The 52570-nt window shown below is 35.1% G+C and overlaps 3 protein-coding genes and 2 long non-coding RNA genes across 8 annotated transcripts; 2 read left to right on the top strand and 3 right to left on the bottom strand.

Moving 5' to 3' along the window:
• The first annotated feature begins 414 nt into the window (after window positions 1-414).
• On the top strand, window positions 415-4826 carry LOC129436842 (tumor necrosis factor receptor superfamily member 17-like). 2 transcript variants are annotated; one of them, XM_055195108.2, is made up of 3 exons: window positions 415-1363; window positions 1478-1654; window positions 2260-4826. In XM_055195108.2, exons 1-3 carry the CDS (start codon window positions 1267-1269, stop codon window positions 2466-2468), a joined length of 483 nt encoding a protein of 160 aa, XP_055051083.1. In that variant the 5' UTR covers window positions 415-1266; the 3' UTR covers window positions 2469-4826. The 2 variants fall into 2 exon arrangements, with proteins under 2 accessions (XP_055051083.1, XP_055051084.1); XM_055195109.2 differs by having other exon boundaries at window positions 424-1363; window positions 2263-4826.
• A 950-nt stretch (window positions 4827-5776) lies between these two features.
• Window positions 5777-23968, bottom strand: gucy2ca (guanylate cyclase 2Ca). Of its 3 annotated transcripts, none has more exons than XM_073857844.1 (27): window positions 23459-23968; window positions 19835-19947; window positions 19667-19734; window positions 19274-19492; window positions 18911-19029; window positions 18678-18774; window positions 18490-18604; window positions 17307-17445; window positions 17147-17229; window positions 16944-17055; window positions 16786-16867; window positions 16554-16656; window positions 16409-16471; window positions 16179-16250; window positions 14637-14740; window positions 14454-14541; window positions 13585-13717; window positions 13379-13516; window positions 13190-13278; window positions 8532-8623; window positions 8294-8452; window positions 8020-8212; window positions 7705-7879; window positions 7401-7499; window positions 6429-6523; window positions 6152-6228; window positions 5777-6047 (listed from the first exon to the last, which is right to left on the bottom strand). In XM_073857844.1, exons 1-27 carry the CDS (start codon window positions 23649-23651, stop codon window positions 5873-5875), a joined length of 3195 nt encoding a protein of 1064 aa, XP_073713945.1. In that variant the 5' UTR covers window positions 23652-23968; the 3' UTR covers window positions 5777-5872. The 3 variants fall into 3 exon arrangements, with proteins under 3 accessions (XP_073713945.1, XP_073713944.1, XP_073713946.1); XM_073857843.1 differs by having other exon boundaries at window positions 16944-17059; window positions 17148-17229; XM_073857845.1 differs by lacking the exon at window positions 23459-23968 and having other exon boundaries at window positions 16944-17059; window positions 17148-17229; window positions 19667-19729; window positions 19835-19938.
• A 3206-nt stretch (window positions 23969-27174) lies between these two features.
• Window positions 27175-33948, top strand: LOC129436839 (phosphomannomutase 1). The gene is made up of 8 exons (XM_055195105.2): window positions 27175-27457; window positions 29974-30091; window positions 30781-30857; window positions 30938-31029; window positions 31157-31256; window positions 31331-31406; window positions 32414-32529; window positions 32604-33948. The coding sequence occupies exons 1-8, from the start codon at window positions 27374-27376 to the stop codon at window positions 32724-32726; spliced, it is 786 nt and encodes a 261-aa protein (XP_055051080.1). The 5' UTR covers window positions 27175-27373; the 3' UTR covers window positions 32727-33948.
• Window positions 33949-37554: 3606 nt separating this feature from the next.
• Window positions 37555-40871, bottom strand: LOC129414247 (uncharacterized). The gene is made up of 3 exons (XR_012359464.1): window positions 40737-40871; window positions 37843-38263; window positions 37555-37759 (listed from the first exon to the last, which is right to left on the bottom strand). It is a non-coding gene; the product is annotated as an uncharacterized lncRNA (long non-coding RNA).
• A 9239-nt stretch (window positions 40872-50110) lies between these two features.
• On the bottom strand, window positions 50111-51572 carry LOC141351238 (uncharacterized). The gene is made up of 2 exons (XR_012359463.1): window positions 51010-51572; window positions 50111-50260 (listed from the first exon to the last, which is right to left on the bottom strand). It is a non-coding gene; the product is annotated as an uncharacterized lncRNA (long non-coding RNA).
• Between the last annotated feature and the right edge of the window lie 998 nt (window positions 51573-52570).

The raw sequence follows: 52570 nt of genomic DNA, 5'->3' as shown, positions 1-52570 counted from the left end.
CAAAAATGTTATACTTTATATATACTTTATAAACTTTTATATTTTGGCCACAAAAAATATATTTGTTGTAAAATGAAATGTATTTGTTGCCCCTGAAATGTTGCCCATTTTGAAATATATGATAAAGGTTAAAGGGGACATATCATGAAAATCTGAATTTTCCATAAGTGCTTTAATTGCGCCCCAACCTAGAAAATGTGAAAAGATCAACCCAGTAGTTTAGTTTTGGTAAACCATTCTCTGCAAACATGTGAAATAATAGCTCATTGAAATTTGGTTCCCCTTGTGATGTCAGAAGGGGATCTTATTATAATAATACCGCCCCTTAATCTGCACTATCCAACCACAACAATTACATTTAGTGCAGAAAGAGAAAATAATTTATAGCACAATTGACTTTCAATTTCAACAAACCACCATTATGGTGATCAGTGTTTGCATTAGCACCAGCTCATTTGCACTTTAAAGGACACACACAAAAAACAGCACATTTTTGCTCACAAGTGTTAAATTTAACATGTTATAATAAATTATCTATATGATATTTTGAGCTAAAACTTCATATACAGGGACACCAAATATTTATTTAACATCTTAAAAAATCTATTAAATGTCCCCTTTAAAACGAAATATATTTAATTAAGCTTTAGTTTCTACACAATGTATCTAAAACATATTTTTGGCCAAAGAAATTGATTTTTTTGCACTGCTTTGCAAACTTTTTATACTAGAAGCAGCATTGTGTTTTATATTCACTGTTTTTTTACATAGATGCTTTAATCTGAAGGGAATACAGTGTATTCAGATCAGTTTGTGGGTGTTCACTGAGAATTAAACCATGACCTTTTGAACTACTAATGTGATGATCCACACGTTGAGCTACAGGAACTGTTTTGTATATTTAGTTTCATGCCTTGCTTTTTGCAATAACTCTCTTCAGAGTTGAGTTATATTTGTTTTTATTTGTGCTAGTCTTTACTGCTTTGATTTTCAGTTTTACTTTTAAAGCATTTAAGTAAAAACTCTCATCTCTCTCTCTCTCTCTCACTATCATTATCTCTCTGTGTCTCTCTCTCTTCTGACTCTGTCTCTCTCTAGAGACTCAGTGATTCATTCTTTCCTACCTTACAAATGAAGAAGTGAAACATTCTTGCGTTCCTCTCACCTCCCCTAATCTATCTCTCTCTCTATCAGTCTCTCTTTCTTTTTCAGTCTCTCTGTCTGTCAGTGTTTATTTAAGAGTTGTCACAGTTATTGTCTGTAGTGATGGAGAGAGGATCATGTGCTTCTGGTTCTTTCTGGGATTCTTTAACCAAACAGTGCATATCTCACACATCTTATGAGCTGAGATCATCCATCACCGGTGAGTGACCTTCACATCATCATCTCATCTTCATTATTATGAGCAGAAGCTCAGATCAGAAGAAGCAGCAGTCGAGTAGTTGAGTGATTGTCGATGATGATTGTGTTTCTCTAGATGTTCCTACAGCTGTCGTGAAGTCGGTGTTGAGCGGCAGAGATGCAGGAGAGTCGTGGAGCGCCGTCGGTCTCAGTGTGTGGATCTGTGTTGGGCTGGTGGTGACTGGATCACTGCTGGTGCTCATCTTCTGGTTCATCATCTACAAACATCACAGCAGGACCTCACAGAACACAGGTACAACACACAAACACCTTTAAACGACACAACTAACAACTGTACTGTTATAATTGATAACACACATGATGAACACAACAGAAAGAGTTTCTCTTCCTCATGTACCCCACATGAGGACCTTGGAGGGTCTACAGGGACGCCCCCATTTCTCCCACACACATGCACACACCCACGCATGCACACACACACCAACACACATGCACACACAAACACGCACACAGACACACACACATCCGCAGATCTTCAGCTCAGAGGAAGGACACAACGACACTCTTGTGCTAAATTTATCTTGAAGAGTTTTTAGGTTGACAGTGAGTTCTTCATCATCATCATCATCATCATCAGTGATTCTTTAGCAGATTTTCCTCTCATGTCTGTCTCGCTGCTGTCAATCATTCATTTCTTTTGATTCTAAGCTTCTGTAGCTTATTTAGTTGATGTTGTGTTAATATCAAGTCATGTAGGTTTCTCAGTGAACACACACACGCTGCTGCTGCTGCTGATGATGATGATGATGATGATGATGATGCTGATGTGTATCTGCTGTAAGTGTGTGGAGTGTATAAATGTAATGTTGTTGTGTAATAAAGAGTTTATCTGTCCAGCAGGTCAGAAGGACGATTACACTGCAGTGACATCACAACAGGAAGTTCTGCATCTCAACGGCCAGCTACAGGAAGTGTCCATCACTGAGGCGACGTGTGGGCGGAGCCTGTGTAATGGATGGGCGGAGCATGTTCTACCACTCCCTGCAACCGAGTTGGGAGATTCTGCCCTCGTTACCACTAAAACTGGACAACCTGTTGAGGTTTGACTAAAACTAATGAAATAGATTCAAGATCAGATTCAAGATCAGAAAGTTTTTAGTTTATGACGTATTTACTATTATATGACAACATAAAGTTTTACTGTAAATAAACCAAAAATAATGGCTCTTAAAAATCGGTTTTGTCTTCCTGCCAAACAGAGAAAGACTAATGGTTTAATAAATAGCGAATGATGGCTTGCATTCATCAATTGAATGCCTTGATGCTATTGGAGTCTTTTATGACTGTGATTCTCAAATCTGTTTCTAGTGATCCACTGCACGTGTGTTTTGTATGTTTCTCTCTTATTTAACACACCAGACTCGTCATGAACTCAACTCAGTAGCTGCATTTCAATTACCCTTTAAAGGTGCATTGTGTGATTTTTAGAAGGATCTCTTGACAGGAATGCAAAATAATATACAAAACTATATTATCAGGAGTGAATAAAGACCTTTTTATAATGAGCCGTTATGTTTTTATTACCTTAGAATGAGACTTTTATCTACATACACAAGGGTCCCCTAACGTAGAAGTCGCCATTTTGTGTCACCATGTTTCAACAAAAGCCCTTAACGGACAAACTTTTTTACTAAGTTGTCTCTGACTATGACATTTTTGTCCGGTGGGGGCTACCGTAGTTTCTCTATGTGTTTCAAAAGTGAGGGGTGAGCAGCGGACTGAGCCGTTGGTTGCGATTCGCAACCTCACCACTAGATGCCGCTCAAATTTACACACTGCACCTTTGAAAATACCCTAGAATGTAGAACTGTATTTATAGATAAATAATAAGAGTTGTGTACATGGTAAGGACATATCGTGAGCCTCAAACATGTTTTGTTTCTCCTTTTTATGTAAACCTCGTGCATGCAAAATACTGCTGGAAAACAGACCGCTCACAACATAACACCAACTGTGACGTTACAGCCCAGATGTACACCCACAACATTACATTAATTACAATGTTGTTACATGTTAAAAACAAAGTTGTTATTGTTGAGTTAGCGGCATATGCTAGTTAATGCTATATGCTAGTTAATGCTATATACTAGCGTTTAGCCTGAAGTTCTACTATTGACTTTACAGTTACGTTTTGCAGGTCCATACTGAAAAAAACACAAATGTATCAGTTTAACATCCATTAACAATCTCCAAACAATTGATTATACCTCAAAATCTTCATCTGATACAGACTCAAACATAAGATCTGTTTACACACACACACAGAGCTACTGAAGGAGAAACAGCCAATCAGAGCAGAGCTCAACATTATTATTCATGACCCTTTCAGATAAGGTAATAATAGACCATTTCATTATAAAGACAAATCCTAGGGTTGTAAATGGACATGAAAAACTGACTCTGGATCATTTTTGCTCTTAATAAAGCCACAAACCTTCTATATCAGAGAACAATTTAACAGATCATTACAATGCATTCTTTGGCACCTTTAAATTGTTAAATATGGCCAATAGAAACACGTCAATTTTGCGAAAACTCCCATATAACCCCAAAAGGTTTTTACACTCATCTGAGGTGGTTTCTCACGCAAATCAGAAAATGTGTATTTCACAAAACTGTAATGGAAACATTTTTAGGTCACCTGATGTAAGTTAATCATATAATTATTATTTGAAGATGGCATGGTAAGAACTAAAACCTCTCAGAAACACCTCAATATGTGTCTGCTCCCAACTATAAGAGGCTTTAAGTGTCAATAATGTTTGAATAACACTCTTACATCTCTTTTGATTTAAAATAATCTACTATTACCTTCAAGAAACACCTAGACATTGCCGCTCCTAAGTATAAGGGGCTTCACATTATATGGCATAAATGTTTGCATAATACTCTTACATCTCCTTCGGTTAATAATAATGTGGTGGATGTGATATCAGTAAACCTACCAACATCAGTCGACGTGATGTTTGAAATGAGTTATCATGAGAGGAAAAACTTTGTTTCAGTCGCACATCATCATTTCATGGAAATGGCATTGTCGACATTAGAAACTGATGCTAAAGTTTTGCTCTAATCTGCAATGAAAACACAGTCTGGAGTATTAGATAAGAGAGATAAACACAATACAGATCAGTGAATCATTACAAACAATCAAGCTCTTAAATGAAGCTTTATACGGCTGTGACGTCACATGAAATCTTTTGGATTTAGTAGCTCTTTTATTTCATATACAGTAACAGGCACTGTTTATAAATATGTTTCTTAGATATTTTATATCAACTCAATTCGGATGTGATTCAGATCTGCTGCATTTTGAAAAGCAACATTTTCTTCTGTATATTTTGGGGAGATGTCCAGTGTTTGGTTATGTGTCATATTTTCTCACATTTTAATGTTAATTTCTTATGTTTATCTATTAATTTGTCAGTTTGGTTAATAAATAATTTTATAAACAAAATAAGTCTTGTTCTTTTATTTTGTGTCTATATAAGTGTGAAAAATGAGTTATGATACATCACACACAGTACAGTATGAAAGATAATATATACACATACAAATATTTCTAAAAATGATTGATTATATAATGTTTTAAATCAAATATTAAGAACACAGAAAAAACACAATAAACATCACTTCATCAGGGTTCCCACACTTTGGTATCCCCTCAAATTCAAGGACTTCATGTAGGGACACATTTCAAATGAGTGTAAGGTTACATCGTGTTATCTTGTAAGATACATTGTTACAATTTTTATTTGTCAAACACAACTATAAGCATTTTGGTATGAATGAAAATTTGCATACAGAAGATATATAAGCATGTAAAACTAACAGTTTAGCATGTGCGCTAAAATTTATATGACGTCATCCTAAACTACACGGGGAATAATATGGATTTTTTTCCTGAAAACTTACTGAACAAAATAGATTCAAGCACTTTCCGTCACCTGTATCCATGTATGTTTCTTTTCAAAAACCTTCTAGGGCCTTGAATTGTTTTTCCCAGATTCACAAACGTTCAAGGATCTCTGTGGGAACCCTGCTTCATACAGTTTAATAAACATTGTGTATGTCTGTTAGGGCCGCATAACAACTAATCGCGACCAATCGTGTTTGCAGAATAAAAGTCTCTGTTTACATCATATATGTGCGTGTACTGTGTACAATAACTATGTACACATAAAAACACACATGCATGTATATATCCAAGAAATATTTTTAATATTATATATAAATATGAATACTTAATATATACATATACTTTATTTCTTAAAATTATACATGCATGTGTGTACTCATATACACAGAATCACTATACACAATACACACACATATATATGATTCAAAAAAAAATATTCTGCAAACGATTAGTCGCGATTAGTTGTTATGCAGCCCTAGTATCTTTGTGTGATACAGGTGTGTGTTTGTGTGTAGTACAGGTGTGTGTGTGTTACATGTGTATATTGGGGTCAGTCAGATGCAGGTATTCAGGTTGGTTGTCACCGCTGTGTCTCTGTGTTCTGCGCTGTCGCGTGGAGAGAGTTTTTCTTCGCTCATTTCCGCGGGTGGCCAATGTGGAAATGATCCGCTCAGCCAGATCCTGCTGCAAACGCTGGAAATTCTCTCTGGAGGGAGAGACAGACAGAGAGAGATTGTACGTGTATGTTTCAGTGTTTTTACTGATGTATTATTGATGAATTAGATCTGTGTTTGTTGATGTTTCTCTTACGCTGTAGGTGGAGTTGGCAGATTGTATTTCTGTCCTGTGACTCCAGTCAACCAATAGGTCATCTCCTTTCCTTTACCCTAAACACACACACACAAATCTGTGGTCAGTCTGTCATTTTAACCAGTATTTCTCTAGTGTATACTACATACACAGAATATGTAAACAAAATGTACAGCATACAACATGTATTAAATTGTAAGAAGTATACAGTGTGCATAATAGAGTTTACAGTATGCAGTATGCAGTTCATATCTATGAGTGCAGTGCAGTGTTTTACCTTCAGGTAAGTTTCTCCTCTGTTTTCACACTCAAACTGACAGTCGGTCCTCTGCAGGATTTCAATGGTGGACTGACTCACATGAATCCTTAGAGCTGAAAAAACATTCATCACTTTACCTGTACGTGTGTGTGCGCGTGTTTGCGTACATGTTTGTGTGCATGCGTGTGTGTGCGTGTGTGTTTGCGTGTCTGTGTTTTCATGCGTGCATGTAAACGTGCATGCGTGTGTTTGTGTGTGCGTGCATGTGTGTGTTTGCATGCATGTTTGTGTGCGTGCATGTGTTTGTGTGCATGCATGCATGCATGTGTTTGTGTGCATGTTTGCGTGCGTGCATGTGTTTGTGTGCATGCATGTTTGCATGTGTGCATGTCTGTGTTTGTGTGCGTGTGTGCATGTTTGCATGTCTGTGTGCGTGTGTTTGCGTGCATGCATGCCTGTGTTTGCGTGTGTGCATGCATGTTTGCGTGTGTGCATGCATGTGTTTGATTGTTTGAGTTTGTGTGTTTGCGTGCATGTAAACGTGCATGTGTGTGTTTGTGTGCGTGCATGTGTGTGTTTGCATGCATGTTTGTGTGCGTGCATGTGTTTGTGTGCATGCATGCATGTGTGTGCATGTGTTTGTGTGCATGTTTGCGTGCGTGCATGTGTTTGTGTGCATGCATGTTTGCATGCGTGCATGTCTGTGTTTGTGTGCGTGTGTGCATGTTTGCATGTCTGTGTGCGTGTGTTTGCGTGCATTCATGCCTGTGTTTGCGTGTGTGCATGCATGTTTGCGTGTGTGCATGCATGTCTGCGTGTTTGCATGTGTGTGTTTGCATGCATGTTTGCGTCTGTGCATGTTTTTGTGTGCATGCCAGTGTTTGCATGAATGTTTGCATGTGTGCATGTCTGTGTTTGTGTGCGTGTGTTTACGTGCATGCATGCGTGTGTTTGTGCGTGTGTGTGCGCGTGTGTGTTTGTGCGACTTACGTAGTCCTGTAGACTCCATACGTGATGCTGTGTTGACTGTATCTCCAAACAGACAATACCGTGGCATCTTATTCCCCACAACACCTGCAGCACAAGGACCTACATCCACAAATCCACACGCACATAAACACACACAGATGCACACAAACACATACAGTAACATGAACCTTGCAAATTGTTTAAAAAATATATAATTAAGGTTTGTATTTATTTGTCTGGCAGAAGACAAATGAATAACAACTGATACCAACTGATAATTTACCATTTACATATCAAAGGTTTACACACGTGTGCGTGCATGTACCTGAATGGATTCCGATCCGGATCCACAGTGGGATTCCCGGCAGGTGTCTCAGTTGAAATGTTCCCATAAACTCTAAAATGTCGAGAGCCATGAGACAAACGTCCACAGCGTGTCTGTTCCCGTTACGATTCGGCAGTCCAGATGCAACCATGTAAGCATCTCCGATCGTCTCCACCTGACACATCAGTACAATCATTACTCTTCTCAGACACACCATCACAGTACTGACGGAGATCTGAGGTTTCAAACTAAACCGTGATGATCATCACTGAATGATTGTCTGAACATCTGTAAGATCAGAGAACATCTTCACACCTTATAGACGTCGTGATGATCCAGAATGCTGTCAAATTTCTTGTAGATATCGTTCAGCATGTCCACCACCTCCATAGGTGTGCTGTGATGACAGAGGGTGGTGAAGCCCACGATATCACTGAAGTAGATGGTGACTTCATCAAAGAGTTCAGGCTCAACACGACCCGTCTCCTTCAATGACCGAACCACAGGCCTGTGTGTGTATGAGACTTTTAATAAATATATTTACTGCATAATTTTCTAAAGTAAATATATCTGTGTGTGTGTGTCTAACCCGGGCAGCAGCATACAGTTGAGTTGATCAGCTCGATCTCTCTCAGCTTTATACAGAGCCGTTCTCTCCTCCACCAAGTGCTCCAGGTTTCTGGAATACATCTGCAGTCGACGGATCAGATTATCCATGTAGCTGGCATTGGCCTGGTTATGAAGATTACTGCAAAACACAATGACAGACAACATTAGTGGACTATCACAAACACACAACAGTGTGTACATCTGCTTCAGACACAAACCTGAAGATCTTCCCCAGAGCTCCTTCAATCCTCTTAAAGTCCGGTCTCTTCTCTGGATCCTCTTCCCAACAGCTTTTGATCAGGACAAACAGCTACACACAAACACACACACGTTATTATGTGAAAACAATGTAAATGTGTGTATTTTTGAAGTCAGATGCAGTGGCGGCTGTTGCTAAATTGTTTTGGGGGCGCAACAAACGTTTTACATTCAGATAACCGAATATATTTTTGCCAGACATTTAGTGTCCGTATGGGGCGTATACACTAAATGCGAATTCAACGAATTGCATGAGTAGATTACATACAAAGTCAATAAAAAGACGCGAAAAGATGCAAACTCGCGCAGGGCGATGGAAATGACGCAAAGTGGTTTCTCACTCTAGATTACTCACGGGATTTATCTTTGTGTCATGCAAAATTTTTTCAATAATTTTGATTTTAATATTTTTAACTTGCGCAAAGACATGTTTGAAGCGAATAGCGTGTGTTATCGCAGCAATCTCGCCCCCCAATTTGCGTAATTCGCTTTGCCCCGTGTGAGTTTGCGTCTGTTTGTGTCTTTTTTATTGATTTTGTATCTACGTTTGGTGTGTAGCCCCCTTACGCAAATCATCCTGAGGGTGGCGCTCTGAGATTGACTTGTAGGCTCTAAAATTAGCTCACTTCTGGGCCAGTCACACCAAAAGCGTTTATGGCAGTTGCAGGCACCTTTTTTGAATGATATTCTATGGGCAGGGAGCGTTTGTGCGCTGTTTATGCGTGCCGAACGCCTTGCAGTTTTTGCCGCAGCACATGCCTTTGAAGGAGCGCTGTGAGAGCGGAGAAGAGCCCGACATCATTCGCGTCTTTCCATTGTCCAATCGAATGAGGAGAGAGGCGGGCCTTACGTTGTGGTGAGGGAAGTTTACAGTTGCTTTGAAGAACCGGACACCACTCGCTCACTCTCTTCTGCGTGTTTGTGCACCTCTCACCCTCAAACAAGGTCAGAGCAAGTGCCCTCTTTTTAAAGTTTCTGCTAATATGTCAGTTAACAGCAAAAGAGCGCACGCTTCAATATTTGACTGACAAGACAGCTGACTCTGTGGTTGCTTAGCAATATGAAAAGTCGCGTCGCACTGCTCTTTTTTTTTAAAAGGCAGTGCGTCGCGCCTTGCGTTTGCAAGCGTTTAAAGCGCTTTTGGTGTGACTGGCCCCTTATGCTGCATACACACCAAACGTGAAGCATTGCGTTCTTCAGTATAGATTACTTGCGGGATTTTACTTTGTGTCATGTACATTTTTTGCTTGAGTTTAACCCTCTGGGGTCCGACCATTTTGGGACACTGTCAGAGGTTCTGACATGCTCTTACATTTGGTCTTTTTTCAGTTGCTTTAAAACATAATAATGGCAAGTGTCTCATACCACTGTGTTCAGCACAAACTGGGCTAAAATATTATATGAGCTACATGTATGTACATGTTTGTATTTTTGAGAGAAAAAGGTTTATGCGTGGTTTTTAAAAAAGTTAAAATTTTAAGTCACTGATATAAGTCCACAAAACCCATACTAAACATGTTTTAACAAGACTTTCCTAAACAGAATCTAGTAGTCTAGAGTTTTTTCTTTAAAATGATGTGAAAATCATCCTGCCTACTCATTCACATAAACCAATATATTGATTTAGAAATTGTAAGACACTTTTTGTTTAGAGGGGCCGTATGCGAGAAGGATTGATTGACAGCTAGCAAACAAAGGCTCGCATAATGAGCTGCATAATGAGCTGCATAATAATGAGGCAGGAGGGAACTACAGTAAAGAATGTGAGGACAAATGAACATGTTTGTTTGAGGTTTATTAAGAAGTTAACAATATAATCAAAATAGAAATGAAGGTCAGTAGGACCCTATTCAAAAACTTAACTTGTATAAGAAACTGATAAACAACAGAGCTGTAAACTTCATGTGGCTCATGTTACCATACAACTTTATGTCCAAAAAGTGTGAATATGTTTTTCCACTTCATAGTTTTGTACTGATGAGAGGGATGCAGACCTGTAAGAGAGTTATGAACAGCTGTTAGCATAAATTGTCCACAGAAATACCCTTACATACATAACTGATGGGTAAATGATAGCACTTGTAACGGTGGTCGCCTAAACTCAATATACTCAATATACTGTATATATTAAAAAAAACTTGGCCTAGGCGGGTTTCGAACCCGGGTCTACCACGTGGCGGCCTAACGCACTACCGCTGCGCCACCATTTGGTCACGTGATTGGCGTCTTTCACACACCTAGGTAGACTGGCCAAGGTAAATTTATAATTTAAAAAGAAAAGGCGAGTCTCCGTGTAAACAACGCGGAGCTCATAATAAAACGGTGTCGCGTGTAAAGCGCAATGTATGGAATGCGTTGCATGTAAACAATATCATATTACAGCAGATCCCCCAGTGCAGCATTACGCAAAGTTGCCACGAAGGATACGAAAGTGTCTATACAGCATGTAACAATGAAATCCGCCATTACGTGATCACGCGTAACGTACTCGTTTGTAAATAAGCATGTAAACATGGAATCACATTAACCTACAGCACACACTTAAAAGACACAGCAGTGCAGCATTAACTTACTCAAAGTTGCCATGAAGGATACGAAAGTGAATAACTGTGTCTAACACTGTACAGCAAACAATGAAATCCGCCATTACGTGATCACGCGTAAGTTACTCGTTTGTAACGTTAAACAATGCGAACGTTTTTCAATCCGAAGCGTGCAGTCTGTTGAGGTTGCTTATGTAGGCTGAACTGCACAAGCCATAACATATTACATGATAGCAAATATAAATGAAGACATATGACTTACAGTTTCTTCAGGAATATATCCGCCTCCATTGCGCCTTCCATTGTTCGTCTTCTTAGGTAACGTTAAAGATAAACGCTTCTCTTCCTCAATGTCCAGACATAAATGAAGATATTCCTCACGTGTGTGTATAAAGTTTATAATCCAAACATGCGCTAAAGTCTTTAAATCTTATCAAACATTACGCTTTGCTGGTTTGAACAGCTCGTCTCTTCATTACCATGTCAACAGCGTGTGGGCGTTACCGCATTAAAGATAATGAGCTCAGCCAGGGAAAACGGTACTCTCTTTACTTCAATGCAGATTATATAAACAGGAAATATTTGTTTTTGATAATAATTAGTTTGTTTAAAAGTAGACATTTCAGGCTTTCTTTGGATATGTGTATTATGTTTGTGTGACGAGTATTCGCGGAGTTTCAACTAATTTTTGTAACGTGATTTGAGAGACAGCTGGCGGAGACAGAAATGTCTGAATGAGCACCCTGTTTATTTTCTTAATTTGACAAAAACACAAAGATCTGTTGTTATTGTGAATGTACACTAATTAAAGAGGACCCATCAGAGTTTCAAATGATGTCAAACACGTAAGTGTTTGATTATTAATGATGGAGTATTTTAAGTTGATTCTGCTATGATAAGGAGAAAACACGTCAAAACGCGTCCCCGCGTTTTTGGACCCCTGGGGGTTAACTTGTGCAAATACGCATTTGAGGCGAATAGCGTGTGTTTTTACGGCAATCTCACCAACAACATTGGCATCTATTCACGTCTTTGATTTGACTTTGTATGTAATCTACTAGCACAAATCAGTGAGTTTCTGTTTGGTGTGTACGCCCCATTATACACATCATAATGTAGCTGTCAGGATGTTGTATTACACTAGTTCATTGTGACAGGGTTCTGACAGTACCATGTTTTCTGTGGGAATTATTTATAATCAGGCCACGTGTTTTCCTCGTCTCGTCTCTTTTACCACGCTCCCTTGTTGTCCTCATTCATCATTATTGTTTAACTCCCCTCACCTGTCCTTCCCTTGTTATTTTGTTTAGTTGCTCCCTATTTAATCCCCTTGTATTCAAGACAAGATCCTGACAGTAGCATTATTGTATTTGAATATTAATTTAAAATGTTATGAGTTGTGGAAAACTCAGTAGAGTTAAACATAGTTACAGAAATTCTCAGAACAAATAACTAAAATAAGCGAGTGCATGAGGAACTATGCCTGCGTCACGTCGTGAAAATTGCACCCCTATCTTTTGGTCCAGAATATAGCAGTTTGGGCAACAGAGATCAGGGCCTTTATTTATAAAATGCTGTGTAAAAAACATCCTACATTTGATCTTATGATTATTATCAAAAATGCGTGTGATGCATAAACCGAATGTACGCGCAAAAACGTGTGTACCCCTTTCAAATCTATAAATCGCAAATGATCTTGAACTTGTGCGCAGCTGAGCAGTTTCAGATCTCCGCCTTTAAACGATGCCTAATTAATGTCATAGACATATAAAAGAGCGTTGTCAATGTTTAAATCTTTTACGAGCAGCAAGAATGGCTTATTTTTCCAAAAACCTTCAGTAGTCGGACAAGCAAAAGTAAAACGCTAAGCACTTTTCCACGTCAAAGACAGTTTTTATAAATATGGGCTTTTCCCTGGATTTTTCAAATTTTACCAATCAGCGTAGTCAAATCTGGGGCCTCATTTATAAAGCGTGCGTACGCACGCTTTATAAATGAGGCCCCAGATTTGACTACGCTGATTGGTAAAATTTGAAAAATCCACGGATTATATTGATCTCATGACATCTCTGTACCTCAGCTTCAGTCTCTCCGACAGACTCAAAACTGAGATCGGGTCTGAAGACGTTTGGTCCTCTGGGGTTCTGTACACGATAGATCTTCTCTAGAGGAGAACCAAGAGTCAGACAGAGACAGTGTTTGTGTGTGTTTAGTGTCATCATGTCAAATAATCAATCCCATAAGCTGTATGTGTGTGTTTGTACCTGCAGTATCTGAACAACAGCTGGTGTAGAAGGTGCTTTTCCTCAGGATGATCTCTTGTGAGATGATGGCAAAACTATAAACATCACCCTTCTGAGAGATTCCCTGAAGCCTCATGTGTTCAGGAGACGTCCACAGATCTTAAAGAAAGAAAAGATCAACTTATTTCTGTTGTTAAACTTCATTGTGTGCTGATGAATCTACAAACCTTTCCCTGGTGTGAGGATCGTATTACAGCCAAAGTCTGTGATTTTAACCACCATGCGATTGTCCACCACACAGTTTGTAGATTTTAGTCGGCCGTGAACTTCAACATTACTGGAGTGAAGGTAAGACATCCCCTGATATAAAACATCACAGAGAGAAAGACACAATCACAACAACATTAAAACACAACACAACTACTACACAACACAGATGAACTTTCAGATATTGCATTAATTTTTATCCCTGATTAAGTTCAAACACACACAAAAAAACGCTATCTCACAAGAATTCGTACATATTTTATGAGTTGGCTAATTTGTATTAATTCATATGACCACATTCGTAAGTTTTGGTACGATTTGCCTTGACCCCTGTGACGTTGGGGTTAGGGGCGGGGTTACACTGCAAAAAATGACTTTCTTACTTGAAAATAAGTCGATTTATATACAAAAATATAGAAATTAAGGGAATTTGTTATTAAAACAAGCAAAATTATCTGCCAATGGGGTGAGGAAATTTTGCTTAAATTAAGTGTTTAAGAAAAAAGAAAACTTATTTTTAGATTTTTTTCTTAAATTGTTTATTTTTTGTCTAAAAACTAGACTTATTTTCTTAGGTAATTTTGCTCAAGAACTTTTATATATTTCTACTGAAAACAAGACAAAAATACAAAGTAAGAAAGTCATTTTTTGCAGTGTAGGTTTTCAGTTTCGCTGTTGTTGTTTTTTTACGAAAATCGTAAAATTTTGCATGATTAACTTCGTATGAATTGATACGAAGTAGCAAACTTGTAAAATATGTACAATTTCTCGTGAGTTCTGGCTGCACACACACACACACACACACACACACACACACACACAAACACACCTTTGCGATGTCGTACATGACTGAGATTTTAAACTCCAGATCCATGAAGCTCTCGTCTGGATATGAGATTTTGTCGTTCAGCACAAACTGAAACCACAGACACACACAGATGAGATTTGTTAGATGGGTTGTGTTATTTTATTAAGAGTATTGTTGTGTTATATAGTGAATAACGTCACAAACCTGAGTGATCCTCGCTCACAAAACTCAAATACTCCAAACACACCGCAGTCAAACTTCACCGTCCCGTAGAATTTAGTCAGATTATAATAATCTATACGCAACAACTGAGAGAAAGACAAAACACACCGACATAATCACACAATAATAATGACATCATTCACCTTACATTTAATAAAAACTATTGTCAGCTGCACCATTTTTAATGATTTCCACAAAAGTTTTATTCCGTCCAGAAAATGTTTTTCTTTAAATATATAAACATACAATATGTAAGGAATAATTGACGACGGGCCATTGAATTATAAGAAAATAATGCACACCAAGGTGGTAATGCGGCACGACGCGAAGCGGAGGTGTGCATTATTTTCAAATAATTCAAAGGACCGGAGTCAATTATTCCGCTTATACCACGGTTACCACAAACATTGCTCTGGTGCCTATTTTTAAGACATTTGAAAAGATAGGTGTGCGGTTTACAGAAAAATAATCAACACCCATAGAACATTTCTCAGCCAATCAGAATGCAGCATGCAACAGACCCGTGGTATAAATCAAATGAAAGAACAGACTCTCTGCTTTCAAAAAACATTTCTCAAATATGGGTAAGTTGGGTAAAATGGGCAATGATCAAAACATACACAGAGTTTTTACTGTTTTTGGATCAGTGGATGCTTTAATGTTTTATAAGTTGTGTAAGAGTGACACCTAGTGGATATTAGTGGAAATATGGATTGCAGTAAAAACTTGTCATTGGCAGGGAAGTGTTTTCTCTTACTTGACGAGATAATTTGTCAATGGCGGGGAAAGAGTCAATACTAATTCATGTTAGCATCATGCTAACTTCATGCTAAAATCAGTGCATTTTTCTAAAGGACTTTTGTTAGAGATCAGATTCAGAACAAAGATTACAGTTTTTTACAGACGCTAGGACACATTTCTCAATATTTTGGTCAATTTTGCAAAACTCTTCACACAGTGAGCACAACAGAAGTTTATGTGGGCTAAACTGAGGTTAAATTATTTTTGCTTTGGCAAAAAATGCATTCAATAACTACATCTCTATAATTTCATGAATTCTTTTCTCACTCAGACAGGGTTTTTTTTGTTGTTGTTTTTCTCCTAGGGGGTTTTTCATCCCGGGGAGGCACCTGAAGTGTTTTGGTAGTTGTAGTGCATTTTGAATGTGAAATAAATTGCTTTGCCAAGCTGAAAGTTGGTTAGGAGAACTGTGTGAAGAGTTTTGCAAAAGTGACCCAAGCACTGAGAAACGTGTCCCAGCATCTGTAAAAAACTGCAAAACATACGCAGAGTTTTTACTGTGATTTATAAGTTGTGTAAGAGTGCCACCTAGTGGCCTATTAAGGATTTCTGTAAAAACTCGTCATTAGTAGGGAAGCGTTTTCTCTTAATTGATGAGATGTGTGTGTGTGTGTGTGTGTGTGTGTGTGTGTGTGTGTGTGTGTGTGTGTGTGTGTGTGTGTGTGTGTGTGTGTGTGTGTGTGTGTGTGTGTGTGTGTGTGTGTGTGTGTGTGAGTATTTTACAGCATTGAGTTCAATCCGCTGATCCTCAGAGAAATTCCCATCCGTGTTCTTCAGTTCCTTCAGTATGACCGGCTGGAAATAGACACAAACACACACACATTACACAAAATACACCTTACACAGCTTGCATGTTAAACACAACACATCACACGTGTTACACAAACATTACACACCTTGATGTCAAAAAACATGCACACACACTATTATCACATACTGCACACACACACAACCTTTTTGTCATAACGACCCTTGTGTATCTGAATGCTGTTGTCTCCTTTCTTATCTTCATCAATCTACAACACAAACACACACATCAGCTGTCATAAAACACACAAAGAGGGAGAGAGAGAGAGAGAGAGAGAGAGAGAGCTTAACTCTGAGACTGATATGATTTCTCTCTTTATCATCTAAAGGTGTGATGAGCGCTGGATTGATATGAGACCATTTCTTCTGATTGTATCTCACTCTTCTGTTCTGTCTGTGAAACACAACAACAACAACACTTCAATCACACAATCACATTATTTCTACACAACATCACAATCTTAAAACTCTTTGTGCTTCTTCAAATGTAATACTTTTTTATATGCAACATCAAACTGAATACCTGTATAGTACGAAAGCGATACCGGTCGCCATGACGACACTGAGGCCGAGCACTATCATGATGATGTTCTGAGCCTGCATACCTGAAACCACACCAGCATCACTTTACAAATCAAATCATTTTAACTTAAAAACGACATAAAGAGTGAGATTAAATACCGTGAGATGGTTTATCACTGGGCAGACGAGATCCGGCCCACGGCAGGTCTGGATTACTGTGATTCGTCTTAGTTTGGTTAACAGACGTGTCGAATACAAACAGTGTTTTATACTGAGGACAAACACAAGAGTTTTATGTCACACTCACACATATAGAAAGATATGAAACTGAATATTTCATGAGAAACACTTGAGGGTCTCACTTGGTTTGTGCCGGATGTATAAACAACAGACAGATTGAGATCTCTGTCTCCACTAGCATCTAATACATAATGTCCACCTACACCTGTAACACACACAGATCAGATCAGATCAGATGAGATGTTTCTGAATCATCATCTGTAATGTGTTTGTGTTTCTTACCATCAAACACTATGTTTCTGAATGGATTCTGTATGACGCTGCTGGTTGAATGATGTTTAATGGAGAGTAGATTTTCTCTCATCACTTGACCAAAGAGAAGCACGGCATCATGATAACCCACCACATAATCATTCAAAGCCTGCAGGAGCGAGACATTAACTCATCACACATTTATCTAACAATCATGTTACAGTTTTTTTACAGACGCTAGGACACATTTCTCAATACTTATTTTGCAAAACTCTTCACACAGTTCTCCTAACCAACTTTCAGCTTGGCAAAGCAGTTCATTTCACATTCAAAATGCACTACAACTACCAAAACACTTTATTCAGGTCTCAAATCAACTCATTCTTCCAGAACACTAAGGTTGACAGCCGACAAACACACTTTGTCACCCACAAAACTATGACCTAAAAAACACTAACAACATGTAGCATTATGCTGTCTTAATCAGTTTTGTGTCCTGTTATTGTTTTGAACATCAGTTTAACAGTTTTGAAAACAGTATGTAAGCATGTGCAAATTGGCCTGTACGTACAAAGACTTTTGGCAATTGTTGCGTCTGAGTGAGAAAAGAATTCATGAAATTTGAGAGATGTAGTCATTGAATGCATTTTGTGCCAAAGCAATGATAATTGATCCTCAGTTTAGCCCAAATAGACTTCTGTTCTGCTCACTGTGTGAAGAGTTTTGCAAAAGTGACCGAAATATTGAGAAATGTGTCCTAGCATCTGTAAAAAACTGCAACAAAATAACACCAGCAGACAGATATATATAAACCTCTTTCTAACAGGTAACTTATTAGACAACTCATATGAGTTATATTAAAATAATCACTTGTGAGTTTTAGTGCATACACTGTAAAATGGTCAGAAATTACCTCAAGCTGTCACTGGAGCAGTGCCCTTTAAAAAGCTCATAAAATCTACCATTTAGGTACATATATGTATACATTTGGTACCAATATCTACCTCTGAGGTACTATTATGCACTCTTATAGTTTTGATCCTGACCCAGTGACAGCTACTGTTTGTTTTTTGTCTGACAGTGAGTGTACTCAAATGTCTTGATCATCTAATCTACCTAAAGTCAGATGTATGAAGTTCATTTATATTTCAGGTATCAGAAGTCTTTAACATATATGAATTAATGCAAGTAAACCCAATAAAGTGTTGAGTACCGTTGTGTTTAGTTTCCAGAAGTTGTCGCTGGAGTAATTCCTAAAGCTGTGCGTGGTGATGACCAACACATCTCTCATGTGTGCATAACTGGAGATGTTTGTGTGATATCCTTCACTGAAATATACAAAACAACTCTGAGGACCGATGATGATGATGATGAAAATGATCTCTCATCAGATACACTTACTTGTAGAGATCGATGAGAATGAAGACCACATCTGGAGGAACATGATTGCTGACCTTAATAGCCAGAACATCATCTGGTGTCCCACACAGAATAAAAACTACACAAACACACAACATCAGCTCTGATTAAACATATTACTTATGTTACCATTGCAATCCAATGTTTTTGATGGGTGCAGTGGTAAACAGTGTTGGTAAAAATGAGATAACTCCAGTAGATGTGAAGTCACTCACTGTTACTGTGTCGGTTTGGGTCGCCCAGTGCATCTTTGAGTTCATCTGGAGTCCTCAGCATATCTCTGGATATGTTAGAGGCGAACTGAGCTGATGGAGCTTCAAGAGCATTGATATACCTGACAGACAGACAGACAGACAGACAGACAGACAGACAGACAGACAGACATTGGACATCTCATTGTGTGTGTTTACTTGCATGTTTGTGTGTGCATTTATATATGCATGTGTGTGTGCGTGCATTTGGGCGTGTGTATTAATGTGCATGCATGCTTGTGTAAGTGTTCGTGCATGTGTGCGTGTGTGCACGTGTGTGCGTTTGTTAAGTGTATTTGTCTTGTTTATGTGTGCGTCTGTGTGTACCAGAAGCACTCCTCAGTGTTATTGGGTTTTTTATAGATGTACGCTGTTTTCCACTCAGGTTTCAGATTAGTGAAGGATTCGTTCCAGAAGTGAACGAAGAAGTCTGAGATCTTTCGAGCTGGAGGCAGCAGACGCGTGAGTTTCTCTTTATAATCACACGACAAACCAAAACTCCCAGCAGAGATGATGGGGACGGTTAGAGTCAGACCCACCTCTTGACTGACAGATAGAGAGACAAACTGTATGAAAACCAGATTTACACCACACTGAAAAGTGTTGAATAATTCTTCTCGGTGTTTTGCGAGTCTATAATCACACACAGCATATAAGACTAAAGTTAATAATTTAAGACTCGGCCATTAAAAGCCACGTTATGCATAATATGTGACTTACTCCACCAGCTGGAAAGTTGCATATGTACAGGACGGGCCGAGCATAACACAACCCAGCTCACTGCTGTTCTGAAGGACAAAATATCCATCATTACACATCACTGCTGCAGGCCATTAAAACCATTAAAACCAGAAGACGTCCTTCAGTGTGAAACAGAGCAGAACTTACATAAAGTGATTTAAGGATCTCTACAGCTTCACATGTACTGCTGCCGCATCCACGCCGTCTATAATGAGTCGTATTAAAACCACTGAAGAGAACCTTCATCTTGAATTCTAAACCTGCAGTGGAAATACACAACATTATACACACAAACAACACAACATTATACACACAAACAACACAACATTATACACAAACAATAACAAGTCCTCTCTAAATAACACCTTTAGGTCATTTCAATCAAAGTATATATGAAGAGTTTTGTGCAAAACTAGATAACTCTGTTTTTAACATTTTTGTTTATTATAATGTTATCATGTTATTATTTTGTTTTACGGTGCTACTTAGCTGTATTTTTTAAGTTATGAAGGTTTAAATCAAAACAAACCAACTGCAGTTGAATTGATATTAATTGGAATGCACAACCAAAAAAACAAGATTTCTAAAAAAAAAATGGAGTTATCTCGTTTTGCAACGAAACTCTTCATATAAACGTTAATCTGAATTTATATTGTTTCACTTATAATATAACAAAAACAAACCTAAGATCTGTTTTAACCAGTGTTGGGTGTAACTAGTTACTAAGTATTTAGTCACTGTAATTTAATAACTTTTCCTTGAAAAAGTTAAGTAAGGGATTCCTCAGTAATTTAATTCGAGTAACTTCTGATGTAAATGAACTAAATACCGTGTATGGACTGTAGACAAAATATATATAATTAATAATCCAACACAATTCCTACCAATATTTAACAACTACTTTACTAAGTATTAATAAGCAGTATTTAGGAGTACACTGAAAAAATGATTCATTGAATTTAATCAATTTCTCAAGGCAAGTGGTTGCAATCAATCCACTCAAGCTACATTTAAACAAAAAAGATTAGTAACGTAAAATAAAATATAAAACTTTTGTTTAAATGTAGCTTAAACAAATTGATTGCAACCACCCACCCCAAAAAAATTCATTAAATTCAATGAATATTTTTTTTTAGTGTATATAGAGGCAAAAATAGTTAATTAATAGTGAAAATTAAAAAGTGTGAGCAGAAAAGTTGATGAACTTTTATATGGTTTATTCCAGCCATTTCAAGCCTATATTTGTATCATTTACTAAATAGGATTTAGACATTAAATATATATATATATATTTTTTTTTTTTTGGAAAGAGTCATTTGTACAGTAATAAGATAACTAGTTATTAATGAATTTTTTGAGTAACTTACCCAACAATGGTTTTAACTCAGATTTATATGTTGGTGCATTTTTTTCAAAATCATTTTTCAAAGTGATTATTATTGTTACTAAGTTGCATCATTAAACGCATTAATAATAGTTAACATATTTATTAGTTTACAAAAATATATGAATCAATAAGTAATTATATTTTCAATATATTTTTAAATAGTCACTTATTAAAAATTTATTGCTAAATAAATAGAACTTTGATTTATATATTTTCATAAATTTTCATATGTAAGCAGAATTATGCAAAACAATGCTATAATGTTTTAACAATGAGTCTTATCTGTTGTAAAGACATTCAAATCAAATTTATTTCTGTAGCACTTTTCACAATTTAGCATCAGCTTTACAGTAAAGCCTGTATGTATAAAACATATGGGATGAAATGTATAGGATATATGCTATAGTTAAACTACACTTAGATTAGCCCTTTAACTGCCAGCTCAACCAAACGGTTGAGCACATTTTGAGTCCCTATATTTTATTGAGATGAGTACCTAACTTAACTTAAGCTGATTGAGCCATCTCTACTATTTGTGTAAGATATGTTTTGCCAAAAAAATACACTAGATATCAATGTATCAATCAACAGCACTTGTCACAACACATCTTGTTATGTGGTTTTTTGAAATTAAAAAATCCCTTCTGTTTTATGAACTGTTCTTGTTGAAATTTTGCAAGGAAACCATATTTTTTTGACATATTACACTGTAAGAGCCCTAACTTTACAAAATTATGTTACTTGGTGCCATGAAAAAACTTTTATATGTTTTGAATAATTTTTCAAAAACATGCTCAACCAAACGGTTGATTTGTCACTTAATGGTAAAAGTAAAAAAGCTAGGGTAATGTTTTCAGATCATCCATTTCTGCAGTCAGAGTGAACTATTTGCTATGAAATATACATTTCTGATCATTCACAGCTATGAATATGACACAGCTATTGTTATTTCTTATTTAATATATTGAGATCATTTCTTAAGTATGTATTTTTGCCACTTCTGGATATTTTTTTGAAATAACTATAATGAATTCATATAATTAATGTATGGAAATCATAATTACTCATTAATTAATCAACAATTACTTCTTAAATGATGTTTTAAATTGTTTGAAGGATTGTTTGCAACGTTGACGTACTCTACACAGCATTGCTGGTTTAAAAATAAATGTTAAAGGGGCCATGCCACATGACTTTTTTAAGATGTCAAATAAATCCTTGGTGTCCCCAGAGCACATATGTGATGTTTTAGCTCAAAATATCATATAAATAATTTATTGTAGCATGTTAAAATTGCCACTTTGTAGGTGTGTGCAAAAATGTGCAGTTTTGGGTGTGTCATTTAAAATGCAAATGAGCGGATGAAGTGCAAACACCAATCACAATGATGGTGGTTTGTTGAAATTGAAACTTAGTTGTGCTGTGAATTATTTTCTCTGTCTCTCCCTCTCTGGATTAAAACACTGGAAATGGCAGTGCTGTGGTTGGATAGTGCAGATTAAGGGGTGGTATTATTATAATAAGGGCTCCTTCTGACATCACAAGGGAAGCCAAATTTCAATTACCTATTTTTTCACATGCTTACAGAGAATGGTTTACCAAAACTAAGTTACTGGGTTGATCTTTCTCACATTTGCTAGGTTGATAGAAGCACTGGGCACCCAATCATAGCACTTAAACATGGAAAATCTCAGATTTTCATGCCGTGACCCCTTTAATTTATCTAAAAAAAAAGACAAAAAAATTATTTTGCACTACCAAACTTGACAGTGTGTTTCTTAAATCATAAAAAACTAATATGCCATTGTATTACTATCTTTTGCATTCTTTTATTTTAGGTTTTAAATGCAGAAAGTCCTTATTTTTGTTAATTTTGGTCATTTTTATTGCAAAAAAACATGAAAACATGTCATGTCCTGCGTAAAATGAAAACCTGAAATATTTTAATATGTTATACTTCAATAAATAAAGAAGATTTAATTTACAAAACCATTTTATTTGGATTATGTTTGTAAAAAATTAGTATTATAGTTCATATTTTCTAATTTCCATAGTATGTGTTTGAATTCCTTTAAGTGACATATCAACCGTTTGGTAGAGGCCGATTTTTAAAAAATTATGGGATGTGTTGAAAAAAAAGACATTGATTGTGTTAAGTGGTGACATAAGGAGATAAGAAATGCAAACAAAATTTTTTTCAAATGCCTTTTTCTTGGTGTGGCAGTTAAAGGGTTAGAATAGAAGTACTAAAGGTGTATTATCTAAAACATTTTCCTGTATAATGTCTTTTTATAGATCCACAGTGACACATGTAAGTGATACTCAAGGACACACAGGCCAACCTGACATCATTACAAAGTCAAAACTCAGATATATTCACAGACCTGCAGCCACGTTCTTCTCATTTTCCACTCGGAGGGCTTTATCCACCACATCCTGAACAAACTTCAGACTCCACGGTGAACCTTCATCCTCCAGAAGAACCACGTTTAACGTCACCGAAGAGTTTCTGCAAGCTAAAACATCAAAGCCAGAGACACCGAGCAGAGAGCTGAAGCAGAAGAAGAAACACAACATCACGTCCACCGACAACGATCGTCCTTACAAACAATCTCCTGGATTTAATGACCACGTCATCGCAGACGATCATAAATCTGCATCTTAATCCTTCAACAAGCAAAAATACCACCGATGATTTGAGATCAGATGAATGTGAATCCTACATGACTGTATAGTGGAAGTTCAGTGGACGCGTGTTTAGAAAAGAAACCTGAAGAGGAAACGTGTGGTCAGGTGTGTCAGGTGTGTGTTAATGAACAACCAACACCAAACAAAAAAAAACATCAACCTGACCTGAGAGAAAACTTTCACTCAATCTCTTTCTGCTTTCACACGTCTGATCTAAATCTCTCAATAAATGTCATACAGACTACAGATTTTATCAGACACTACATAAACTGTATTACAACATGATCATCAGAAATAATTTCCTCATCCTTTATATACTTATATACACAGATTTTTGTTTCTTTCCTTATTGTTTTTTTTTTTTTGGTGATCACAGAGCTTCGTCCTAAAAGCTTTGAATTGTTAGTGAAAGTTGTGGACGACCACAGACCAAAGGTCTCACAGGGCTGTAAAAACACTGAATGTCTATGAGATAAACTCTACGTGTGCGCTATAAAAGCAGACAGATTGTGTGTCTGTTATATTGCTCATAAAAACATCTGTCTTTAAGTGTTTACTGACACAGAAAATGTCCATCTCATCTGATCCCACATTAAAGGTTTTAAATCTCTCCTAAGACTAATGAATAAATAGATTTTATGAATAAACTTCACATGTTTCTCTACACATAATATAAAAACTCATTGATCCTTCACATGTTTTCTCTCACACACATATTTAGTCGGATAAGAGAAGTTATTTGTCAGCCATTGAGTTCCTGTTTTAAATCATCTGTTCTTCTCTTCTGTGTTTGTCTAACAGATAACTACTAAAACGTGATAAGATTTTATTATAAGTTCATAAGTAATTCATCTTCGGTAAGATAAAGAGTTTGTCCGTTTTCTTGGATGCGGATGTCATCCAAAAATGAAAAATCTGTCATAATTTTCTCATCCTCATGTTGTGCTAAACCTGTATGAGTTTTGAATTGTGTTAAACACAAAAGAAGATATTTTAATAAATGATGTTGACTTTACCCATAGTTGGTTTTCATATACCATCATTTATCTCTTTATTTTGTGTTTAACAGAGTAAAGAAACTCATACAGGTTTAGCACAACTGCAAAACTACAAAAAATGACTTTTTAAAATACTTAGTATTTCTGTTTTGTTTTCAGTACAAATATCTAAAAATTCTTTAAATCAAGATGCATTTTCTTGATGAGAAAAACGACTTAAGAAAATAAGGCTAGTTTTAGGCAAAAAAAAACATTACATTTAAGTGTATTTGAGCTTAAAACAATCAAAAAAAACATGCCTGCTCACCCAGAAAAAACATCTTAATTAAAAAACAACTTTCGATATTTGTACTGTAAACAAGACTATTAATTTATGTTTGCAGTGTCACAGAATAAATATGGGTCATATGGAGACAGAGACATTTGTAATACAATACTCTTAAGGTTAAAAATACATTATTTCCTATATTCGATCCTATTATAAATTCATATTATAAACTAACTTATAAGTAATGTTTGTTACCGATCAACCTGAGTGAGAGATGTCCTCAGGGCAGGGCAGCATATTGTGTTGAAGCAAGGACAACATTTTTGTAAATAAAACCTTATCAAATTAAATCATTCACATTCACAGCAATGCAACGAATTCAACACTGTATATTTTTAAGTAGTGCACAATAATAAACATGAAGAAAACGTCTGAGCTTAGTGACGCAGCTACTGGGGTTTGACGTCAGAGAAATGTCTGGGTAGGCGTGTTCGAGTTAATGCGTGGCTGCGCAGATCGACCGCAGTATGATGTCATGTGCCGAGCGATCTGCGCAGCCTCACATAAAGTCAAAAACATCTGTTGTTTCAACTTTTAGACAACAACGGACACACAGATCACGATTAAAGAACGCTCGTGTTATAACAGAGATGAACACAAAACTAAAATCCAAACTAAAATAAATAACACAAAACTAAAATCCATTCAGAAACCCAACACTCTCACTTTATTGTGTGTAGTTTTGTACGAGCACCTGGGTTAATATCATCCTTATTATTAGGATTGTTAGAATAATAAATAATTGATTTAAATACAATATACAACAATACTTTAATATCATAAATGTATAAATTCAAAACAGTTGTCTTTGAATGCTAAATCTAATGTAAACCCTGAGAAATAGTTATAGGTTTAATCCTTTCAGGTGTTCTTGCTTTAATGAGTGGTGCTCATCATTATTATTTTCCTCATCCAGTACTTTTGAATTTGATCAATACTTCTGCTGAAATTGTGCTTTTCTTCTTTTGGAAAAATAATAATATCAATCTGTTTATTATTCCAGCAGGATATACTGTGCCATTGGAATAATGCTGTAGTAGATAACATCTGCTGGAAACATTTCTATTTCTTAACCAATAATTTTTTTTTTTAATAATTCACAAGTGTTACCCTGCAAACCACCATGTAAAACTATTAAAAAAAGACATTTCATCTAGTTGCTCCTTCTGTGACAATTCTCATAAAACTGTAGTCCATCATTACTTAGATATTTTAGAATATATTAGAAATGAAATTTATAATGAATGTGTGTTGTTTTGGAAGGATGTGGTACAGATTGTGATAAATCTAAGATGAAATAGTTACCTCACTTCAATCAAAATGTCTGAAAACAAAGAAGCCTTAAAAACTGCCTGTCTTTAGTTCCTTTCCTTTCCTTTCGTTTTTTTTTTTTTTTTTGAAGTTAGGGTTAACACAAATCAACACAATTATTTATATGATATCTTTCCCACCGTATATTTTTTTGTTATTATTATTGTTGTTGTTTTTCTGTTGTTGTTGTTGTTGTTGTTGTTATTATTATTATTTGTCATTATTTGTTACCTGTACATTATTTTAAACATAAATACATAAATAAATGCATTAATTAAATAAAAAACATGAGAAATTGAGTGTGTTGTGCGTGTCCGTCAGTTGTCCAGCATGTGGCGCTAAAACACACATATAAACATTTAAAAACCTGCAGGTTCACTTGCTTCATTTCATAATCCATCATAATTATAAATACTTACCTAAAAGTTAAATAGTTTAGCAAAAGACACATTATACACACAAGTATAACATAAACCTGCATGTTTTAAATGCTGTGTGTGATTGATATGAACACCATTGATTACATTGAATAATCAAAGTAATATTTAAATGAATTAATTTAATAATTCATTTAATTGAGTCTTATATTCTGTGTATATTTCGTGTTGTTGTTGTGCTCAGGTGATGTGGGTAAGAGGTCAAATCATTTTGACTTTGCTTTCGCAGCTCTTCCGAATTCCGAGTGTACGTGGTTTAGTCGCGCCTATTTAGTCACGTGACCATATTGGTCGCTTCTGATTGGCTGAGGCGGCGGAGAGTATCCACATGTATGAATTCATTCACACTCACTCAGTAGTGATCATGTAGCCTGCAGTATTTACTCTTGTCCGAGTTATACTCGTTAGTATTGCAATTGCACTTTTATCTTTCAGTTTCTAGGAAGAACTCGTTTTTATTTTAAGCTTTGACTCGTCTTGAGTCTGGTCTGTATATATTTTATGTGATTTAAAAAAAAACCTGTTTTAACTACTGAAATGGACATAAACACTCGAGTAGCCGCAGGTCGAAATGTTTTGTGTTTGTTTGACGTGGACGGAACGCTGACGCCTCCCAGAGAGGTAAGACACGAGTTTGTGTGATATTTACATGATGACGCGTCCTTTTATCTTTTATAAAATATGCACGCGCTATATTTACATCATGTTACTGTTTACATCACTGATCTTGTGTAACCGAAGCGTCTTTAAAACACGCGGAGCTTTGTGAGGATGTGTGTGCGCGTGTGTTATTGAATGAGCGCGTGTGTGTGCAGTATGGAACACTCGTTCTGCACGTATACACAATATACCGCTGTCTGGATTTCTGTAGCATTATGGCGAGGATAGGTAATAATAGAAATGCGAATATTTGCACTAATTAATTCCTCATGGAACAAACGCTTTGCATTATAAATAGAAGTCATGTAGAATTTCGCTGTGGATGTCGCATGTTTGCGGCAGGAGAAACGAAAAGGCGCGTGGCGCCGCGTCAAGGGCTGGTTATACTCGCGCTTTGGTCCGCAACGCAAGCCTCCGCGGATCGCGCGCGCGTCTCACCAAACGGACGAGGCGTTTATAGTTAACGCGCTCGCCGTTGCACTATTTTTTTAACCACCAGGCGGCGACGCGAGCAATAAAGTCAAAAACAAACACAAAGAAGAGGATAGAAGAAGTCGTCCGCTGGAACAACCCTACTGCTTTTAACATTAGAGTTTGATATATATAAATATGAGAACATGAATAAAACAACAATCTTTTAAATATGTCTTTATTAAACATTATCAAAACATTATCGTTTTTACTAAACAAACAGTACAGACATCTTAAGGTTTATATTTTATTCCTCATCCAGTGGTTTATTCAATACAAATATAAGCCAAACATTCTGATTCATGTAAAATAATTCGTGTTTTAAACTGCAAAGTTTCCATACTTTACTTCCAGAGTGTCAGATAAATATATACATTGTTTTGCTTGGATTTATCAAAGAGATACGTCACAGGCTTGCCTGCTCGGACAGAATCGCCTCGAGTTCGGTCATTTTCGGATGCGGAGCCGCGCGGAAAGTTACAAAAAATGCCGTGCACAGCGCCACGCGAAATGGGGTCTCGCGCACCCAACGCGCGCGACCGCCCACTCCGCGTTGACGTCATTTTTGCCGCGCGCACCAACGCGCTCTTGCGGACGCGGCGACCATAAACTAGGCTTCAGCTGATGATGTTGAACGCGGTGTTGTGTGTTTATTTGTATGTGTGTTCAGTGTTATAGTACACCATTACACATGTACTCTTCTCCTCGTACACAGTATGTGACGTTACGCAACACAACACATCGCACACTACGGAGGTTCCCTTCGTTGACACCGAATCTTCTCATTGACCTTACAATGTCCACTTTAAATATACAGCTAAAACATAGTGTACAGAACGACAGTCATCAAATTTCACAATATTTACACACGAGCTAGAATTACAGTTTGTGTATGTAGATGAATCTGTCAGAAACACTTCAGGGTGTCATTTCACGGCAGAAATCTAAAGAGAAAAATAATAATTTATATTATTGTATAAAGAGAGTGATTGATTTTCATCTGTAAATAATTTTGTTTAGACGTTGCAGCAACAACAACATAAACAAACAGCTTTTGTGGACTGGTGGACAACTTCCGGTTGACTTCAACATATAATCGATAACAACAGAGTCTTTTTGATTTCTTTGACAAGCAAAATAAAAATACCTGAGTAAATTACATCTTAATAACGAAAAAAAAATAACAACAAGGTATTTGTTTCAGAGATCATTTTAGCACCCGCCAAACCCATAATTAAACACAGACCGGAAGTTTACTTCCGACTAGTGCTGCCTCATGATTAATCGCGACTAATTGTTTGCAGAATAAAAGTTTTTGTTTACATCATATATGTGTGTGTAACTGTGTATAATAATTATGTTTATATAAATACACACATACATGTATAATTTTAAGAAAAACATATATTTATATAATTTATACTTATATATAATATAGATTATATATAAATATAAACATGTATATACACATGCAAATGTTTCTTAATTATATACGTGTGTGTGTGTGTGTGTGTGTGTGTGTGTGTGTGTGTGTGTTAATACATAATTATTATGTATTATGTATATTATATAAACAAAAACTTTTATTCTGCAAACGACTAATCATGATGTAGCACTAGTTCCGACGCGTAACCACTACTATGCGTGTGCATCTGATAAAATTGTCTAAAAGGGAAAACAGTGAGTTTTTGGAGCATGCAGATGTTTAGTATTGTGAATTTTTTTGTGAGGAAATTATGAGACAAACATCTGATTCTGTTATTATTGTAATGCACAACATGTTTTACGTATTCAGTTATTCCTTGAATCCACAGAATAATAAAAACATGAGATGTAAAGTTATATTAGGAGGTCTGGTGTTAGTTTCACTTTCAATATGGTTATATTATTATCTTTACTACAATCCCTGAAGTGCAATAAACACACAAAACAACATGAATATCTCACTGTATAAACCATAAAGATAATAACAACAACAACATCTCTCTCTCTCTCTCTCTCTGCAGAAGATCGTCCCTCAGCTGGATGAATTTTTCCAGGAATTACGAAAGAAGGTGAAGATCGGAGTGGTGGGTGGATCCGATTATTCCAAAATTGCAGAACAACTTGGAGAAGGAGATGAAGGTTAGAAACGCACACACACACACACACGCGCCTGCACAGTTTTCTATTATAAACACTGATCTTGTAGTCTAAACTCACACACACACATACACAGAGATGGAGTAATGATGGTGATTTAATGTATGTGTGACCTTTAAACCGAGTCAGAATGAAGAGAAACTAGTTTGACTGGACGGTTGGTGTTTTATAGACATGTAAACACATTCAGTCATTGACATACATTAGTTAAAGAATTGAAGGTTTCAGTAAATCAGCCAATACTAGACATATTCTGATCTCATGTTTTACTCGGTTAAAGCTCACAAGACTTTATAGAGATCTCAGATATATATAAAGACATATATAAAAAATTATTGTGTGTATATATATATTTGGTAGCTGAGCTCTGGATTTGACTACAGTTTAGAAAAAAGTACAAATATTTCACATGTTTTTTTTTAAGTCAACATACTCCTGTAAAAGTAAACAACAAGACTGATCAAACAATTGAAAGACGATGAAGAGTTGATCTACTAAACTGTATTATGCGTTTATAAAATACTTCAGGTTAAAAGTGATGATGATGATGTGGTTTAAATTGACTCATGAATGAATGAATGAAAGAGAGGAAGATCAGTGAATGAGGATTGAAGATCTCTACAGGAGATGTGATGATGATGATGATGATGATGTCTTGTGTTTCTTCTCAGTCATCTACAAGTTTGATTATGTGTTTGCTGAGAACGGCACAGTGCAATACAAAGACGGCAAACTTCTCTCCAAACAGGTGAGTTAACATACCTGGATTCATTGTGTGTGTGCGCACGTGTGTGTCAGTCATGTTAACTAGTTGTGTCTGTTTCTCAGGCTATTCAGAATCAGTTAGGAGAAGAACTGCTGCAGGATCTGATAAACTTCTGTCTCAGATACATGGGGCTGCTGAAACTACCCAAGAAACGGTAACACACACACACACACACACACACACACACACACACACACACACACACACACACACACACACAGACTCGTTCTCCATTTAATGTGCTTTTAATACAGTATAAACACATCTGTCTCTCTCCTCAGAGGGACCTTCATTGAGTTTCGTAACGGCATGTTAAACATCTCACCCATTGGCCGGAGCTGCACGTTAGAAGAGCGAATCGAGTTCTCAGAAGTTGACAAGGTAATGTTGAGTTAGTTATTTAGTTATTAACAGTAAGAGTTAAACCCTCACACGCAACATCTGCTCATCAACAGAGAGAGAAGATACGAGAGAAGTTTGTTGCAGCTCTGCAGAAAGAGTTTGCAGGAAAAGGACTGCGCTTCACTAGAGGTAAACAGGATATGACATCATCACAGTTCCTCCTCCTGTAAGACTGGTCTGAGATCTGTTCAGGTTTGTTTATGATTAAAACAACAGCTGACCTGTGAACAGTGTAGTTAATTTGTGCCATCCACACACACGTACACATACATTCACACAAAAAACACAATATTTGTGATACAGGAGACACTCATGTGATCTGACACTGTGTGTGTGTGTGTTTAAGTGAACTTTAATGCTATGGGTTAAAGGTTTATCTACATAAACACTAAGTCATTCTTCACTTAACCAACATCACTAAAAACATTGACTTAACTCATGACTTTATCATTGAGGACGTGAGAGAGATTGTGTCAGAATTATCTCATATTCAGCACGTTTGACCTCAAACCACACACACACACACACACACACACACAGACTTTTGTTTTATATTCCTGTTTGTGACAGACAGCCAGGGGGCGGGGCCAAGGGGTGTGTGAGGTAATCAAGCATTCTGATTGGCCGTTGCTATGCCAACAGTTGGTAAACCAGTGGAATGTGACTGTTGCTGTGAGGGGGAACATTAATGTGTGTGTGTGTCTGTGTGTTTTGTGGGTGGAGTGTGTTTTGTGCAAAGAAACATTACTTTTTAACAGTTCTGTCCTGAAGTTTCTCTGTCACACACACACACACACACACACACACACACACACACACACACACACACACACACACACACACACACAGACACACACAGGGACTTTATTACTGTGGGAAGATCTGTTAAACTCAGTTTATTGATGTGCAGTTTATCTCCTGAGCTCTTCGCAGTATCAGTGTCATATTAACACACTATATGTGTACTTGTTGTGCAGTATGCATACTGTGCACACTATATCAATCTTCTGTATTCATGTAATATCTGAATGTGAACCACACAAAAGAGTGCACACTACAGTACATGTTGTATATCACACTGTGTCTCACATACTCTTTATAAAAGTGTTGTCATCATGACCGTGTGTGTTTTTCAGGAGGTTTGATCAGTTTTGACGTCTTTCCAGAAGGATGGGATAAACGTCTCTGTTTAGAGTTTTTAGAGCAGGAGGGATTGGACACCATCTACTTCTTTGGCAATGAAACATCACTGGTGAGTGTGTGTGTATTTGTGTGTGTGTTGTGTATTTCAGGTCATTTTATTGACTCGTGTCATTGTGTTATCAGGGTGGAAATGATTATGAGATATTTGAGGACCCTCGAACCATCGGCTTCACTGTTTGTTGTCCCGAAGATACGGTTCGGCTCTGCAGAGAGATGTTTTTTAAAGCTCCGCCCAATGAGGCGTGATAGCTCCGCCCCCTCACCTGCAGGAGTATCTGCAGCTCTACAGCGCCCGCTGCAGGACAGTTTGAGTACTGCAGAGATCTGCACACACCACTACTGAACATCAGACTGACTGATAACACATCACTCATTAATGATGAAGTCTTCAGATCCTCCAGTGTTGTTGAAGCGATGCATTTTAATTATGTTGTGATCAGTTTTGTGCTCTGTGACAGATGATTGTAAGTTGGTTTGTCATTGTTGACATGTGAGAGATTATCGTTAATTCATCATGACATCAGACGATTTTAAATATTTTTTAGATGGTTTTGGGAATCTTTTGGTAACTTTAGTGTTTGTTTACAAGAACATGACCTGGCAGAGATCATTCACGACTGTTTTTATCTGGTGTCTGTAAAATAACCATGTGCTAATGTCAGAGGGATGTTTTGTGTTTGTTGAGGTACGAGGTATATAGTCTGAGACGGATATTAATGAATGAAAGTTAAACATGAAAGTCTGGATACACTGCACTAGTTTTCATTTGTTTATACCCAAAAAATGCAGCATGAAGTTCAAACAACTTAGTTTTGCATGCTAATTTAATCTACTATTTTAAGTTTTGACCTGTGATTAAGTTAACAGAATAAGTTGAAGTAGCATAAAAAGTTAAGTTGATTTGACAATAATGCTGCATTTTTTATTAACTCACATATACGTACAGGAGATGCACATCTCATTATAAAATCAGTGTTCATCTTAATGTTTTGAAACGGGTTCAGTGCATATCAGAAGTTAAAATGTTTTAAACTCACATAGGATCTTATAAATATGGTGCTTTAGATACTGAAGAAACTGAGTCTGTACATCAAATATAAGGGCGTTTGTTTGATCTTTTTATCATTCCAGAAACATCTCACACACCATTTACAGTATTCATCTATCAGTTATGTTTCATTATGATAGAAATATTCATGTAACTGTATCTGATGATATAAACAAACACACATTGATTCTGTGTAAAATAACTCTGAATGTGTTTATCAGAATATGAAGAAATTCAAGCAAATCAGATCTATATTCTTCATTATAGATGACTAAATCATATTTCTCTTACACATCAGTAAATGAGGTTTTAACACTCCTGACTCTAATGCTATTATCATGTGTAAATAAATGAAATGATTGTGAACATGACTTCATTCATATAAACATTTGTTATAAATAAATATTTGTAGTAAATTGCTGTAATGTGTTGATTTACATCATTCACAGTGAGATTAAATCAGAGTTTTAATGTCTGTTACAATCTTTGTGTTACCCCATATGGCAAAAATATATATTTTCAAATGGGCAAAAAATATATGTACTGAAATACATTTGAAATATGTTTACAAAAAAAATATATATATTTTTCACCAGTATATTATTTGGGCTATTTTGTATATTTTATTTTAAAGCAGTTATAATCACATTGCATTGAAAGTAAAACTGTGCATGTTACAAACCTGTAAACATAACAGGTTTGAAAATATTGAAATTAAATATATTTTCAATAGCAAAAATATACACTGTTAAAAATAAACCGTACATTTTACGGTAGAAAACCGGCAGCTGTGGTTGCCAGATCTTTACCGTCAAAAATACGGTAGCAATGTTATTGGTTTTACGGGATTGCACCCATTGTACTGTATATTTTACAAATTTTAATTTTTTTTTACAGTTTATAACTGTCTATTTAACATGTTTATGTTGCTAAAACAGTTTATATCTGTCAAATTCAAGGGTTAACATTGTAATATTTATGGTTCATTACCATTTTTACAGCTCAAAACTATTTATTGTAAAGGTTTATGTTGTACAAATGACGGTTCAGTACCATCTATTTTACAGCTCAGAACTGTCTAATTTAAATGCTACACTGTAAAAAAATCAGTAAAATAGATTACCAGTACTATTTCCATTATGTTTATAGACATTTCCTTTAATTCCTTTAAAATACTGTAGATTTACAGTACAATCTCTTTAGTCTTTACAGACAGAGATGGGCATAAATACATGGAAATGTATTTCAAATACAAATACAAAATACTGTGTCGAAAAATGTATTTAAATACAAATACAAAATACTGTGAGGAAAAATGTATTTAAATACAAATACAGTATTTTGTATTTTGAAAATACACAAAATACATGTGAAATTGGTGATTCTGTGCAAGTATCCCTATTAGGCTGAAATCTATCTGGGTCTATTTCTGAATGCCAAAAAGCATTTAGATGTGTGCAACTACTTAGAAACTTTCATTTTATTTTACGTACCTCTTGCTTTCCCCTGCCCTGTAAAAAATAGAAAACTAGAAAAAAAAACTTGGTAACACTTTAGTTGAAGGGGTGTTCATAAGGCAGACATGACACATTCATAATCATAACATGACATGTGTCATTGAACATGAAGAAGATTTTATGCACATTTATGACAACTGCATTAAGTGTCATTTACTCAATTATGTAACTTTTAATGCAAAGATGACATTGTTTGAGATATCTTTGTTATGACAACTTGACACATAAACCAATTCAACACAACTTGTTATAAATTATAAACAATAATTATCAAACTTAAGAAACTACCTGTAGCTTTGTGGGTTAAAGGAACAGTATGTAGGATTGTGGCCAAAACTGGTACTGCAATCACAAAACTTGTGGCTAAAACTGGTACTGCAATCACACAACTTGTGGCTAAAACTGGTACTGCAATCACACAACTGGTGGCCAATACACAAAATGACAACATAAACATCAGTTGAGGGCTGCAACTCCACTTTTTAAATGACAATATCCTGGCCAGACCACTGTTGTCAGTGATATAAGTATTTGAAATGAAAATGATTTCTTAATGTCTAGTGACATATCAGGGACATTTTATGATTAATTGATAAACATTTCTTACATACTGTTCCTTTAACATTACATTAAACCATGATTTAAATGGCATTAAGTGTTAATACTATGTCAAATATTATTAATACTTGGTCAAATAAACATTATGAACTGAAGAATATTCATGATGCTGTTATAAAAACTATTTAACACTTAGTATTAACACTTAATGACATTTTAATGACAAATAATATTTGTATCACTGGTAAAAAGTGGTCAGTTATGTTGTCTTGGTTAATGTCAAGTTGTCATGGCAAGTTATGATGTATGGGTTAAAGCAACACTATGTAGTTTCCATGTAAAAATGACTTACAGCTCCCCCTTGTGGTTGAAAAGTGCAACAGTGCCTGGTATCACACACTCTTCTGCAGGCAGGGGGAGGGGCGGGGCTGTGTGCTCTACCCTCCACCGCCACTTTCAGAGTGTGCTTGTAGCAGCTAGGAGGCTGCTCAGGTTGCAGCAACAGTACAATTTGTCCAGTTAAAAGTTGTTCTATCACTGAAATAATTTTAGAGACATTACTTAAAGGTAAAAAAACTACATAGTGTTGCTTTAATGTCAAGTTGTCATAACAAAGACATCTCAAACAATGTCTACAATGTCTCTCAAATGCATCTCAAAGTGCACCTGCATATTGACGATATGTTCATTTGTGGTCTTAGACTGACATCTAGTGGCCAATAGATATAACTGCATTCCTTAACCACATTGGATTATAGTAATTTCCATTATTACTCAGTATTGTTTTGTATAGCAGTTATTTATTGCATATAATTATTATACTTCGGAGTGAGTAGTTACTTATTAATCTTTAATTTGTGTATATGTGTAATTGTTATGTACAGGTTATATTTACATATTCTGTATTTCTTTATTTACAGAAAACCACACACACAGACAATTGCACTATCATCAAGCACTGTATTTGCCTGTAAGAATGGGATGTCAATAAATCTGTTGAATAAAACCAAGGTTGCAGCGACTCTCTTACCGGAGGACATAGCCAGCTTGGGTAGCGCCAGCGAATAACGTACACGTACTTCACAGATAGTATTTCACTATTTTAAAATAGAATTTTCCTGCAAGTGTTACAACTCTTTTAATTAAACCCCACCCATGGGGTTATCTGTAATGTTTGCACTTCTGTCAGTTTATCTAAATAAAAATATATCTGGACTGTAAGGACTAAGTATAACAAGCACACGTAAAATCTGAGCTGAGCCAGTTCAGAGTTGTATAATATAGCTGCTCATCGAGATTTGTGTGAGAGTGAAGGAAATCCCACTGCACCCTGCTGAAAAAATCAGCATAGACCCCCTAAGACCCGCATCATTTCCATGCTGGTTTGGTGCTGGTTTAGCTGGTGGTCACCAGCATATCAGCACCAAAACACAATATATGCTGGTCTTGCTGTATTTTTAGCAGGGTATGCCATGCACGCTCGCGTATTAAAGTTGCTTTATCGCATCAATAATGCGCCCACGGCATTAAAATAACACAAATGAACTCTAAAGAAGAAAAGTATATCTTATGTTATATCTAAAAGCTGCGAGTGGGAACTGTGCAGCTTTTTAGCACCACATTTGCTCTTTGGTCTGCCCATTTTGAGAGAGAGGGATGGATAGAGAGGGTAAAGCGATATTTTAAGCGGAGCAGCTATGCGTCTGTGAGTAGTATAAAGCTGCAGACTCGGACCCTGCAGCTACAGAAAAATATTATGTGATTTTATATGTTCTTATTAACATTATATCATGCTAACATTACAAAACCTGTTTTTTTTATATTTTGAATGTGAAGCAAAACTTAAATAACAATAGACAAAACACCAATAATAAACAATTCTGTACTTTATTGAACAATTACCTAAACATCATCTTGCTGTAAACAGGAGAAAGCAAAAAAAAAAGGTAGAAAGAATTGTGTTAGTGACTTTACTTTTCATCTTCAATTGCATTAAAAAGAACTCTTCATTTATAAGTCACTTTGGATGAAAGCGTCTGCTAAATGAATAAATATAAAATAATGTAAATGCATAAGTAACTAATTACTTCCTGCAGGTGATTTTTCCTCTTTTTTTCAGTCTTTTGGAAACTGCTCTGTCAAATTCCTTGACTTCACTACAATAAAAGATGAATGTCATTGTCAAAAATATTGTGTAATAACAAATACCATTTTTTGCAAATGCAAATTACAAGCATACCTAGAGTGATAAGAAGGTCCATGGAGGAACACCTCCTCAGTTTCCTGCCAGGATAATGCCTGCATTTCACATAGTCCATGAATGATGACTTGTCCATATAAATTAATACATCAATTAATTAATATAAAAACATTGAATATATGACAACAATAGAAACAATCCAATTGACAAACATGCTTGGGCTTACTTCAGGAAAAAGAGAACTACAAATAAACTCCACCTTATTCTTGAAGTTGAGTTGAGTTTTAGATTTATAAGGAGAGCTTTGAGGTATTGAAAAATAATAGCACACTGCTGCTCACTGTCCATGGCACACATGACTTTAGGGGGAACCACTTTGATGTTAATCAAAATCACTGCAGCATTTGTGAAATTTTGGAATTTCTGGAAGTGAATTGCCCCTTTGAATTGTTATATCCACCTTTAAAAAAAAAAAAGAAAGAGTCTAACTCAAATTCAAATTTTAAGACCACCCCACAGAGTCCATTAAAGGAACCCAAACAAAAGGCCAAATGACACATTCTAGCTCACATAATAATACCATTGGCTGGTTAATAAATAGTGTAGGCATAAATTTGATTATTAGTCAATTGTATGAGTTGTAAATAGCTGGTTAAATTGATATTGATTCACTTTAATACTAACTTTTTTAAGAACTCATTTAAGTAGTCTCCATAAATTATATAAAGGCAAATAATTACTCCTGCATTAATTAAATACATTTATAGTTTTAGGAGAAAAGGTTAGGTAATTAAAAAAAGGTCAAACTGTAAATCTCTGATTAAATAATTAATGATGATGACATTCTTTGATATTTACACACTTTGGGGTGGTTTCCCGAACAGGGATTAGTTTAAGACAGGACTACTAGTCACTACCCTGCTGAAAAAACAGCTTCAAACCAGCATGGGAATTATGCTGGTCTATGCTGGTTTAGCTGGTGGTCACCAGCATAGCAGCACCAAAACACAACATATGCTGGTCTGGCTGGTATGACCAGCATGGGGTGCTGGTGCTAATGCTGGTTTGGTGCTGGTTTAGCTGGTGCTAATGCTGGTTTGGTGCTGGTTTAGCTGGTGCTGATGCTGGTTAACCTCTTAAACCCTGAGGACCCAGTCCCGGGTACAAAATTTCGTATTTTGACTCAAATAAAATATTCTTTTAATCTTTAATGGTCCATCATGGACCCCAGTAACACATATGAGATACTGTTTGAAAGCTTAGACTCTCTACTTTCTCCAGATATGCATCACTTTGAGAAATCTTTTACTGTAAGAAATTTATTTACACTTAATTTACACTATCATCCCCCCCATAATTTTTTATATGATTTAATATTCACATATTTCATATTTTTCAAGTATGACAAACATGGGCAAGTCGTATATCAAATGAAAGCTCTCATTCTCAGGAATAAGGCTACAGCGTTATTTTTGTTCTATTATTAACACATATCCAACAATAGTTGAATGAATAATGATGTAAAAAATCGTCTTTTGTAAACATATGGGAAAATTGAGTGTGGACTGCCTCAGATAGCACATATAGCCACAAATGATACACCATCTTTTCTCTTAGGTCCTACTCTAAAAAATGAGTCCATTCACAGCATTTTCTTTGGTTGTGTGCATGAATAATCCCTTGTTATTTATTATATGTGCTAAACAAAAAATTAATATTTATATGAAAAATGTATTTTCGGACACTTCAGTAAAATGAAAATAACTTTTGAATGCGACATGCTAAAGAGATCATTCTTTTTTTGGGTGTTTACTGTCTGCTGCTGGTAACAACCAGAACTGTCTGCAGTCTGCTAGAGCACCCAGAACCAGAGTTATACACTATCAGAGGCAGTATTTACAACATATAAAAAGAAAATTTGGTGTTTCATCATATGAAAAACCACATAAATAACAATATTTGTCACAAACAGCAGCTTTTTATGTAACTTCAAAGGGTTTTCTTTAAAATGATATAAAGCAATTGCATTTATTCCACTGTATGTGGTTATGGGAGCACTTCAAATGTTTTTAGGCAGAAATTGTATACAAAAAGGGTATTATTCCTCCCATCAGTTGGAGTAAAATAACTTTTGTATAGATTATGATAGAGAAAAAAATCTTTTTTCCTCTGTAAGCTGGCAATTGCTGGAATCAAACAAAACTGTCTGCAGGGAGCTGAGTCACTCAGGGCCAGAGTTATACACTTTTAAATAAAAACTTTAGAAAAAAAAACATCAAAAAGCGCCTATTTATTTTTGTGTTTATTAGAGGACTGACATCACATACAACCATGTTTAGCACTTTCAACAGTGTTTTATGTAATTTCAAAGGGTTTCCTGTAAAATGATACCAAACATTTGTATGTAAACCTCTGCATGTGGGTATGAGAAGCTTTTGAAATTGGGTAGGCCAAATCCAGGCGAAAATCCCCAAAATAGCTTCAGGGTGGAAGAAGTTGGTGCTGCTTTAGCTGGTGTTCACTAAAACACAACATATGCTGGTCTTGCTGTTTTTTTTTTCAGCAGGGTAGGCCTTAGTTTAATTATAAAATATAACTAGTTTGATCAAACATGCCTCATTAAAAACATTAGGCTACTTGTGTACATTTTGGGGCAAAGCAATAGCCACTGATGTTTTTTAAGACATGTCAGTGCAAGTTGTTTTCAGTTTGGGAAGCTCTTATATGTATATAATGTATTTAATTGGTCTACTTTTATTTAGCTATAAATATTTTTGGGGAAAAAGGCGAAAAACATACATTATCTGCTCAAATTTTGTTACAATCTATCTGTATAAATATTAAATGTACTATTGTATCGACGGGCTAAAGTAATTTGATTAAAAAACAATTCGAATGCGTATGATTCGCTTAATAAAATTGACGATACTCACGTTTCTTGTCACGCTGTCTCGAAAAACGAGTGCTCTGAGAATGCGGGTCTCTGGCGGGGGTCTGTAGCTGCAGGCTCCGAGTCTGCAGCTTCATAATATTGGAGTGTTTAGTGATCAACAGCCCAGCAGGCAACCGACCTTCAATGTTGAAATATAGTTAAAATAATGTCAGTTCTTGTTAAAGCAACATTAATACAACAGTTACCCAGCTAACAATTTTACGTTATAAAAACGTTCCCGGAACGTCTTACGAAAGTTTGGAAAACGTTTATTTTTTAACGTTCTTACAACGTTAAAAGCGTCCAGTTTTTTAGACGTGGTATTAACGTTAATGTGTGGTTATAAGAACGTTATTCAAAACGTTTTTAGAAAGGTTCAGTCTGTTGTTATATTAATGGTCTAATAACGTTTTTCAAAACGTTATTGAAACGTTCCATTCACCATTATATTCATGTTCTCAGAACGTTTTTTTAACGTTCGTAACAGGTTATAAAAACATTGTTTAAACGTTCTTACACAGTACAAACGTCCAGTTTTTTAGACGTAGTATTAACGTTATTGTTTGGTTACAAGAACGTTTTTAAAAACGTTTCTAGAATGGTTCGGTTTGTTGTTATGTTAATGTTCTAAGAACGTGTTTTAAAACGTTATTAAAACATTCCAATCACCATGATATTACTGTTCTAAGGAAGTTTTTTAAACCGTTCTTGAAACGTCCCATTTGCCATTATATTAATGTTCTAGGAACGTTTTTCTAACGTTTGTAACTGGTTACAAAAACATTCGGTTGAAACGTTCTAGGAACGTTAAAAACGTCCAGTTTTTTAGACGTAGTATTAACGTTATTGTTTGGTTACAAGAACGTTTTTAAAAACGTTTCTAGAATGGTTCGGTTTGTTGTTATGTTAATGTTCTAAGAACGTGTTTTAAAACGTTATTAAAACATTCTAATCACCATGATATTACTGTTCCAAGGAAGTTTTTTAAACCGTTCTTGAAACGTCCCATTTGCCATTATATTAATGTTCTAGGAACGTTTTTCTAACGTTTGTAACTGGTTACAAAAACATTCGGTTGAAACGTTCTAGGAACGTTAAAAACGTCCAGTTTTTTAGACGTAGTATTAACGTTATTGTTTGGTTACAAGAACGTTTTTAAAAACGTTTCTAGAATGGTTCGGTTTGTTGTTATGTTAATGTTCTAAGAATGTGTCTTAAAACGTTATTAAAACATTCCAATCACCATGATATTACTGTTCTAAGGACGTTTTTAAAACCGTTCTTGAAACGTCCCATTTGCCATTATATTAATGTTCTAGGAACGTTTTTCTAACGTTTGTAACTGGTTACAAAAACATTCGGTTGAAACGTTCTAGGAACGTTAAAAACGTCCAGTTTTTTAGACGTAGTATTAACGTTATTGTTTGGTTACAAGAACGTTTTTAAAAACGTTTCTAGAATGGTTCGGTTTGTTGTTATGTTAATGTTCTAAGAACGTGTTTTAAAACGTTATTAAAACATTCCAATCACCATGATATTACTGTTCTAAGGACGTTTTTAAAACCGTTCTTGAAACGTCCCATTTGCCATTATATTAATGTTCTAGGAACGTTTTTCTAACGTTTGTAACTGGTTACAAAAACATTCAGTTGAAACGTTCTAGGAACGTTAAAAACGTCCAGTTTTTTACACGTAGTATTAACGTTATTGTTTGGTTACAAGAACGTTTTTAAAAACGTTTCTAGAATGGTTCGGTTTGTTGTTATGTTAATGTTCTAAGAACGTGTTTCAAAACGTTATTAAAACATTCCAATCACCATGATATTACTGTTCTAAGGACGTTTTTAAAACCGTTCTTGAAACGTCCCATTTGCCATTATATTAATGTTCTCAAAACGTTTTCTAACGTTTGTGACAGGTTATAAAAACATTATGTTTTAAACGTTCTTAGAACGTTAAAAACTACGTTTGGACATTTTTATAAACTTTGTTTGGTTATGATAAAGTTATTAGAAAGTTTTTTAGAACGTTCCAGTCTTGTTATAAAAATGTTCCAATAACTTTAAAACATATGTTTAATCCCCATTATATTAACGTTTTCCTAACGTTTGCATTAAATTATAAAAACTTTGCTGAAGTTTTTTTGGTTATAAGAACATTATTCAAAACATTTTTAGAGGAACATTCAAGTCACTTGTCAGGGACAGAAGACAACAGAGGCAGAGAATAAAATCAAACAGTTTATTAAAAGTTGTGGTAAATTGTAATGGTAAAAAATGAAAGTCCAGGTGAAGAGCAGGCACAAACACACCACCCAGTCACAGGTGTATTCCAGAGTATCCAAATATCCAACACAGATGATGACAATGACTGGAAGCCTCTGGTAGATAGAGTCAGATTAGTCCATGCAGCATACAAACATAGCTAGCACTGGACAGTGTGTTTGTGTGTGAGAGTCTTAAATGGTGCAGAGATGATAAGGTGTGCCAGGTGATCGTGATTAGTAATTGGGTGATTTTGATCTGGTGAAGTGAGTGAGGGAAAAACCTGGCAAATCACTCATATAAACAATGTTTTTTATATATATATTTTAAAAAATAACATTCCTTTCACTTAAATATTCTCAATGTAAATGTTATTGCAATTATATTTGTCTCTAAAATTCCAATATAGAAATTATAAAATGGAAAGCTAAAAGATTATTCATTAGACTTCCCACCCCACAGTTGAGTCAAGACTGGAACATTGAAATAATCAATTAGATTAAAATAAAATGTGACTGAATCACAAAAACCAGTCATAAGTAGCACATGTATATTTGTAGCAATAGCCAACAATTCATTTTATAGCTCAAAATGTTAGATTTTTATTTATGCAAAAAAGCATTAGGATATTAATCCAGAACTAGGCATTTTTATTTTTCTCATCCTTACATTTACTTAAATTTCTTTAAATCTAGGGCTGGGCCGATACAACTTTTTCATGTCTGATACTGATGTCGATGCCATAACCTTGAGTATTTGTTGATACCTAAACCTAACCAGTTACAAACGTTAGAAAAACGTTCCTAGAACATTAATATAATGGCAAATGGGACGTTTCAAGAACGGTTTTAAAAACGTCCTTAGAACAGTAATATCATGGTGATTAGAATGTTTTAATAACGTTTTAAAACACGTTCTTAGAACATTAACATAACAACAAACCGAACCATTCTAGAAACGTTTTTAAAAACGTTCTTGTAACCAAACAATAACGTTAATACTACGTCTAAAAAACTGGACGTTTTTAACGTTCCTAGAACGTTTTAACCGAATGTTTTTGTAACCAGTTACAAACGTTAGAAAAACGTTCCTAGAACATTAATATAATGGCAAATGGGACGTTTCAAGAACGGTTTTAAAAACGTCCTTAGAACAGTAATATCATGGTGATTGGAATGTTTTAATAACGTTTTAAAACACGTTCTTAGAACATTAACATAACAACAAACCGAACCATTCTAGAAACGTTTTTAAAAACGTTCTTGTAACCAAACAATAACGTTAATACTACGTCTAAAAAACTGGACGTTTGTACTGTGTAAGAACGTTTAAACAATGTTTTTATAACCTGTTACGAACGTTAGAAAAACGTTCTGAGAACATGAATATAATGGTGAATGGAACGTTTCAATAACGTTTTTAAAAACGTTATTAGACCATTAATATAACAACAGACTGAACCTTTCTAAAAACGTTTTGAATAATGTTCTTATAACCACACATTAACGTTAATACCACGTCTAAAAAACTGGACGCTTTTAACGTTGTAAGAACGTTAAAAAATAAACGTTTTCCAAACTTTCGTAAGACATTCCGGGAACATACACAATAGTAACGTTTTCAATACTAGGGTATGAAGTACGTTCTGCTAACTATGCAAATATAATGTTTGCAATGCTACCGTTTGAAGAACGTTACATTACATACACAATAGTAACGTTTTCCATGCTAGGGTGTGCAGAAAGTTCTGATAACAAAGCAAATATAACGTTTGCAATACTGTTTTAAGAATGTTACATTACATACACAATGGTAACGTTTTCCATGCTAGGGTGTGCAGAATGTTCTGATAACAAAGCAAATATAACGTTTGCAATACTGTTTTAAGAATGTTACATTACATACACAATGGTAACGTTTTCAATGTTACAGTTTTAAGAACGTTACATTACATACACAATGGTAACGTTTTCCATGCTAGGGTGTGCAGAATGTTCTGATAACAAAGCAAATATAACGTTTGCAATGCTACCGTTTTAAGAACGTTACATTACATACACAATGGTAACGTTTTCCATGCTAGGGTGTGCAGAATGTTCTGATAACAAAGCAAATATAACGTTTGCAATGCTACCGTTTTAGGAATGTTACATTACATACACAATGGTAACGTGTTCAATGTTACAGTTTTAAGAACGTTACATTACATACACAATGGTAACGTTTTCCATGCTAGGGTGTGCAGAATGTTCTGATAACAAAGCAAATATAACGTTTGCAATGCTACCGTTTTAGGAATGTTACATTACATACACAATGGTAACGTTTTCAATGTTACAGTTTTAAGAACGTTACATTACATACACAATGGTAACGTTTTCCATGCTAGGGTGTGCAGAATGTTCTGATAACAAAGCAAATATAACGTTTGCAATGATACCGTTTTAAGAATGTTACATTACATACACAATGGTAACGTTTTCAATGTTACAGTTTTAAGAACGTTACATTACATACACAATGGTAACGTTTTTAATGCTAGGGTGTGCAGAAAGTTCTGATAACAAAGCAATTATAACGTTTGCAATGCTACCGTTTTAAGAACGTTACATTACATACACAATGGTAACGTTTTTAATGCTAGGGTGTGCAGAAAGTTCTGATAACAAAGCAATTATAACGTTTGCAATGCTACCGTTTTAAGAACATTATCTTACATACAAAATGCTAATGTTTTCAATGTTGTCGTTTTAAGAACGTTACATTACATACACAATGGTAACGTTTTCCATGCTAGGGTGTGCAGAATGTTCTGATAACAAAGCAATTATAACGTTTGCAATGCTACCGTTTTAAGAACGTTACATTACATACACAATGGTAATGTTTTCAATGTTAATGTTTTAAGAACGTTACATTACATACACAATGGTAACGTTTTCAAGGTTACCGTTTTAAGAACGTTATATTACATACACAATGGTAACGTTTTCAAGGCTAGGGTGTGCAGAATGTTCTGCTAACAAAGCAAATATAAGGTTTGCAATGCTACTGTTTTAACAACGTTACATTACATACACAATGGTAACGTTTTCAATGCTAGGGTATGTAAAACGTTCTGCTAACAACGCATTTATAAAATTTGCAATGCTACCGTTTTAAGGACGTTATATTACATACAAAATGGTAATGTTTTCAATGTTGCCGTTTTAAGGACGTTAGATTGCATACACAATGGTAACGTTTCCAATGCTAGGGTATGTAGAACGTTCCGCTAACAATGCAATTATAACGTTTGCAATGCTACCGTTTTAAGAACGTTACATTACATACACAATGGTAATGTTTTCAATGTTAATGTTTTAAGAACGTTACATTACATACACAATGGTAACGTTTTCAAGGTTACCGTTTTAAGAACGTTATATTACATACACAATGGTAACGTTTTCAAGGCTAGGGTGTGCAGAATGTTCTGCTAACAAAGCAAATATAAGGTTTGCAATGCTACTGTTTTAACAACGTTACATTACATACACAATGGTAACGTTTTCAATGCTAGGGTATGTAAAACGTTCTGCTAACAACGCATTTATAACATTTGCAATGCTACCGTTTTAAGAACGTTATCTTACATACAAAATGGTAATGTTTTCAATGTTGCCGTTTTAAGGACGTTAGATTGCATACACAATGGTAACGTTTCCAATGCTAGGGTATGTAGAACGTTCCGCTAACAATGCAATTATAACGTTTGCAATGCTACCGTTTTAAGAACGTTACATTACATACACAATGGTAACATTTGCAATGCTTGGGTGTGTAGAACGTTCCACTAACAATACAATAAAAACGTTTCTAATGCTAACGTTTTAAGGACGTTTATTAATTGCAGATAACGTTAGGGAAACGTTCTACTAATGTTATTGCAAGAACGTTTTTGGATATCTTTGGGAGAACCTTAACAGAACGTTAGCCAAAGTTATAAGAACGTTCCCTGTTAGCTGGGTAATGCGAAAGATTTAGAAAATGTTAAAAAAAACAACGTTAAATTTGGTTAAAATAATGTCAGTTTGTTCAACGTTAATTCAGATTGCATAATCAAAAAAAAATATTTAACAATTGATTTAAACTTGACATTGATTTACGGTGAATCAACTTTGAAATGCCAGAACAACAGTCTCTGTCCAAAACCTTATATTATTCAAATCTTTAAATCTGGATATCACTATCACCTATTTTTTATTCTTTTTTCGTGCTATTATCACGAATTTTTGCGTTTTTTCATGATAATATAACGAATTCCTGTTTTCGTGTGATTATCATGTATTGGTTACTCAACTGCTTTTTCCTATTTTTAAACCATTGTCGCTTCAGTTTAGGTTTAGATTTGGTGCTTGCATTAGAATGTCACGTTATGTATTGGTTTATACTATTTTTTCTGATTTATTTTTTTATATTTCGCCTGGCGAGTTGGGTTTGGGTAGGGATGTCATTTATGTAAATCTAACCCTAAAACGAAGTGACAATGGTAAGAAAATAGGACAAAACTGTTGAGTAACCAATACGTGATAATCACACGAAAACAGGAATTCGTTATACGATCACAAAAAAAAAGAATATTCGCGATAATAGCACGAAAAAATAATAAAATAATACGTGACTATATAACGAAATTTGCATAGTACACAAATCAATTTTCAAATGGTGAACAGCCATTAAGCTAAATATCTTTCGCATCCTAATATTACACCGTGAAAAGTAAAGTTGAATCAAAAAATACGAAAGATTGGTAACACACAAAAAAAAATGTATTTATAGGCTTATGTTTAAATGATAAAATACTTTGTGAAAAATTTAATTTGAAAAAACTTGCATGTTTAAGATGTTACCAATTAAAGTATTTTTTTAAGTTGATCCAACTTTTTACTTTTTACAGTGTAACAGTATTGCAGAAATCATCTTAAAGTCCCTAATAACAGCTGAAATTTGCTGTTTGAAATGGATAACAGTATCTGGAAATGTGACATATTCTTAACGATATGCCACATAAAACGCATTATAGTATTGTGCAAAGGTCTTTAGGCCACCACAAACTTTTTTGTTTTAACAAAGTTTCTTGACTATCCATATTTATTTTTCAGTCTCCTCATTCAGTCTCCTGTTTCAACCCAAAATGCTGCGTTATTTTAACCCATTTTTTGGGTCAAATATAAAAAAATTTGGGTTAACTGTAACCTAGATGCTGGGCTTGTCCCTTTTTGACCTAATGCTGGCTAATGCAGACTATTGAAATAAAGTGATACAAAGTGATACAAGTTTAACTGGCAGACTATTGGTGTGATTCTTATTATCTTCCTTTCTAATTATTTACAACACTATTGTTGACACAAATAGCCATACATAGAAATTCAATAAAAATACGTTAAGAACAAAGATCGAAAAAAATGTAATACAATGAAAAGTAGCAATAAAAATTCAAACCTTACCTATTGTTGAGCAGATAAATAGCCAAGTTATAAATGTTGAAAGAAAAAAGTCGCTTTGTTTGTTAATCCGCTGTTGGTTTGATTGCTTCTAGCAAGTATACCCTGTTTCGTTTCTGACACCTGTACTGGCTCATGTATTCTAATACTGCCTTAAATAGAGGGTGATGACGTCTTGATGATCTTGATTTGTCCCTATTCAAATGCACAGATAAGAACAGGAATGCCTCTTGAAGTACTATGCAATAAATATTATAAACACCTTTTGTATTGGCTGGCAAAAGAATTTGTCGTCGACCGGTTTATCACGTGTTTGTCATGCCACAGCAACATACAAGCTTTATAAATAGAAACAATGAAATTGATACTCAACCTGTACTACTAAATCGTTCAGTAAATGTGTAAATATAAGAATTTCAAATGGTTGTGCTGTGTAATGTGACGGTTATGACTCCAGCCACTATTTAACATTTTTATGTCCGATGTTCATTTTTTTAATGTAGCCTATTGCTGTCTTCAGTATTTCATAGGTAAACATAGTTAAACAAGTTAGACATCATAAATTATTATTTAACGTCGAGCTGATGTAGGCTACTATTAATGTTTAGCTAATTTTGATTGTGTGGTAAATGAGATCATTTTATTCATCTTTTTTTCGATTTTATTGAATGGATATTACAAAACATCGTTTCTTATTTTTTTGTAAAATTTGAGAAATAATATATACGAATTTTTAGATGAATATTTTTTAAGGACAAAAGGGCATACAAATATGTTTTATTGATATAGGCTACATTTAAATTTTTGCTGCTTTAATTGTAAGTCCTCAATTTTTCAAAGTGGCTATGAGTTGTGCAACCTATATATATATATATATATATATATATATATATATATATATATATATATATATATATATATATATATATATATATATATATATATGCGTTGTTGTGTCAAAAATAATGTAAAACATCACGTCATCTTGCCATCACATCGTTATTTTTGTATTTATTATTTTTTGCTGTGTATGAGTACAGTGCTAAATTTGGAATTTCCCAGCAATTAAAGGTAATTTACGACTAACTCAAAATTAATCTTGGTTTCATGCCATGGTGTGTTACCGTAATTCAACACACAGCATATTTACTTATATCAATGTGTCAAGAGATCATGACTCCTACACGTGTGCAGGAAAAAACTAAGCAGACTGGTTACCCGAATCATTCTTCACATTCCGAGACAGGCCCGGTGTTGTGTCGAACTCAGTTCCCCCTACACTGTAAAAACTATTACTATGTTCTACTCAATATTTTTGTGAAGCATTTTTACACTTAAAAAAAAATTAGTAAATTTGAAAGCTGTGAAATCGAGTCGATTTCAATAATTCCATTAATTTCCTTTTACAAATTAAATTGAGTAGATGGAATCAAAAATATAAAAGCAAATCAATAAAAAATCACAGTGAAGTCTACTAATAAATTAAGTTGATATCATTAAAAATGTAACTTAGATGTAGCTGAAAATTTTGTGAATATTATTTAACTAAAATAAATTATTTTTATTTACTTAATGTTATACATTTATTTCATACTGAACCATCAATTATCAATGATAAACAAAGCAATTTGTATACGTTGTTTTATTGAAAATGGCAAACATTGTACATGTTACAAAAACAATCAGCTAAATAAACTCTGAGAGGTCTCTCAAATTCACAGCATGCAGAATCCACACCTCTTGAACCCGGACAGGTGGACCACCAGCACTTGTACCTGCAACAAAGATAACTTTATTTAAACGGCTGTCCGCTGTGACTCTGGACGCTGCCACAGAGCGCCACTTAGTTTAACATTACAATAACATATTTGTCTCAAATCTGTAACGATTAACAAAGGCTACGAATGCATATTTTATATCTGGAAGTAAACTTTGTCTGACTAAACTCGCGCTATTTAATGCGAACGTCCGGTGTGGTATCAGAAACTGCGAGTTGTCCTACACGAGACGCAACGCATCTCCACCGGTGTGCGAGACCCTTCACACAAAAAAGGAAAATAAAGCATAGGCATATGGAGTCGAGAGATAATTAATATAAATGTATATAAGCGTGTGAGCTCTGTTAAGCTCTGTTGTGTTCCGCTTCCACGTGAAAGGTCTAATAAATCCGGGTGTAGCGAAACTGAGGACCGGATTTCGGATCGCCTGACTATCAGCCAGTACAGATTTACACGTGTTGGTCTACACAACCACTTTATGCAGTAATAAAACGATCAGAAATTATTATTTTACACACATTTCAAGTGGCACAGCTGTATTAATACTTTGGTGACCTGAATAAATACGTAAAATAAAAATATTAATGATTAATCTACCAGTATGTGCACAGAAAGCTGTTATTGTACCCAGTTTACAGTATGGCTCCGAAAGTATTCAGATAAATACACCAACAAGTTGTTTACGCAAGGACACATCAAATATTTCATTAAAAACAAGTGTAAATATTAATAAACTCAACACTTACCAGGATTTTTGAGGAGTTTTGAGGTTGTTTATCTTCCTGCAAGAGGCGCTGTTTCTTCTGCTGCTGATTAAAAAACCGTTGGCTTTGTGATTTTTAAATTTACATCTGATTTAATGAATTTTTTTGCCTACATTTACTCAAATAATACAATGTAATAATGTTTCACCAAAAATATTCAGTAAATCATAGTTAAAGTTATGCATGAAATTTACTATTTTTTTTGTTGATGTTAAATACCTATGTTAACTTGAAATGAGCAATTATAATAGTTTTGAAAGCTGAAATATATAAGTGTGACATTCTCAAATATATTGATTCAAATTTACAACAAATATTAAGAATATCTATAAGAAATAATCTGTTAGTTAAATACTTATTTTATTTGATGTATACAACTAAATAATATCTGTACATTTTACACACAAATATATGTTTATTTTTTAGTCATTAATTTTGGTTTGTCTAACTCAAAAAATCAACTTAGTGACATAAAGAGATTTTATTAAGTTATTTTAATAATTTATTTTTGTGATATTTACAAAGCCACTGAATTATTTTTTACAGTGTATGTTTCCCTTTAGTGTAGTGCTTTTATAGCGTTTTCATCACGTTACATTTAGAAAGATTAAAGATTTGAATTGGTTATACTAAAAAGGCATAATATCATGTATTTTATAATACAATTTATTAAATATTTCATACATTTGACCGTTTTCTATTAGGGTATTTCTTTTAAAATATAGCCTGTCTTTCTTTTTTTTCCCTTTACTGGTTGTTTTAAAAATGTAATGTTTGCACACATAATTAAATCAATATTATACGATTCATACTGTAAAAATTATTGACTTACCATTAAGAACAATACAGATACATTACAGAAATGCACACATATACATCTCAGTAGCCATTAAAACTTTAAATATATAAATAATAAAACCTATAACGTGATAAAAACGCCATAAAAACACTACACTGAAGGGAAAAATAGGGGGAACATAGGGGGAACACAACACCTGTACTAGGCTTGCTGGACTGGGGGGGCAGTCAGGATTTGGGTGGGCAGCCATTTCTCGACTTAAATGATTCATACACTAAAATTATGGATGTTTCAATCTAATATTGCATATGTCTTATAATAAAGGGCCATTTATATGTCGTTTTGCACATTCAAATTTTAAAAGTAGATGCAATTGGATTTATAATGATTTATAATGTTATAATGATTACACTTTATGTAGTTTTACACATTAAGTCACAGTTAATGAAATCAGGCAAGCAGGTGATACGAATGCAAAGCTGTACATATAGCAATATTTATTAATGTTTACACTGCATTTAATCTATCGTTTCACTTATAGATAAATTAAAGCCATTCTTATACCTACCCAGGCCCGGTACTAGGCTTGCTGGACTGGGGGGGCAGTCAGGATTTTTGGGTGGGCAGCCATTTCTTGACTAAAATGATTCATATACTAAAATTAGGGAGGTTTCAATCCAATATTATTTTGCATATGTCTTATAATAAAGGGCCATTTATATGTCATTTTAAACTAAAGAAGTT

Source organism: Misgurnus anguillicaudatus, chromosome 19, assembly GCF_027580225.2.
Source record: "Misgurnus anguillicaudatus chromosome 19, ASM2758022v2, whole genome shotgun sequence".
Lineage (NCBI taxonomy): Eukaryota > Metazoa > Chordata > Actinopteri > Cypriniformes > Cobitidae > Misgurnus > Misgurnus anguillicaudatus.
The sequence above is the reverse complement of the archived record's forward strand: the minus strand, read 5'-3'. Positions and strand labels throughout refer to the sequence as shown.

Coding starts and splice junctions, on each gene's coding strand:
- LOC129436842 (XM_055195108.2), top strand. CDS start 1,267: ATGGAGAGAGGATCATGTGCTTCTGGTTCTTTCTGGGATTCTTTAACC. Junction 1,364..1,477: donor GCTGAGATCATCCATCACCG/GTGAGTGACCTT, acceptor GTGTTTCTCTAG/ATGTTCCTACAGCTGTCGTG. Junction 1,655..2,259: donor CAGGACCTCACAGAACACAG/GTACAACACACA, acceptor TTATCTGTCCAG/CAGGTCAGAAGGACGATTAC.
- gucy2ca (XM_073857843.1), bottom strand. CDS start 23,651: ATGTTGTGTTTCTTCTTCTGCTTCAGCTCTCTGCTCGGTGTCTCTGGC. Junction 13,718..14,453: donor TCATGTACGACATCGCAAAG/GTGTGTTTGTGT, acceptor GTTTTATATCAG/GGGATGTCTTACCTTCACTC. Junction 7,500..7,704: donor CCGGATCGGAATCCATTCAG/GTACATGCACGC, acceptor TTGTGGATGTAG/GTCCTTGTGCTGCAGGTGTT.
- LOC129436839 (XM_055195105.2), top strand. CDS start 27,374: ATGGACATAAACACTCGAGTAGCCGCAGGTCGAAATGTTTTGTGTTTG. Junction 27,458..29,973: donor CGCTGACGCCTCCCAGAGAG/GTAAGACACGAG, acceptor CTCTCTCTGCAG/AAGATCGTCCCTCAGCTGGA. Junction 31,257..31,330: donor AGTTCTCAGAAGTTGACAAG/GTAATGTTGAGT, acceptor GCTCATCAACAG/AGAGAGAAGATACGAGAGAA.